The sequence below is a fragment of the Xyrauchen texanus genome, chromosome 25 (genome assembly GCF_025860055.1).
Source record: "Xyrauchen texanus isolate HMW12.3.18 chromosome 25, RBS_HiC_50CHRs, whole genome shotgun sequence".
NCBI lineage: Eukaryota > Metazoa > Chordata > Actinopteri > Cypriniformes > Catostomidae > Xyrauchen > Xyrauchen texanus.
Genome location: NC_068300.1, coordinates 9,248,305 through 9,316,022, shown reverse-complemented (window position 1 = coordinate 9,316,022; position 67,718 = coordinate 9,248,305). Strand labels below are relative to the sequence as shown.

General features: G+C 37.2%; 5 protein-coding genes across 8 annotated transcripts in view; all 5 read right to left on the bottom strand.

The window, feature by feature from the left end:
• Nucleotides 1-33,841: 33,841 nt before the first annotated feature.
• On the bottom strand, nt 33,842-36,522 carry LOC127618980 (5-hydroxytryptamine receptor 6-like). Its single transcript, XM_052091686.1, is given in 4 exon segments — nt 33,842-34,367; nt 34,795-34,929; nt 35,519-36,453; nt 36,456-36,522. Coding segments are annotated over 4 exon segments (1,494 nt in total). The 3' UTR covers nt 33,842-34,010.
• Nucleotides 36,523-37,645: 1,123 nt separating this feature from the next.
• Nucleotides 37,646-42,567, bottom strand: LOC127618860 (MICOS complex subunit MIC10-like). Its single transcript, XM_052091518.1, has 4 exons — nt 42,431-42,567; nt 41,939-41,986; nt 41,725-41,834; nt 37,646-38,730 (listed from the first exon to the last, which is right to left on the bottom strand). Exons 1-4 carry the CDS (start codon nt 42,492-42,494, stop codon nt 38,722-38,724), a joined length of 231 nt encoding a protein of 76 aa, XP_051947478.1. The 5' UTR covers nt 42,495-42,567; the 3' UTR covers nt 37,646-38,721.
• An 833-nt stretch (nt 42,568-43,400) lies between these two features.
• LOC127618856 (suppressor of IKBKE 1-like) lies at nt 43,401-47,612 on the bottom strand. 4 transcript variants are annotated; one of them, XM_052091514.1, is made up of 7 exons: nt 47,446-47,611; nt 47,087-47,147; nt 46,680-46,891; nt 45,792-45,897; nt 45,560-45,702; nt 45,138-45,251; nt 43,401-44,191 (listed from the first exon to the last, which is right to left on the bottom strand). In XM_052091514.1, the coding sequence occupies exons 3-7, from the start codon at nt 46,836-46,838 to the stop codon at nt 44,081-44,083; spliced, it is 633 nt and encodes a 210-aa protein (XP_051947474.1). In that variant the 5' UTR covers nt 46,839-46,891; nt 47,087-47,147; nt 47,446-47,611; the 3' UTR covers nt 43,401-44,080. The 4 variants fall into 4 exon arrangements, with proteins under 4 accessions (XP_051947474.1, XP_051947473.1, XP_051947472.1 ...); XM_052091513.1 differs by having other exon boundaries at nt 46,680-46,896; nt 47,087-47,612; XM_052091512.1 differs by having other exon boundaries at nt 47,087-47,611.
• Nucleotides 47,613-48,022: 410 nt separating this feature from the next.
• On the bottom strand, nt 48,023-53,505 carry LOC127618855 (iodotyrosine deiodinase-like). Its single transcript, XM_052091511.1, has 5 exons — nt 53,287-53,505; nt 51,680-51,880; nt 50,989-51,148; nt 48,745-48,901; nt 48,023-48,644 (listed from the first exon to the last, which is right to left on the bottom strand). Exons 1-5 carry the CDS (start codon nt 53,471-53,473, stop codon nt 48,462-48,464), a joined length of 888 nt encoding a protein of 295 aa, XP_051947471.1. The 5' UTR covers nt 53,474-53,505; the 3' UTR covers nt 48,023-48,461.
• A 10,214-nt stretch (nt 53,506-63,719) lies between these two features.
• Nucleotides 63,720-67,718, bottom strand: part of LOC127618857 (protein phosphatase 1 regulatory subunit 14C-like) — a 17,778-nt gene continuing 13,779 nt past the window's right edge. The window contains exon 4 of the mRNA XM_052091516.1: nt 63,720-67,403. Within this exon, the coding sequence (XP_051947476.1) occupies nt 67,329-67,403 (75 nt within the window). The 3' untranslated portion in view covers nt 63,720-67,328. The remainder of the gene's footprint in view (nt 67,404-67,718) is intronic.

Below are 67,718 nucleotides of genomic sequence, written 5' to 3'. Positions count from 1 at the left end.
CATCTGTAATGGATATCATGAACATGGGCTTGGGATTACTTTAGTAAGCCTTTGTTAGTCAACATCATTCGGCGCAGCGTCCTCAGATAAAGTCAAGACTTTACTATGTGAAGGAGAAGCCGTACATCAACACTGTCCAGAAGCGCTGCCAACTTCTCTGGGCTCGGTCTCATCTTAGATGGGAAGTAGAACAGTGGAACTGTGTTTTTTGGTCCGATGAGTCCACATTTCAAATCGTTTTTGAAAAACACAGCCGTCGTGTTGTCAGGTCCAAAGAGGAAAAGGACCATCCAAGCTGTTGTCAGCGTCAGGTCCAAAAGCCAGTGTCTGTATGGGCCAGGGGTGTGTTAGTGCCCATGGCATGGGTAACTCTGTGAGGGCACCATTAATGCAGATAGATATGTACACATTTTGGACCAGCATATACTGCCATCCAGCACTGTCTTTTCCAGGAATGTCTCTGAATTTTCAGCAGGACAACTTCAAACCGCATACTGACTGAATAAGCAAAGGGTGCAGGCGCTAGATTGGCCATCTGCAATTGAGAATGTGTGGTGCATTATGAAGTGCACAATATGGCAACGGAGGCCCTGAACAATTGTGCAGCTGAAGACCTGCATATTGGATGAATGGAGGATGGAAAATTCCACTTTCTAAACTTAACAAACTTGTGTCTTCAGTGCCTAAATGCTCAATAAGTGTTATTAGAAGAAATGGGGATGTTTCACAGTGGTAAACACTCGACTGCGTAAATATGTTGGGGTTAATAGAATAAACATGCTTGTATGTTTTGTTTTACATATTCCATTGTAATGACATGTTTTTGACATATTTACCACAGTAATACCATGTATTTTGAGCATGTACAGTGCCATGGTTATACCATATTTTTCGTTTACATATACCATGGTATTAACATGTATTTTGACATACACCGTGATAATACCATGTTTTTTTTTTTTTTACATCTACCATGGTTATACCATGTTTTTATAACATTGACCATGGTAATATTTATGTTTTTTGAACATATACAGTACCATGGTAAAACCGTGTATTTTGAGATATACCATGGTAATAATACCATGTTTCTGAATATGTACCATGGTAATACCATGATTTTGCACATGGGACCATGGTACTATAATACCATGGTTTATGGATATGTAATATGGTAATACCATGTTTTGGGCATCTACCATGGTTATACCATGTTTTTTTAACATTGACCATGGTAATATTATTATTTTTGAAAATATACCATGGTTATACCAAGTATTTTGACATATACCATGATAATAACATGTTTTTTAAACATTGACCATTGTAATATAATGTTTTTTTTAAACATATCATGCTAATTCCATGTTTTTGTATGTAACATGGTAATATAATGTTTTTTGAACATATACAGTACCATGGTTATACCATGTTTTATTTACATTGACCATGGTAATATTATGTTTTTGAACTTATACCATAGTGATACCATGTTTTGACGTATACCATGGTAATTACATGTATTTATTTTTACATATACCAAGTCAAGTCAAGTGGTTTTTATTGTCGTTCAACCATATAAAGTTAGTACAGTACACAGCGAAATGAGACAACGTTCCTCCAGGAACATGGTGCTACATAAAAACAACTTAGGACAAACACAGAACCACATGAGACTACACAGACTAAATAACATACCTATATAAAGTGCACGTGCAAACGTGTGCAAAAATACGGGACAGTACAATAAATTACTAACAATGAACAGGACAATGGGCACAGTGAGAGACAGTGCAGCGCCGACCAGTACACAGTAGTGCAAAAGATGACAGTTTCTAAAAATGCCAAATGTAAACATATACATACTATGAGATAGTGTTCTATGCACATAGCTGTTATTGAGGTAACAGCCAGTTATACCACTACCATGGTAATAACATGTATTTTGATCATATACAGTATCATGGTTATACCAATTATTTTGACATATACAGTGATAATGCCATGTTTTTTCAAACATAGCATGCTAATTCCATGTTTTTGGATGTAACATGGTAATATAATGTTTTTTGAACATATACAGTACCATGGTTATAAAAACTTTTCCACATGAGACCGTGGTACTGTAATGCCGTGATTTACGGACATGTACTATGGTAATACCATGTTTTTGGACATCTACCATGGTAGTATTATGATTTTTGAACATGTATGTTGGTAATATGTTTTATAATTTGGTTATGTACCATGGTTTTTGCAGACATACTATGGTAATATTTTGGTATTATTTGGAGTACCATGTAAATACCATTGTATATGAATATGGAAGTGATTTAGTTCCATGGGATACTGTATATCAAAGTACTGTAGTTCACAGTGTTTTGCTTTTTTTTTCTCTCTTGTTTCTTTTAGGGAAGGCTGTCCTTTCTTTTTTCTTTAGCTGTGAAAGATTTGGTTTATTTTCAAAATTATGTAACATTTAAATCTACAGGATCTAACTTGATTTTTCTTATCTTTTTTTTGTTTGTTTGTTTGTTTGGGAAATGGTGCTGCTGGTGAACCGAAAGTTATTTTGATAATAACACCTACTTATGAATGTGGATTTATTTAATTTTGATTGCCTGATAGGTATGTACTTACACAAGCACCTCATAATGAGCCTAAATGTGAGTCACTTCAATCGTGTGATAACATGAGATAAACTTTTATAAAGAGCCTCTGAGTATATAAGGAAGTAGTAAAGGTAACCAAACATTATACTGTACCACATAGTTACTGCTGCATATTTCATATACCATGTAAAAAGAAGCAAAAGCTGTGTGCACAATTACACACCTACTAAGCAAACAGATATGCTAGACGTCTGCAGCATTAAATTGACATTCAGTAACTTAACCTCCTTTTTTCCTTTGAACTATCCCTGGGTAAACCCCCATGGAGAGTACAACACCTCCAAAGATATTGAGAAACATGTTTTTCCCTGCTGCAAAAAACAAACAAACAGCTTAAACAGTCTAAATATGAATTGCTGGTCTTAGCTAGTCTCCATGGGAAGACTAGCAAACCATCTTAGGCTTTTTCAGAACTAGCTATTCTGATTCATTTATAACAATTATCATGCAACACGTGAGGACTCATGTACAGCAGACAGTCTTGTTCATTGCTGTACCCAACCAGTCTAGACATGCAGCACCCCCACCCTTGTATGACTGTCATAATTTTTCAGTGTCCAGCAGATAGGAGCTTTTGTCTTTGAATCTTTCATCGAATAAATCAGATGTATCTGTGCACCTGGGAAAATTTTGTTCTGGAATGTGCACATTCCCTTGCAAAGCAAGTGGTCCTGAGATACTCTGTTATACTCGTTGAAGGTGAGGTAATATCATTCCAAAGGGTGTTGAGAGTGGAAATAAAGATTTCTTTTGTGGGAGGGGGAAGAGCGATTTGAATATCAAAAATGCAATAACTAGGTCAGAAAAGAGTGCAACCTTTTCTTCCATCTGATGTGTCTAAACACTTGACAGGTGTTGAATTTCCTGACAGACTCATAAATACATAAATAAGTGTATACGTTTTCAGCCAAAATGACTAATTGCTGTTCAAGTAGATATGGTCTCTGGAATTGCTTGGTTACTTGATCTCGCTAGGGATCGTATTAACTGGATTCTGTCTCATAGGTTAGGATTGGGTATGAGAGAAGGGTGCAGGCATGGCACTCAGAAATAGTGGAGTGGTGAACAGATGCAGAGAGAGGTCCTCAGAGACAGCCATGCCCTGCTCAGTTTTCTTAGTCTGGCAGGGTAGAAATACAGAGTAAAACAGTTGAGAAACCCTGTTGATAGCATATGTTGTTTGACAGCAGATTTCATCACTATAAATAAAACTCCATGGCTCAGCATTTTCTTTATTTAAGTTAATTAAAATGGGCAACCTTGTCCTTGAACTGCCATGTCTTGCTCTGAATGATGGCCTTAGGGGATTGAGTCTTTGTCAGGGTCATAAGGGGTCTGGTATTGGTCTGGATCTTGGAGTTAAGTCTTGGTCTAGGCCTTACAGAATCTAGTCTTGGTCTGGGTCTTAAGGGGACCGTTATTAGACTGGATCTTTGAATAAGGTCTAGGGAGATCTATTCATAGTCTGTGTCTTGGTCTCGGCCTTAGTGTACCTAGTCATGGTCTGGGTCTTAAGGGGTCTGTTATTTTTCTGAATCTTGGAGTTAGGTCTTGTTGTTGTCCATCTAGTCTTGATCTGAGTTTTAAGGTTAGGTCTTTGTCTGGGTTTTAGAGGATCTAGTCTTGGTATGGGTCTTAAGGGGTCTGGTATTGGTCTGGATCTTGGAGTTAGGTCGTGGTCTGGGTCTATCTTGTCTTGGTCTGGGTTTTAAGGTTAGGTTTAGTCTGGGTCTTAGGGGATCTAGTCTTGGTGTGGGTCTTAATGGGTCTGGTATTGGTCTGGATCTTGGAGTTAGGTCTTGGTCTAGGCCTTATAGAATCTAGTCTTGATCTGGGTCTTAAGGGGACCATTATTGGTCTGGATCTTGGATTTAGGTCTTGGTCTGGGTCTATCTAATGTTGCTCTATGTTTTAAAGTTAGGTCTTGGTCTGGGTCTTAGGGGATCTATTCTTGGTGTGGGTCTTAAGGGGTCTGGTATTGGTCTGGATCTTGGAGTTAGGTCTTGGTCTAGGCCTTATGGAATCTAGCCTTGGTCTGTGTCTTAAGGGGACCGTTATTGGTCTGGATCTTGGAGTTATGTCTTGGTTTTGGTCTTAGGGGATATAATCATGGTCTGGGTCTTGGATTAGGTCTTGGTCTAGGTCTTAGGGAATCTAGTCTTGATCTGGGTTTTAAGGTTAGGTCTTGGTTCCGGTCTTGGTGATCTAGTCTTGGTCAGGTTTGGGTTTAGGTCTGGATCTTAGGAGAACTTTTCATGTTCTGGCACTTGGGGTTAGGTCTTGGTCTAGGTGTTAGGGGATCAAAGCTTGGTCTGGGTATTAAGATGTCTGTATTGTCTGTTTCTTGAAGATAGGTCTTGGTTTGGATCTTAAGGGATCTAGTATTGGTCTGGATGTTGGTCTTGGTGTGTCTGGTGTTGGCTCCAAATCTGCCAGCTACTGTAGACTAGACCAAACCAGCCTAAACTAATGTGGTCCAGAATGGAAATTCATGCTTATTTAACTGGTCTTTTGAGCAGGGAAGTAGATGAGTATTGCTTCAACTACCTTTGAATGATTTTTCAGTTTAATTAACATTCAGAGAATAGTTGTTTTTACTAGTTCTTTCAGTGAAACTAAAGCTGCTATTTCAGTTTTGTGCAAAATCGCTCTCTGTAAGTCTCTGCTATCATAGCAACTTCTGTTTATTGCAGCCACGAAGAAGCAAGGAAGTATGAGAAAATGACAGAACTGTTATCTGATATCTGTTATCTGTACTCAGAAAATGAAGGCAAGGAAAGTTGAAAGCTCATAAACCCAGTGACAATAATCAGAAGCATTCGGTACAAGGAGCCTACGAGGCCCGTTTGCTAATGGGGACCAGACAGCAGACATAAATAACGTACTTCCATGCAAAAACTAAAAATGCTGCAGGAACACAGATGGCGTTCCCATCCTCAACGTATTTATAAAAAGTTGTCCGTTCCTCCTCTGCCTTCCTGACTCTCAAGTGTGCTCTTCACTACCTGCGTCATTTGGACTACCCTCTTTGTGGTCTAAATGACCTGACTTCCACTACTCTCCGTGCTCAAGGTTTATCACAAGGTTTGTTTGTGCACAGAACATTTTATGGCTTCCCATATGGGCCCCATGTGTTAATATACATCCTTGTCTTTAATGGGCTGGAAACCTGTGTTTTTTCACCACTGGATGTACATGTGATTACATGTATCATATCCAATATAATTAGTAGGCCTTTGTTGGCTTGAGAGGTAATGGAAAATTTATCTAGGTTTTTACCAAAAAATAGAGCAGCTGTCACAATTTCAGCATTCAGAGTTTCCCAATTTTATGTAGCCAACACCTACTTTACAACTTTTCCATGGTGAGCTTCTACACAGCGTTTCTCTGCCAACTGTAGTTTTGCATCTTGAGAAACCCATCCATTGCAAATTGAGACAACATTTGTGAAACTGCAGCTACCAGCCGTGCAAGAGGTTCCCTGATGTATTTATGGCATTCCAAAAGCTTGGAAAGAAAATCTCACAGTTGAAAAGGAATTTCCAAAACGAAAGCCCATTATATCCATGGAGAAATATGCAGAGACAATGAGCCCCTTGTGTCCTCTCAAGGAACCCACTAAAATGATCCTTTATCTCTAGCATATTTATGCACGATTTGACCATTTTTAATCAAAACCACGTAATGTTCCTGGTTAAAAGCTAGTAAAGCACCCATAATCTTTTTTTTATTCAGTTCATATTTAGTAATCAGCACTGTGACTAAGCCTGGATAAAAGGCATGGGGTGGATTCACTGATGTCAACGTGTGACAGCATATTTTCCAATATGAGGAACCCGCAGCAAAAGGTTGCGTGCATTGATGTAAAAAGATAGGCTCAATCCAGAGCACATTGCAAGGATGAATGCTTACAATACCCCTCCCTTGTCCATTCAGATGTTTCTCTTTTATAGCTCAGGAGACACCAAGATTTCCTAAGTTATGTTTCACATGTCAGTTCAAATGAAATAAATGTGGATAGCATAGCTCAGATCATTTGATCTTGGAATGCGACGTTCATATTGACAACTCTGACTTTTGATTGCAGACACTTGGCAAATCTGAGAAATGAGATATAATTTGTGATTTTCTTTTCAGTGGCCATTACCTTGCTTTTTAAAGAGATTCTTACCATTTTCCTTGGTTAGCCTTAGTTTCCCACATGTCCTTGTGCGTCTCAATGCAATTTAGCATTTTCCTTTCTTGGCCACATTCTTATACAGCTGCGGTTCTCCTTTTATATGTCTCTTTAGTCATAGCATGACCTTTTCTTCCACTTCCCATTCCCAAAAGACTGCCCAGCTGCCTTCTTCCATAGAAACAAACGTATACAAAACACACACAAAAGCTGCTATATATTGCTTTGTACAAGTGCAACCATATTTAAGAAAAGCATGCCTTGTGGCATGACAGAGCCTGTTCTAGCCTTTAAAAAAAGCTAGATGCAGTATGACAAATAGAACAGAATGCAGGTGTCTCCAGATGCATTTTTAGATGTCTATGTTTTTTGGGGGTCATTTACATTGAATTGTCTTTTTTTAATAGTTTTTCTGTGAAGATGAGATAGACAGACATATTTGACCATCGTGCCACCTCTCACTGTTTTTTTCCCCAGTATCTCACAGGAGTGCCACGTTTTTCAGATGCCGTGTCAAGTTAAAAAGAACTTTTATTTCTATTCATTAGCTTTTTTTTTAGTAAGCTTTAGTTCGCTTTTCTAGTTTTGCATTCAAACTTTTTTTCTATGTATACGTGTCTTGGACCGTTGCGCCGCCTTGTTGTTGTTTTTTTAGCGTATCATGCCGGAGTGATGAAATTTTTTTAGACACAGTGTCAAATTAAAAAGATCTTCGACTTTTATTCAAGTTCTTTAGCTTTTATATTTGGCTTTACCATTTCAGTTATAGCATTATTTTTCAAAGTTTTTGCATCCCTTTTTTGTTTTGTATTTCAAGTTAAACATGCACTAGAAAGACGTCTTGGACTGCTGCACCACATCTTGCTGTTTTGTCAGTGTCTTGCTCAGGAGCGCCATGATTTTTATATGCCGTATCAAGTTAAAAAGAACTTAAACTTTTATTTTGGGTCTTTAGCTTTTTTTAGTTAGCTTTAGTCTTTCAGTTCTAACTTTAGTTTTCTAGGTTTCTTTTTTTTGCTAGACAGACGCACTTGACTGTTGCGCCACCTCTCACTGTTTTTTCAGCGCCCCGCGCAAGAACACCGCAGTTTTAGACGCTTTGTCAGGTTGTCCAGAATTTCAACTCTTGTTTCAGGTATTTCACTTTTTTTAGTTAGCTTTAGTTCTAGCTTAGTTCTAGCTTAGTTTGCATAGTTTTTGTGTTCGTTTTCCAATACTTTTTCTGTTTAAACAAGCACTAGAACATTTTTGACTGTTGTGCCACCAATCACGGTTTTTTTCAGTATCCTACTCGGGAGTTCCACGTACTTTGGTGGCAAGTTATTTTAAAATAACTTCAACTTTTAATTCTGTTCATTCTGTTTTTTTTTCTTTTCTAGTTTTTCTATCGTTATGCTAGACAAACATCTTTGACTCTTGCGCCACCTTTCGCTGTTTTTCCAGTGTCCCAAGCTAGAGCGCCACTGGGCCGTTCAAACCAACCTTATTCTTGCAGTAAAAAGCTAGAAACTGAAAAACTAAAGCTAACTAAAAATACTAAAGACCTGAAATAAAAGATTAAGTTCTTGACAAGGCAACTAGCGTGGGATGCTGATAACAGCAAGTGATGGTGCAACAGTCAAAGATGTCAGTCTCGCATAATGATGCAATGACTAAAAACCGAATGAACAACAATAACATTTTATTTAAGAAGATCTTTTAAAATAACATGCCGACAAAAAATTGGGAACTCCTGTGCAGGATGCTGAAAAACCTCAGAGCAGCGGCACAACGGTCAAAGTTGGTCTAATGTATACATAGAAAAACTATTGAAAAAAGCTCAAGAGTTAAAGTTCTTGTTAAGTTGTCAAGAACTTCAACTTTTATTTCAGGTCTTTAGCTTTTTTAATTAGCTTTAGTTTTTCAGTTTCTAGCTTTTTACTGCACAAATTCGGTTGGTTTGAACTTGACATGGCATCATTAAAATACGGTGTTCCTGCTTAAGATGCGCAATGGTCAAAGATGTTCATCTGGCGCTTTTTTACATAGAAATACAATTAAAAAACTGCGCAGGTGGACACAAAAGCCGTTTTGAACAAACAGCCCCATGTATGGTTGCTAGAAATTATTTAAATACTGCTTTTGGGTGTGTGTACTGCAAATTATCTTTTCAGAGTGTTTACTTTATATGACTAAGCGGATGTCAAAAGGGTGTATTTACTTTATACTACCTTTGATTGGATGCCAAATTCCCTGAGAATCCCCCTCACAGAGAGGGCCTGTCTGGACAGATTTGGCTATGGATGTAGTAATGAAAACACATATCTTTTAAAGACAGAACAATGGCTGCTAAGATTGTGTGTGAGTGTGTACAGTATGTGTGTGTGTGTCTCCGCTTAGATCGGAGGTGGAAAAATTTTGCTGTCTTATCTCTCCACAGTTGTGGTGAGCACTTGATGAGAGGGTGATGACGGTAAACCCGTTGCACTCTTAACTTTGAACAAACACACCTTCTTCTTTTTTTTTTTTTTTACCCCTGAGCACCTTCAGTCTTCTGTCTCTGTCTTTTCCTGTTTTCTTGTAGTTCTAGGGTCAATGCATGTGTGGCTGAGCATGTCACCCTCATTAGGTAGAGCTCTTGTGAGGCTGATGGAAATGAAAGGCCAAGTAGTAATAGCATTGTCTGTCAGTGACCCCAAACCTCGTATGTATAAACACTTACGTACAGTACTGTGCAAAAGTGTTAGGCACTTGTGAATGTTGCATAGTGAGGATGGCTTCAAAAATTATGACATAATTAGTTTTCATATATCACTTAATGTCATCCAAAGTCCAGCTGTGACCACCTTTGCCTTTAAAACAGCACCAATTCTCCTAGAGACACCTGGACACAGTTTTTCTTGGTTATTGGCAGATGGGATGTTCCAAGCTTCTTGGAGAATTGGCCACAGTTCTTCTATCTATTTTAGCTGTCTCAATTGCTTCTGTCGATTCTTGTATTCCCAGACTGATTCAGTGTTCAGTGGGGGGCTCTGTGGGGGCCATGACATCTATTGCAGGGCTCCCTGTTCTTCCATTCTAATCCTTTCTCTTTGCAAAAGTAATGTTTGGGAATCTAACATTTATATTTCCTATTGACATACTAAGGCTGAAGATATAAATAACCATCTTAATTCAAATGCTTTTGGGAAACATCTTATGTGCCTAAGACTTTTGCTCTGTACTGTATGTCTTAGAATCAGAGGAAGGAAAAGAGTTTCTCTCAACTAAGATAAACTAACAATGCCAAAATGAGTCAAACTCTCAACCAGAAAAGACTCTATAGATAAGAGAGACACTGATGGTGTTTATGACAAGGTTTTCTGTAACAAGCTATTATATCTATCTGTCTTGTCAGATTATTGTGTTGTGTAAACGGCTAATGGGTATCGCTCAATATGGATGTCCTCTTTATCTATGGTCTTGTAGACCAGAACTGTTGTGCTGGTTTTACATTCAACAGAAAGTTATCTTTGCTTACACAAACTCTCAAGGATGATGATAATTTTATCAGTATCTCTCTTGCAGGTTGTACATAAAAAAAAATAAAAGATGTTTTTACGTAACAACACAAAGAGCATTATTCAAACGTAAATGTGAGATTCTTCACTGACATTTGTTTATATAAAACATAGGGTTTGTATTAACAGGGACATTGGCAGCATTTTCTTCATAGTTCTTCCACTTTCTTATCATTTTTATTAAAGTCTTGACCTTATATTCAAATATTACCTTAATAAAGAGGCGATACCAGGCAGTTTCATGTGGATCACTATTGTCCTCTGGTGGTCGAAAAGTGACTTGTGTCTATGCAGAACCAAAAAGGGCGTTTTCTAACCACTTTACACGATTTTTCTATTTCTAAAGTTTTTTTGAGCAAGTTTTTTTAGTCAGTCCACTCGGCGGCCATCTTTGGATCGCTCTCAGGCAGCTATTTTTCTATAAATGCGGCATACAAGTGCAGTTCCTATATACTTGAGTGGGGAAAGACCGAAATCTCCAAAATTGTTGGTCAAGATTATTATCAGGGAAAATATTTCAAATCAACAGTAAAATCTGACAACATCTGTTCACAAATTGTGTTGCTTTACCTCAGATTTCGCTAAAAATCGCAATTTTTATAAGATATTGCGCATGCACGTTCTTGAGTTGATTGACAGGCGATGTTTGTATCTAAAAGGTGATTGGCTCCTTTACCTGAAGGCGGGACTTCCTTTCTACATCCGTTGACCGTTGGGCTTTCCACTTTCTCCCATTCATTTGAATAGAAGTGGCCTGTCTCTGCTAAATAGAAGCTACCACACTGAGTGAGATTCCCTAAAAAATAAATAAAAAAAAGAGTGAGATTCCCTACTTTCATTGGATAGCTGAGAAACGCTTCGCAAACGCCCACTTATTACTGAATTGATAATCCCTTCTTTCATTGGATATTTAAAAAACGCCTATCAACGCCCATTTTGATAACAATTGCACGTCATTATTACTTAAGAGGACGTTTATTATTTATATTCAGTCTCTATTCAGCTATTTGCTCAATTCAAAAGTTAATGACCGTATCAGACACAACATCAACAATTAATTCGATAGTCATTAATTGAGCCATGCTGAGTGCTGACGTTGCTTGGTAACCTTCTGGTAGCGTCCAGTCACGTAACCTCTTCAGTATTCATGAGTCAAACGTTTGCCGTTCAAGGTAGAATCCAGCCAATCAGTTATGCCTACTGTGTGAACGTCAAGTTGCGTAATTAATATTCATGAGCCAATCTTTCGCTTTGGATTCGTGAATAACGGGACTGAAATGGTCAGTAAGGGGCTTAACCACTGATCTATATATATAACTGGATAGCTCATGACGTCACAACAGTGAAACTACTGCGCCGCCATCTTGGTATTCCCTAACATTCTGTACTCCTATGTGTCTCAATGGGAAATCGTCTGTTTTGGTGAGTAATTTGTACCCATCCAGTCACATTAAAACACATTTCTTATGTCTGCATACACTGTATCACAATGCAATCTTCCTAAATATGTAATTCATTATTTATTTTGACTTTAATTTTCCCCCTGCTTATTCTAAATGTGAGCGTGTTATGTTACTCTTTATTGCAGCAGCATTACGTTCAGCGGCACGACGTACGCACGTGTTTCAATAGAAACAAGTTTAAGAAACTGAGGTAAGATATCAGTAGACATTTTCAAACATATTTTTTGCAGGCTTTAAAGTTTTTATTCTGAATACATAATTATGTTTTGTAGCTTTTGTTTACGTTGAACGTGCATTGTGGTTATTTTCTTAGGATAAATGAATATTAGCTATGCAGCTAACGTTAACTTAGTGAGTTATACTGTTATTCATTGTGGTTATTTTCCTAAGTCAGCTTTTGTGGTCAAGTTGAATATCTAGTTGCAGATCAACACCGGTTACATATGATAAATATAATGTGGGCTTTCATTAATTCTCTGTGTGTGATTTGTACTTTTTGCAGTGCAGGCCTGAATACGGTCAGGCTCACGGGCATCATTTATAAAGTGATCAATTGGAATAGACGAGGAGCAGGGCAGGACTGGTAATCTGGACTACCGGACATTTTTCCGGTGGACCGACAATCTTTGGGGCCGATCAGGGTGGACTGGCCATCGGGAGAACCGAGCGGGTCGCTGTGTCGGCCGCGATAATCTAAAACGAGCCGCCGCGTTAGCGAACACTCCCCCCCAACAACTTTTTGACAGTTATGTCAAATCCCGGGCCGATTTCTCTTTCCAGTCCAGCCCTGAAAAGGTGCACATGGATATTGTTGAAGTTAAACAAGGTAAATTTGCCGTTTGGATTTCAATAAACATCGCACTGAATGCTAGATAAAACTGGAATTGGTTTGCAACAGGAGGAAAAGCTGTATGAGGAGTCAGCCTGGCTTCACTGAAGAGCTGTTTTAACAGAGTAAAAAATATTATACTGTCTGTTTTTATTTGCAATGAAGATACTTTTGCAACATGCAGTACAAGTCTCATAAAATTACTGTGTTTCAGATAGTTATATCATTTAATATTAATAGAAAAATTGACCCAAATATGTAAATTCTGTCATCATATACTCAACCTCATGTCCTTCCAAATCCATGTGACTCTTTTGCAGAACCCCCAAAAATGTATTTTGTATTCCATATAATGAAAGTAAATGGTGAGCAGAATAGCTTGTTTTGGTCACCAGTGGCTTTCATTATATGGACAAAAACATTTTTTAAATGTCATCTTTTGTGTTCCACAGAAAAAGTCATACAGGTTTGGAAGGACATGAGGTTGAGTAAATAGCTGTACGTAAGGTCTTAAGTTGGGGAATAAAGTTCAAGGCTTCAGTAACTACTAGTTAGTTTGCAACTAAGTTGGTGCTTAATTTGGTTGCTCCACCTGTTCTTTAAGTCAATTTTTTTTATGTACTTGGAAGCTTTTGTTATTGAACAAATAAATATGTATGATTTCCTTGAGTGTGCATATGTCAATAAACCTATTTCTGATTATGATTTAAAATATCAGGGATTGTTGAAATAATTAAATGCTCACAAGCTGGTATGTACATGTTCCAGAAATGAATGCAAATGGATAATTCCATTAAGTAAAGGTAAATTAATGTGTGTGTGTGTGTGTGTGTGTGTGTGTGTGTGTGTGTGTATATATATATATATATATACACACACACACATACTACATATGAACTTGTGTGTGTATACTATGCTACATTTTTATATTTGGTTCTGGATTTATTCTAAGAGGTACTGTCTAGTTACAATATCAACACAAAGCTAGTCGTTTTTATTAACTTTAAAATTTGTTGATGTGCATGCACCCCCTAAATTAGTTCACATTTACTATATAATCTAGTCAAAATGGTTAATAATGTTGGCAATTTATGCAGATGTATAATTTGTCAACATTATGAACAATGAGCATCAACAGATTTAAACTATGAAGGCAGAGAAACATTGCATCCTGTAACAATCTGCAGATGGATAACTTTGCTTTAAAAAGGGGTATTAATACACTTTGGTGTTGTATTTTTACTGTTGATTATTAAAGATTATTATCGTTATGGACACTCTACATGGGGATAACGACTAATGTGTGCTTAATATGTACATAGTCATAAATTACAACCTGAGGACTCTTTAGCCGCATCCTTAAGTGAGTGTTGTTTCGCGGTTGAACGCTGCACATGCCGCGATGCCCTCTGTCGGTAGGGAATAGTAAGATGGCCGCCAGAGCACTTCCGGTAGCTTCACCTACTGCTGGCAGTTTAGAATTCTATGAGCTATCCAGTTATATATATAGATCAATGGGCTTAACTGTACAAGAGGGTGCTGTGTTTAACTGATATACGTGTGCTACAGCTGCTGAGTGCACACTGCGCAGTGCTAGGTTTGTTTAAAACACAAGCAGGATAAGATCTAAGCCTAATATGTTTAGATAGTTATTCAAGAAGATCGGCCTTCGGTGTATTTCAGGGTCTTTTAACAGGACAAAATACTACCGTTAAAGTAGTACACTATCAAGTAGCATTCTATGGTGCTAACAGGGTGTGCGATAATGCTAATGATATTAAGAATATTTAAAATAACAAAAGCAACGAAGGATCCCTAAAGAAGCATACAATTAATATCCACTTTGTGGAGGACTTGACTTGACCCAAAAACTTTAATTCATCATTTACTCACCCTCATGCCATCCCAGATGTGTGTGACTTTCTTTGTTCTGCTGAAAACAAAAGAAGATTTTTAGAAGACTATCTCAGCTCTGTAGGTCCTTACCAGGGCCGGACTGGGACACAATTTCAGACCGGGAAATCCTACACCCATCCAGGCCATCCTATGCACCCAAATTAAATTTAGAAACACGGACAACCTTGTCCCCCCCCCCCCAAATTACATTTATTTCACAGTATGACCATAACATAAAAACATAAACAACCAACCTAGAAGTAAAGCAGTCCTAATATCAAATGGGTCTGCACATAACGTCCTGTGCACTGCAATTACAACTGCAATAAATAATGTTATGAGATTGATGTTTTAAATAAATGTTTGAATATAAAAAAAATGCATCACACCGCGCTGCTGTAGCTTTCCTTTGGAACTATTTTAGTCGGTGAAATAGAACAAAAACAGTTAATATGGTTTGTGTCTAAAATGTAAGTAACTTAATAATAAATATTAACTACGCTACTTGTTTATTGAACAATAAATTCAATGTAACATTTTCAATCATGATAATATTCAGCAAAACAGCTCCCTTAGTTGGGTTACGTTAAACTAAATCATATGTTATAAATAAAATAAAAAACAACAATTATAATTTTTACCTCAGTACATTTCTTCTGTGAGTTTTCTGTGTGCACTCATTTGTTTTGATTTCTCCACGAATGTAACGTTAGACGGGTGCTGCTCGCATTTTCTGTTTAACCGTTTGTCTGAGGCGTAAAGTCGAATCGTAGCCTTGCCAGTCAAGACTAACAGATTCATGATTTTATTTTTTTTATTGTTATTAATAATAATTTTATTGAATGACGAATTCAAAAATGATCACTGGTAAAGGTAGTAATGTAAAATAATAATAAAAAAATAAATAAAAAACAATAAATTAAAAAAAAACGCTGGCTGGCAGCAGGCCAACTTAGTTGCCAGGCCAGCGGGAATTGTCCCGGTGCTCCCGATGGCCAGTCCGGGCCTGGTCCTTATAATGCAAGTGAATGGTGACCAAAGCTTTGAAGATTTAAAAGCATCATAAGAATAATCAGTACGACACCAGTGGTTTATCCAAGTCTTCTGAAGCGATTTATTTGGTTTTGGGTGAGAACAGACCAAAATAAAACTCCTTTTTCACTGTGCATCTTGCCGTTGCAGTCTCAAGGCATGATCAAGATTTCAAGCTCGATTAAACTTCCTAGTCCTTAACGCTAGATGGCGTCAGATGTCAAGATTTATAGTGAAAATTTTGTTATATTTTGGTCTGTTCTCACCCAAAACTGATTGGATCGTTTCAGAAGACATGGATTAAACCACTGGAGTCATACAGATTACTTATCTACTGCCTTTATGTGTTTTTTGGAGCTTCAAAGTTTTGGTCACCATTCACTTGCATTATATGGACCTACAGAGCTGAGATATTCTCCAAAAAATATTTGTTTTTGTTCTGCTGAAGAAAGAAAGTCATACACATCTGGGATGGCCTGGGGGTGAGTAAATGATTTTTGGGTGAACTAGACCTATTTTAGTTGAATCCTTTTGAGACTCTCTTCACAGTAACTCTTCATTTTGCACTTTGTAATTTTACAATTTTCTGTCCAGGTCCTGATGGACAGGAACCAGATCACTTTTCACTAGAAAAAGTGTTTGGACCTGAACAACCTGAATTTGTGATTGACTCTAGCAATTTAGGGTTTGTGTTTAGTAAGGATATAATCACTAACTATAAATGAAAATGCTGTCATTATTACTGTTGTTTAAAACTTATATGTTGTTTTTATCTAAGGGATGCAAAATTAGATATTTAGCAGAATGTCCAGCTGTCTTTACCTAACATAATCCTTTTGATAGTTATGCACATTTCCTCCCCAAAATTGTCTATTATTATTTAAAAAAAAATCTCATTTGCATTACTGTGATACAGTAATGAAAATCATCCTGTTCAGACACAATGATTGTGCATTTAACCTGCATAAAGGCAAAAATAATATCTGCTAATAAATATAAACAGCTTTCTCTAGAAACTCATCAGTCAATCATTATTTTGAGGAATGAAGACGATACAATGCTTGCAATTGGCAAATAAAGATTTCATCCAAATGTGTAACTACAGTCTTCAAAGACAAAGAACAACTGGCTCTAACAAGGACAGAAAGAGATGTGGAAGGCCAGATGTACAACTAAACAAGAGGATAAGTACATCAGAGTCTCTAGTTTGAGAAATAGACGCCTCACATGTCCTCCGCTGACAGCTTCATTGAATTCTACCCGCTCAACACCAGTTTCATGTACAACAGTAAAGAGAAGACTCAGGGGTGCAGGACTTATGGGAAGAATTGCAAAGAAAACGCCACTTTTGAAACAGAAAAACAAAAAGAAAATTAATCTCATGTAGGACATTATGATGCTAGAGCTCGAGCCAGGCGTGTGAGCTGTCTACAGCGAGTGAGTCAACAGCAGCTGGAAGAGTTTGAAGGGACACTCTGAGAGAGAATGAGTGAGGGAGGAGGGGTGAGCGAGTGTGTTCAACTTCACCAGTCAACATCTGCTGCCTCTTTATGGGCTTTTTTGGGAGGCTATCAACACATCTCTTTGAAATAAACAGTGGTTTTGCTTAAGGGGTGGATTATTTACTAAATATAATCATCATGGGTGTCATGGGTGTATCAACCATATCTAGAAATGACTTGTGTTGTGTGTAACATCAGAGTTTTACTTGCTTTTCCCTCAATTTTAGGTTAGTTTTTTAAATAAATGCATTTTTTATTTAGCATAATTTTCTTATAGCTGGGAATTTTAATTCTATAATGTAAATCTGTGGCAGCTATAAACTTCAATACCTTTGTTGGATAATGTTGGCATAAGCTGCAAAACATTACTGATTTGTGTCGAATATTTTAGCAACATTGTTGTTTGTAGGCCTAATTAATCAACTTTTATGTTTAAAGTTTAGTTCCAAAGCTTTTAAGTTGTATTTCTTATGAGTGCATCTGTGGTAACAAGGCAATTAAAACCAGGTCGTGCTTGTGAGGGGAACTAATGAGATTTTTAATGACACCTCTCAAGTTTTTTCTGAATGTTCCTGCGGCCAGTGCAAATCATACAGAAGTGCCTTGCTCAAGGACACAATGGTGGCGGCTGTGGGGATCGAACCAGTGTCCTTCATAATATTATAGATAAATCAATGGAAATCCACTAATAATTCTGTCATGTTTAAAACGCTTGAATGTACTTCCTAATTTCAGTTTTTGAATGTGTTCTCTGCTGCCTGTGATGTGGACCGCTCACTGCTGTAGGTATTTTATACATATTGAGTCTTGAGGGTGATTCCTTTCAGTGTGATGCTTTCAATCAGTTTTTACATTCTAATAGAACTTGTTCACAATAACTGACCTTGGTGCACAAAATGGCTCCAGTGAACATTCTAAGAATTAAATTCATATTCTCTCAACAGAGAAGAATCGGCAAGAAGGCGAAAGAAAGAACGAGGTCGCAAACCGTTCCGGTACCTGCTGACCGGACTGGCCACTGTAGATGGAGAATGGTTATTGGTAAGTATAAACACAATGTTTGTTTTCGTCTACTGCAGTCTGCAGGAATGTGTATTTATAAAAACGAATTAATAAAAGGTTCCGTGGAACACAAAAGGAGATTTTACATTTGGCAGATGCTTTTATCCAAAGCGACTTACAGAGCACTTATTACAGGGACAATCCCCCCCGGAGCAACCTGGAGTTAAGTGCCTTGCTCAAGGAAACAATGGTGGTGGCTGTGGGGTTCAAACCAACGACCTTCTGATTACCAGTTATGTGGTTTAGACCACTACACCACCACCACTCCAACTTTTAGGGTGAATGCCACTAAAACACCTCCAGGTCACATACTATTTTACTATTTTATTGTAATTTTATATACTAAAATATTACACTTCTAATATAATATTATACTTTTTACTAATTGTACAAGAAATGGAACATTTATAGCACAGTACATTGTTTTGCTTAGTATTTTCATGATAATTAAACATCTTTTCCTACAAATTCTTATTACCGTATATGTGTCTGTACCGTGTGTGATTTTCATCACTGTAATACTGTACTTTTCTACTGTACAAAACTGTAAAAATGACTGTTATGTTTACTGGTATGTACTTATATTAAATTCAGTACAGCAAACATAATCAATGTATATGGGTGTTCTTCAACTTTCACGTCCCAGGGGTTGATTTATACTCAAACAAGCAGATATTTTTGTTATTTGAAGGTCACATTGACACTGAATTGGAATATCTATTTGTTTTAATGTGTTTTAGCCTTGTCTCAGACCTAGATATTCCCTTTAAGCCCTGAAGGTGTTTTTAAAGATTTCCCATTTTAGTGGCATGCCCAAAATTAAAGACGTATAACTCAAAAAACTAAAACAAGAAAAAAAAACAAAGAGGATCAATTGTTTGGTATCATTTAAAAATGCTATAGATTGTGGTAAATTATGAGAATCTCAGCCTCTCAGGAAGCCTCTTAGGAAGTTTTTTCCTATTTTCCTGGTTTGACATTACATATCTCAGGGTGTAAATAAGGTAACTCAGTTATACTTGACATGATTGAGAACAAAACAAAAGCAGTTTTTCTGAGTTAAATGTTGTGTTGATACAACAAAGCAATCAAAAGTTACATCATTACAAACCTAATTATCCTTGTGTCCAAAAACATCTCCAAGTGCCCAAAAGTATCTCCAAAAAAATAAAACACAATAATTGTACATAAGAACTAATTACACAGCAATGACTAAAGGTATACTCTCTCTCCAAAGCATGCAGGCATGAGTAACAAGATCTCATTCAGTTCCATTCTGTGTCATTTGACCCATCATTCAGTCATCTATGTCATGTACTTGGCACCATCTCCTGGTGGTCATATGTAATTAAAGTGAACGATCCTCTCTGCCCATATTTGGATGACTTCTACCTCTGATCGCAGTGATCTGAATCATAAAGCGTTTGGTGTTATGTTCCATGACAATGGACAACATACTACAGCATTTCTGATTAAGTCATCCGATCCAGAAATGCTAACATGTTTTTAGCCATAATTCACATTATGTGCTGTGTGCACTTTGTGCTTCATGTGGATTATCTAATGATCTATGCATCAGATTACGTTGTGGTTTTTTTTAATATATATATTATCATCTCCTCTAAGTAATATTCTTTTTTAATTAATGATATTTTATTTTCTGTGTACTTTGGTGAAGTTATAAGCTAAAAAGCGACTTATAACAAACACATTTGTACATGTAGCCACTGACGTGCGGTCTGGGTAGGCAAACTAGGCACTGCCTACCCTGCCAAAATTCAAAAATAAAATGTTTATTAAATAATAAACTTGTATTTGGATTTTTACTTTTTATTCTTGTGATTTATATATGCAATATGTGTGTTATTCCAATTGTTTAGACGTTATGATGACAAATGTAGCAGTTACGCATAATCAACTAAAAACAAATGGTAGAATAAGCAGTGCTTTTACGGTCCATTCATTGCAGACGACAAGCGGAAAACCCATGTTGCGCATGCGCACTTCGATCCTGTATTCTTTAACATGTACGGCAAAAAGCACAAATCTGCTGTGCCTTTTGACGTAAATATGTTATGCCCGTAATCATCTCCGTTACGTATCAGACATGGACCAATTAAAATCGAGATATTCCTGGACATTTGCGTAGCTAACGTCATTACACCACAGCTAGCGTACATGCCTAATTCCCGCAAAATTCAAAATGACAGCACCAGCCGTAATCACGGAATTAAGAAATTTTTCCAAGCTCGATTTTAATTCCAAATATGAGTTAATTGCACGAGGGAGGTCTACGCCAGCCTTAGATTGACTAGTACAGCAAAAGGGCCCAAAAAGTATCCGATCATTTCAAACTGATTGGCATGTAAGAAAAGATTGGCTATGTGGCTGCGCTAACAATCAGCGGCTGTACTGCTATCCCTGCCTGCTTCTTTCAACCAGTCAGACTGTTTGGACTTCAGCGGGATATTGTGATTTGAACAACCTGCCCGCAGCTTTAACCAAGCATGAAAAGTCGTCAGCTCACATCCAGTGTCAAATTACACTGAAAACCTTTGGAAAATCTCGGATCGACCTTGCACTTGACGAGCAAAGGAAGCTGAATATAACCTACCACAATGAAAAGGTAAAGGAAAACCGAGAGGTTTTGAAGGATCTGATAAATGCATAACGTTCACTGTTTACGCACTTGTGTGTGTGTGTGTGTGTGTGTGCGTGAGAGAGAGAGAGAGTACACGCACACACACACACACACACACACACAAGTGCGTGTGCGTGAGAGAGAGAGAGAGAGAGAGAGTACACGATATACATCCTGATTTGTACATTTCTTGATATGCCGCGCTTGTGTGTAACGTTCACTGTTATTACGTATAATTAGCTTAAACAATAAATCAGGTAATCTGGCTTTCATAACTCAGTGCCTAGCCTCTTTAAGACATCACCGCACGTCACTGCATGTAGCATATGCCAAAACATGTAATTAGCTATTACTTGCTATATTTTTGTATACTGCTCCTTGGGAGCTTTCCAACGACATATGACATACTGCTATTTGAACAGTTTTAAGTTTTTACAGATTACAATAATATGCGCAGTGCAAAATTATTAATAAATTATCATAACAGAGCACTTCTGATTTAGCTGCAAATTTTAAAGCACTTCTCCTGCTTCTAAGCATTAAAACTATACATATTTTGTATTTGCCAAGACTGTAGTTATTCATATTTTGATCATTTTGGTCTCCACTGGGCCGAAGCTTAAAGGGTTCAACTGTAAAAATCTATGAAAAAAATGCTAATTATTATATGTTATTATATTATTACGATAATTTAAACAAATAGTGAAATAAACACAAACCATTGCAATATTTATTGTGCGAAAATTATTTCAATTATTTTTTCAGAAATAACAACTGTCCCACTATTGTGGCATCATTTCCACCACACCAAACAATTTTACCCCTAATAAAGTTTCCCCAAAAGTTAGTGTACTTGTTAACAGAGTCTCAAAAGTTTCAGTAAAGAACAAGCTTGAGATGAAATATGAGACAAGTGAAGTTTGAAGAAAACTTTAGGGGTAAATGACACTAAACTACATAAAAGGTGTGAAAATATTATATAATTGTGTTTATTTAGGATGCTTAAAATGTTAAATGTGAAATCAGGTTTAGCAAGAAAAAAGTGTCAACCATTTAAATTCAAAAACTTTAAAAATGTCATTTCCATCAGTGTCATTTCCACCACAGAATTATATTGAACACAATACAGAATTTGATATGTGCTGGAAATGACACGAAATGAATATGTACATGCATCACATTTATGTCATTTATTTATGAAAGTCATGAAAAGTCCAATCACCTTAAATCACCTTAAATCTCCTGTGATGCATGTACATACACTGTTGGACATTGTTAGTAGACAAATAAATGTTATTGATTATCATGTATGCATGTCAAGTCACGTCAAGACATTTTTATTTTCACAACACGCATCGTTTCAAAGCAGCTTTACAGAAGATCAGGCATTAACAACAAATGAAACTGTAATATATATAAAGTCTTAGAGTGATCATTGTGTAGTCTGAATAAATATGATTGCAAATTGTGTATATAAATTAAATAATTAAATAATAATTGTATTTATAACCCCAGTGAGCAAGCTGAGGTGACTGTGACAGGGAACACAAAACTTTACAAGATGTTGATTAATGGAGAAACCAGACTCACTGTGGGGGCCAGTTCACCTCTGGCTAAACAGCATGAATATAATGCCAGTATTACTTATTTATTTGCAGTTCAAGTCATGGTTTTAACCAGGTGTTTGTATCAGGTGTGACGGGGGGTTGGCTGTGCCCCTGGTGGCTGCTGGGGCAGATGTGGTTCTGGGAGCGGGTGAAGCTGCTGCGTTGGGATCGGCCACGGGCATTGCCATCATGGCTACTCTGTTTGGAGCCACAGTGGCTGGATTAACAGGTGAGCCTTTTGTTATTTAATAGAACAGATTGCATTATTATAAAATGGATAGTTGAAACTCTAAAATCGAATTTGATGAGCCACATTCAGAGATGTTGTAAAACAGCTGGTCATATGATCTCAATATGGTGGCACTCATGAATATGTACCCAGCATTGTATGTAGAATAAAGCAACCTTTTCTCTAAGACTGATTTAGTAGAGTCTAAAGGTTGACCGATAGTGGATTTTGCCTATACGATAACTAAAGTGGTTAAAAAGGCTGATCGACCGATTAATCGCTTTTTTAAATAGATTAATTGAAAGTTAAAACATGTTCTTCATCTTTCCTTACTGTAATGGGCACAGACATAGAGGCAACGAGTAAAAGCCCAGATGCATGTTTGTTATGCAATCAAAATCCCAATCATAACCAGAAAAACTATTAAAATTTGGTGCATAACACGGGACGTTTAACTGTAAACAAGCCCAAAATACTCTGGGGACTCTTATTTTGAAATGTATGTGCTTCCAAGCTAAACATTCACACTTTCAATCATCTACAATGTACTACAATAGAAATACTATAAAAGTAAACATTGTATATGGGCTAATAAATTCTGTATGAGCAGTAATTCATTAACATTAGATCATCATTTATCAGTAGTAGATCAACAGAGTTTACTTGTCGATTATCCGGTATTCCGGTATTATAAAATACTTTTTCCTTTTCTCTAGTGACACTGTCAGTTAAAAAATCCACATGAACTCAACGATCAATAAAGGTTATATAAATAAATGTTTAATAATATCTGTGATTCAGATGTGTCTTTTTTTATATAACAGTTCGTATAAATAATCGTGAATTAGACCATAAACAGTGATGGTGACAGGGACAATATGTAAATATTCATCAAATTAAGCTTTTTATAGCCTACATATTCACCAGATGAAGGGTTTTGGCCACAGAGGAACATGCAGAGGAACTTTCGGCAACTATCAGTGTTTTTTACAGTAACCAATAGTTCCAAAAAGCAACTATCGGCACCGATTAATCGGTAAAACCGATATATCGGTCAACATCTAGTATAGACTTCATCTCATACGAATCATTTTAAATCGATTTTTTCAACAATACTATTCTAAAAATGACTGAATACAACTTTAACTGGTGAATAAACTGGATAGCAGATAAAAAGATTGGTGATGCAGTTTGCAGTCAGTTCCCAGGTTACATTTGTAACCTTTTATAACCTAGCTGTCCTGCAGAACACATTATAACAGGCATTCAAAATGAACTGATCTCAAGGCTGATTGAGTTGCTTTTCTTTTCATCAGATGTAGTAATGTGTGTGTGTAAATCTTTATGCTCTCTGTTTAGATTTCATTCTCTTTATATGCTATTTTAAATGCATTATCCATGATATACATGGCGTGTCGGTGCCATAGAAGAGTTTGAGTTTCTTCCATTGTGTCCTGGAAAGCATATTCATCTGACTATAACTGTGACAGGCTGGCTCTGCAATGGGAAAATACAGTGAGTACACAATCAAAACAGAATATGCTCAGTTATAAAGACCTTTTTCACAGTAGCGGCATTTTTGATTTTTGACTTGAATGAAAGTGAGGCTGGAAGGCTTAGATTTGCCATCTCTTCAGTGGTATTCTCAGTATAAAGCTCATAGGTCACATCTAATTTTCCGCAACTCATTTTGTCTGGAATTTCTGGTCTACTGAAATTTCTTGGAAAGATATATTTCCTATGTTTCGTCTGAAAAACTATTAAAAAAAAACTCTTTAAACAACTGTACAACCCATTGAAGAAACTGTATGTCTATCCTTTATAGCCTCGTTGTCATTCAAAGATGGTACTGCTGTCAATAAGGTCTATAGGGGTGTTTCTGTCCCAACGGTTGTTTATTTATTTATTTATTATATTAACAGACAGTGGCAAGAAATGTGCTAATTACCACAAAAATTCGTCCCTCCTTTAAAAAATAAATAAATCGAAAAGCAAAAATCGAGGTTACAGTGAGGCACTCACGATTGAAGGGAATGGGGTGAATGAAAGTTAATGGGACCACTTTTTGGAGGGTTGAAAGGCAGATATGTGAAGCTTATAGTTGTATAAAAACTCTTATTTCTTCTGTTAAAACTCATGTATTATTTGAGCTGTAAAGTTGTTTAAATCGTCATTTTCACAGTGGTTTTAGGGTTTGTTGACATTGCATCATCATGGCAACGAAGTTGTAAAATTGGCTATAACTTTACACAGAAAAGGTTATTAAGTGATTTTATTACACTAAAATCATGTTAACACACACATCCTTTGTCTTGTGGCTATTCTTTTAAAACAGCGAGTATTTTAACATTTGCGTATTGGCCCCATTGACTTCCATTGTAAGTGCCTCACTGTAACCTGGATTTTAGCTTTTTTTTTTTTTTTTATAAAAGGAGGGGCAAGTCAATATGTATTTTTGTGGTAATCAATTTTATACCACAAATGCTGTCGATTGAGCTTAACCTGTATTGAACCTGGAATAGTTGCCTCGTTTACGTGATAAAAAAATAAACGCAATTAATGCAGTCCTTCTTTTTTCTCTTCCTGAACCTTCAAACATGTTTTCCCCCACTTCCTGTTTCTAAAATTGGCATATAGAAATTTCCAGAAGGTTTATATGCTTGACTCGACTGCACATCCTAGCACAAAAAAGTATTGTGTGGAGCAGTGCACGCTTGTGCATTATTTATGAGCGAATTTACTGTAAGGAGAATGGAGACTTCACCCGCAAGCAGTGAACCAGGAGTGGGAGAGATATGGGCAAGCTCCCGTATCTCTTTGCATCACCCCAAAAACGCTCACTCATTGTCATCTGAACCAGTGTCAGAAACAAAAACGTCCGAGAGAGTCCCATTGTGTGCATGATAGAGACTGAACGGCAGCCAGAGAAAATATTGGTTTTGAAATTTTAAACTTCAGCAAGTTAAACTTCAGCATTCAATTTGTTTTACATCTGTATGTATAGTGTCTAATAATGCATTGGAAATGTACACTTAAGTTTATCTTGCCAGTAAAGCTTGAAATGAGCTGAATCTCCATCCATCCATCGTCAACCGCTTATCCTGTGTACAGGGTCGCGGGGGGCTGGAGCCTATCCCAGCTAACATTGGGCGAAAGGCGGGGGACACCCTGGACAGGTCGCCAGTCCATCGCAGGGCATGAGCTGAATCTACCCATTTTATTCCATTATTAAAAAAGTCTACTTGAAAACACCAGAAGTTTTTTGGAAACTTTTAAATACAGCAAGTCCACTGATTTTATGGCATGCATACATATACTTGAATCAAAGATTTATACCTGTAAAAAATGGTGTAATTAACTCTATCCACAAAAAACAGAACATAATAACAAAATTTGCATCCTAAATTTATGATTAGATTTTAATGTGTGTTAATCGTGATTAATCACAGAAATCAGTGCAATTCGTTAATTAAATTTTCTTTATTAATTCACAGCCCTAGTAATTACATATGCAAGCATGCATTTAAATGTTTCCTTTTTTATCATTTCTTTAGAGGAGATTGGCTTCTTGGATTCCTGTATAGAAGTTAATCCGTCCATTGTCCGTTGCAATCAATTCACAAGACCGCAAAATAATCAATGTGGATCTTTCATCAGTGGTGAGCAAATACACATTCTTACAAGTATACCTTGGTATTCTGAGTGACTGTTCCTCTAACGCAGGGGTCCCCAAACTACGGCCCGCGGGCCGAATACGGCCCGCCCCCGCATTTGGACCGGCCCTCTGAACAATGCAGAGAAATATTTTTACAATTTAATTTTAAATATGTTTTAATCATATCATATTTGTATTTGATAATACATATTGGCTTTCAAAATAAAATTTCCCTTAGTTATAATTATTAAAGTAGCCAAATTATTTGTTAGATTCACCCGGATTAACGTTCCATCGTGATCGAGCGGGTGCACGCGATCCAGCAAGAAAATTTAAAGTGACAACAAAATGGCCAAACGGTTGGGAAAGAGAAAAGTTGATTCAGAATGCAGGGTATTTAACCAAAAGTGGACAAGTGATTATTTTTTGTTCAATGCAAAGAAATGGCTGTTTGCCTCATCTGTCAAGAAACAGTCTCCGTGTTCAAAGAATACAATCTGCGCCGACACTATGAAACCCGCCACAGAGACAAGTATGCGAGTTTACAAGGCCAAATGAGAGCAGACAAAGTGTCGAAGATAAAAAGTGGACTATCTGCTCAGCAAAATACGTTTGTACGGCAAACCCAGTTGAACCAGTCATCCATTCGAGCTAGCTTTCAGGTAGCTAAACTGATTGCAACCTGCGGTAGGCCATTCAGTGATGGTGAGTTCGTAAAGAAATGTATGAATGCTGTTGCGGAGGAGGTGTGCCCTGATAAGAAAGACGTCTTAAATGCGGTGAGTCTGTCCGCAAGTACAATCACCAGACGAAATGAAGAAATGGGGTATAATATGCCCAGCTGAAGGAAAAAGTGAAAGAATTAGATTTTTTTGCATTAGCGCTGGATGAAAGTAATGACGTGCAGGACACGGCACAGCTGCTCATTTTTCTTCGCGGAGTTAGCTCAAACTTTGAAGTGTCCGAGGAGCTGGCAGCCCTAAAAAGTCTCAAAGGTACTACGACAGGGGAGGATATTTTTGGTAAAGTGTACCAGACGATAGAAGAGTTGGATCTAGACTGGTCTAAGCTGGCCAGCATCACGACTGACGGAGCTCCTAGTATGGTTGGCGCGTCAAGGGGACTGATAGGACGCATGAATTGAGAAATGGAGGAAAGAGGTCTCATGCCCCCTTTACAAGTACACTGCCTAATTCACCAGCAAGCACTGTGCTGCAAAGTTCTGAAGTGGGAATCGATTATGAAAGTGGTGGTGCATTGTATAAACTTCATCAGAGCAAACGGACTTAAACGCAGGCAGTTCCAAGTCTTTCTGTCCGAGCTAGAGTCTTCTCACGGAGATGTCCGATGGTTAAGCCGGGGCAGAGTTTTGAGGCGTTTTTACGAGCTGCTACCCGAAATCAATGTTTTTCTTCTGACAAAGGGCAAAACTGTCCCAGAACTGATCGACACAAAATGGAAATGGGACCTCGCCTTTTTAACAGATGTGACAGAAATGTTGAATGGCCTCAACGTGCAGCTCCAAGGCAAGGGGAAACTAATATGTGACATGTATTCCCACATAAAAGCATTTGAGGTGAAACTAGCACTGCTTGTGGGACCACTGCAAAAGCAAGACTTCACCCATCTCCCTGTTACCCAAAGCCTCTCAGCTGAGAAACCAGTGGTCCCATTCCCAGCTGAAAAGTCAGTGGAAGCGCTGGAAATGCTGAAGGCGGAGTTTGATGTGCGATTCCGTGAGCTACATGTCCACGCTAAAGAAATCCGCCTTTTTCAGAACCCTTTGCTGCTGACATTGACGAAGCCCTGCCTTCTTATCAGTTTGAGTTGGCTGAGTTACAGAACTGTGATGTTCTGAAAGACGCGTTTAAGCCCAACAGTCTCATTGAATACTATACTGCCCTCCCTAACGAGACCTACCCAAACATCAGAAGAAATGCAATGAAGATGTCCACACTTTTTGGCAGCACGTATATCTGTGAGCAAACCTTTTCACGCATGAAACTGATGAAAAATCCGATGAGATCAAGACTCACTGATGAACATTTGCATCAGTCTTTGAGACTGGCTGTGACAGGAATGGAACCTGACATTGGACTTCTCACCAGCCAGAAACAAGCCCATAGTTCACACTGATTAGCCTAATACGCATGAGTAAGTAAATAATTTGATTTCAATAGCAATGAATATGAAAAAATGTCATTACGATAGTAATAATGCTCTTTTAATAGGCTATATATCACTTGATATGTATGGTGCATAAATAATAAATTAATCTAGCATTAGGAGGCATAATACTGTAAATCCATTTAAAATCATAATAAAATCTCCACAATAAATCACTCCGGCCCATGCCATTTGCTGTTAGACTACGGCCCTCCATTATAGAAAGGAAAAATGATGTGGCCCGCATAGAAAAAAGTTTGGGGACCCCTGCTCTAACGTTTATTGGTGTCAATGAGATGCATTTGAATTCTGATTCAAAATATTTCTGCATGTATGAGTAACATTACACAATGTCATGACATTACATTATCATGGTCAAAGTTGAATTTCCTTACAGCTGGTAAAGACTTGAAATCATCCGAATTACAAAATTATTAAAAGCTTTTTGGAGAACACCCCCCTACCATGAATAAAGAGGCCATTGTAAAATTGTCAGCCACAAAAGGCTGATTACTATAATTACTGTCGTAGCAAGTTGCTTGTTGGTATTCAAGTGGAATCCATTTATCCAGTGTTGTATTGGTGCACATATGAAAAAAGACCCATTTCATTTTATGCACCACACAAATGTGAAAATATCAAGACACATAAATGTAAATAGATCCATTCATAAGAGTCCATTCTGACTCACAAAGAGCAACAGATCAGGTCAACTGTCCCCTGCTGCGACCAAACGACTGATTGTAAACAAAGAACACAGGCAGGAATACGAGATAAAGATGATCCATATCTCAAAGACACATCGCACAAGCCTTGACACCAGACTTGACAAAAATGCATGGACATCTTTTATCATGTCATATCAGTCTATTTTAGCTGCTTCGTGAAAGCAGTAATATGATATCCATGTAATTAGTAATTATACAGATTAGTAGTGTTGGGTTCGAGTCCGAGTCTTTAAACAATAGAGTCCGAGTTGAGTCCGAGTCTTTAAACAATAGAGTCCGAGTTGAGTCCGAGTCTTTAAACAATAGAGTCCGAGTTGAGTCCAAGTCTTTAAACAATAGAGTCTAAGTTGAGTCCGAGTCTTTAAACAATAGAGTCTAAGTTGAGTCCGAGTCTTTAAAAAATAGAGTCTGAGTTGAGTCCGAGTCTTTAAACAATAGAGTCTGAGTTGAGTCCAAGTCTTTAAACAATAAAGTCTTAAGTTGAGTCCAAGTCTTTAAAAAATAGAGTCTGAGTTGAGTCCGAGTCTTTAAACAATAGAGTCCGAGTTGAGTCCAAGTCTTTAAACAATAGAGTCTAAGTTGAGTCCGAGTCTTTAAACAATAGAGTCTAAGTTGAGTCCGAGTCTTTAAAAAATAGAGTCCGAGTCGAGTCCGAGTCTTTAAACAATAGAGTCTGAGTTGAGTCCGAGTCTTTAAACAATAGAGTCTGAGTCGAGTCAGAGTCTTTAAACAATAGAGTCTGAGTTGAGTCCGAGTCTTTAAACAATAGAGTCTGAGATGAGTCCGAGTCTTTAAACAATAGAGTCTGAGTCGAGTCCGAGTCTTTAAACAATAGTGTCCGAGTTGAGTCCGAGTCTTTAAACAATAGAGTCCAAGCTGAGTCTGAGTCTTTAAACAATAGAGTCCGAGTCGAGTCAGAGTCTTTAAACAATAGAGTCCGAGTTGAGTCAGAGTCTTTAAACAATAGAGTCTGAGTTGAGTCCGAGTCCAAAAGGGGCCAAGTCGCACTCAAGGCTGAGTCATAACAGGCCGAGTCCGAGTCAAGTCTGTATGAATCTGTTCATGAATCTGAATTAAAATTGTAACCGTAAACCCAACATCAATATTTTAAGATTATTTTAAACTTCACCACTAAGAAAAACAGTTAGTCAATATAAATGTAACAAAAACACCTCTGTTGAATTTCATATTTATATTTTATGATTAGCAATGAAATGAAAGCATACGCTTTAGGTGGACGAAGACAAAACTGTCCTTCAACACTCTTCTTATTGCGTTCTGTTGACATTTCAATTATTTGCTGCTGTTCCCCTCCACTCAAACATAGAATAAAGAAAGTGAAAGCTGTCTTGGTCATTACAACCCAAGATAATTATGTTTCAAAATTTTATTTAGTTTTTATTTCTACTACATTTTCAATTTGTCCAATTTAGTTTTATATAAAATGATCCCTATCTAAAGAAATAATAGACTATACTGAGATTTCTACACAGTAGTAATTAGCACTCGCTGAGAAGTTACGTCTCACGATTTGACTGCAAATGCTGCATCCAAAAACACTGGAAAAGTCAACTGATAATTTTAGGGCCATGTACGTCATGGACCCCATGTGACTCTACCCTCCCTAGCAACCGGGCCTATTTGGTTGCTTAGGAGACCTGGCTGGAATCACTCAGCACGCCCTGGATTCGAACTCGCGACTCCAGGGGTGATAGTCAGCGTCAATACTCGCTGAGCTACCCAGGCCCTCCGTTTATTTATTTTTAAACTCAGAGATGTAAATTTGGATTAGAATTGAATTACAACACAATCCTTTCGTTTATCAAAAACGTAATTTGAAATTTAGTTTGTCAATGAAATGGCATACTAGCACCTGCCAATGCAGAAATCATCGCAAGTCCATTTGTTAAAGAATGGCAGCAACACACTACATAATTGTCGTATCCCAATCTTAAATACATTAATTGTGCAGCCCTAAATTACTCCATCAGCCCTAAATTACGAAAATGTTCAACTCTAATCTTAAATATCTTAAAATAAAAAAATAAAAAATAGATTATAATGTTTGAGAAATATCAGTACAGCGCTGACTTGCAAGCATTGTAAAATTGTTAGTTTGACTCATTTTAGATTTTAGTATGATTCACACTAAGTGTTTAGCATTTAATATGTTCTTACCTCCTCTTAGGTGAAAGGAAACCTGGATTACATGCGTCAGATGGACACCATCCTTGTGACAGTGAGGGTTCCAACCAGGGAAGTGGGTGGAGCCATCAGTGGCAAACTGCACATCGCTAATTTATCTCATGTAAAAACCAGGCATACCAGAGTCCGTGCCAGGTAATCAAAGTGGAGCCAAATTTTGATGCTTAATTTTGATGGAAAAAAAAATTAATCGTAATATTTGTAAAATTGGCTTTATTGTATAGTCAAAATAATATATGTATTAGGGCTGTCGATTTAACACGTTAATTCAGTGCAATTAATTATCTAAAAATGAAGAGTTAAAAAAAAAATCATGTCCCCGGACCGTGATAAGGAATATTCCTTCCATCTGAGCATTTCAAGCTCAGGTGGTAGAGCGGATCGGCCACTAATCTGCAGGGTTCGATTCCCGGCCCACACGTCTCCACATGCCGAAGTGTCCTTGGGCAAGACACTGAACCCCAAGTTGCTCCCATAGGCAGGCTAGCACCTTGCATGGCAGCTCTGCCATCATTGGTGTGTGCATGTATGTGTGAATGGGTGAATGAGTCACAGTGTAAAGCGCTTTGAATACCGCTGAGGTTAAAAAGGTGCTATATAAGTGCAGACCAAAACGTGTTTAAGCTTCAAACGATGTTATCTTGATACGTTTATGATGCGACACAAACAAGACGCTCCAAAAGAGTCTGACGCATGTGTAGATTGATGCATCTTTAGAAAAGCCCTCATAATACATCTATTGTTTCTACAGAAAGCTGTTTCATTCGTTTTTTTGCCATTTATGACCAAATATTGACCTTAAGACTTGCCAGTCTATTGCACACTGTGGTAACTCAAAAACAAACACAAAAACAGTGTTAAGCATCATTTAATGAACCAAATATCTTTCAACCGAGTTTGACATAATGGCAAGTGATTTTCTAGCACCACATTAGCAATTTAGCATGATTACTCAAGGATAAGATGTTGGAGTGAGTGCTGCTGGAAATGGGGTCTGTCTAGATTTGATCAAAAATTAATTTTTCAAATAATGATGGTGCTGTTTTTTACATCAGTAATATCCTGACTATACATGGTGATCAGTTGAATGCCACTTTGTTGAATTAAAGTACCAATTTCCTTCCGAAACAGCAAAATCTGTACATTATTCCAAACTTTTGGCCACCAGTATGTGTATATGTGTGTATGTGTGTGTGTGTGTGTGTGTATGGGTGTATGGATGTATGTATGGATGGATGGGTTTGTGTGTGTGTGTGTGTGTGTGTGTGTATGTATGGGTGTATGTATGTGTGTATGTATGTTTGTATGTATGTATGGATGGATGGATGGATGGGTTTGTGTGTGTGTGTGTGTGTGTGTGTGTGTGTGTGTGTGTGTGTGTGTGTGTGTGTGTGGATGGATGGATGGGTTTGTGTGTGTGTGTGTGTGTGTGTGTGTATGGATGGATGGATGGATGAATTTAAGGTTGAAATATGACCTTAACATGTTTTCATAAGCTAGAACCAACTGCGACCTTGGTGTTTTTGTCAGTCTGGAATTGTCTGTTAATCTTAATGGAATATTCCGGGTTCAATACAAGTTAAGCTCAATCGACAGCATTTGTGGCACACTATTGATTATCACCAAAACGCAAATCTGGGTTACAGTGAGGCACTCACAATGGAAGTGAATAAACATTAAAATACTCACTGTTTCAAAAGTATTGCCACAAAATGTAAACAATATGCATGTTAACAATATATGTTAACAATAATGATTTTATTGTGATAAAATCGCTTGCTAACCTTTTCTGTGTAAAGTTATAGCCAATTTTACAACTTTGTTGCCATGACGACGTAATGCCGTAAACACTCAAATCCTAAAATGACTGTAAAAACAATGATTTAATCAAATTTACAGCTCAAATACACAAGTTTGAACTAAATAATTAATGTAAGAGATTTAATAAAAGTATGAGCTTTACATTTCTGCCTTTTAACTCTCCAAAAACTGTAACCCAGATTTGTACATTTTGTTTTTAAAGAAAAGGAGAAACGAGTCAAAACAAATGTTTGTGGTAATTATTCCACAAATGCTGTCGACTGAGCATCACTTGTATTGAACCCGGAATATTCCTTTAAGCTATACCAATATATCAGCTCTAAATAATATCTAATATTTTTAAGGACTGCAAAATGTAATTTAAAACCTGTGATAAACTGCAACATGACAATTGTCAGTATTTTCTGTATACTCTTGCACTCTTTGTTAGGAGTGGGTTGTTGTTTAATTAAGACATGAATTACAGATCCATAGAAAACCCACTTGACATTGTGTGAGGTATTAGATAGATTTCTTTCGCTCTTGTCTGCTTTATCCATCTGTTGTTGTGGTTGTTATGGTAATGAATGAAGCGGGTGTTGAGTCTGTTTTAAACACACAGTCACTGTGATCTGCCTTGAGGAACGAAACTGTCTTCCTGTTTTGCCAAGAATACGAATACAGTCCATAAAATCTCAACACTTATCCCATCATTATTTAGCACATCATGCCTTAACACATTTTCTGATAAACCCATTTCATCCCATCCATATTAAATCATGATTTTTGCATTGTCTTACTGGCATATTAGTCGTCCAATGTATCAACTTGATTGGGCAGCAGTAAAGGCAGGTTGATCCCGGCGTGTTCTGCATCAAAAAGGTTAACAGCATCTGTAGCTGTTGCGGGTAGCTGAGGTGGGTCGGACACAAGGGAGGGGGCATCAAGGGAGGGAAGATGCGGCTCTCCAGAGTTGCGTAGAGAAAGTGAAAGTGCTGGCGATGGCCTATGTGGTGCTTGAGTAGAGCAGGGTAGAAGCCGAGCCAATGCCCTCTTGAAGTCCCTCATGAACAGGGGGTATATAATCGGGTTTATCGTGCTGTTACAGTAGCCCAACCAGGTGATGGCATCGAAGAGGGAAGATGGTACACACTCACACACCGCCTGAATGTATAGAAGAAAAGGTCTTATATCAGGACGTCAATACCTAAAAGGCGGAAAAGGTCAAAGATGTCTAGTTCATTGAAAGAGGAGGTTGGGATGCCACAAATGATGAAAGGGAGAGTAGGAGACGGAGATGGAGTGCTATTCACACACCATATTGTGTGTGAAAGTAGGCCATAGACAGGCTTGCCCAGAAGCTCGAAAGTGAGGGACACAGATGGGGGACGAAATCATTGAAAGCTTGAGAGCAGGGTGTGGAATAATTACATAATTATAGAGAGATCTTTCTCTTTGTCAATTTGTCATTTTTCCCTATGTTTAATTCACCTTTGAGTGCTTTAAGCTCAAGGTAATGTTTTAGTTTGACAAATAGATTTTCACTCAAAGTGAATGATTATGTTCTTAAAAAGGTGTTTTGGGGACTGACCTGTGCCAAGTTGGTGATGAAAAAGGGCAACCAGGCACTGAAGAAGAGACCCAGGAGTACTCCCAGAGTAAGACTGGCTTTTAGAGCCCTCTTCCTTTGCCTGTGTGCCAATCTGCGCTCGCTGTTCACCGACAACTGAGAGAAAGAAACAGAGAAAAGAGATTACATTCATAGAGATTTCACTGTGATTTGCCTGCCGAGAGATGGGTAGTGATGTTACCTTGGCCTAGAGTAATTATTTATGTCTTCCCTCAGATGAAAGCTTTTGAAAGTGACAATGCCTCACAAGGTCTTTTCTATTCTTTTGAATAGTTTTACCCTCCCATTTCCCTCCTCCTCAGCTTCAAATCCATCACACAGACACACTTGTTTGTCATTACTTTCTGCTCCAGCCTATAAAATGGTTCTTCCCATCCCTTTTCAGCTACTTTTCTTTCACCTTTATTTTTGTAATTGTTAAAGGGGGGTGGGGGGGGGTCTTCACTTGAACATTGGACCAGAAGGTTTGATAATGCAAGCACTCTTAAACTCGATAGCCTGAGTTTGTTGAGAGCTCAAAACCAGTTTAAGAAGAATTCATACATACACATACCCACATAAATCAATCAATGCATGCACCAAAATTTGTCATATTATTCTCAATAAAACTTTTCTAGTGGTCAACCCTTGACACATTGAATTCCCATCCCATTGCTTTCTCCGACTCATTACTTCTGCATCTCACCGGGGCATGCCGCAACATGGGTGGCTCCGGATGGCTGTAGTCATCTCCATTCTGGACAGCATGACCTGGAGAAGGAGGACGGGATGGTTCACCGTGTGAGTGATTGGGGTACAGAGGATGAGTAAGAGCCTCCACCTGTTGAGCTTGTCTTCTGGCGGCCAACAAGATTTGGCAGTAGGTGAAGCAGATGGCCGTGGAGGGCAAGAAGAAGGTGAGAAAGGTCGCCACAAGGGCGAAGGGGAGAGTCACTCGAAGGTGGCATTGCATGGACTGTGTTCCCTGCGTGGAAAGTTGGAAGTACGAAGAGGGGTAGAAGGAACTCAACCTCAGGACTGTGGTGTTTGCGGAACCGTGCTCGGAAAGGTCTTGCATACGTCCCAAGCTGTGCCAGTCCATCTTGATTGGCAAGAAGGAAGTGAGGGCTGCCAACCCCCAAGCCCCACCCACAAGAAGCAAGGCACGTGGTGGGGTCATGTGCTGTTTGTATCGCAATGGAGAGATGATGAGGAGGTAGCGGTCCAGACTGATGACGCACAAGTTGAGGATGGAAGCACTACAGCACATAACGTCGAAACAAAGCCAGACGGGACAGAAGCCAGGTGCCAGAACCCAAGTCCCGCACAGCACATTCAGCATAGAAGGGGGCATCACAACTAGAGCCACCATCAAGTCCGACAGGAACAGGGACACCAGGAAGCAATTGGAGGTGCATCGCAGCGTCCGATGTGCAAACACTAAGGCAATCAACAAAATGTTCCCACAAGCTGTCACCAAAATTATAAAGGACAGCATGACTGCGAGAAGCCATGGACCGCTGCCACTGACGCTCCAAGCATCACTGAAAGTGCTGCTGTCATTGAAGCTTCTGTGAACATTCAGATTTGCACCTGATGCCACATCCACTCGAGGGATAGGTGAGCCACTCATCATGGGATGAACAGGACTGTATGCGCTTCTTCTGGTCTTAATGAAGCCAGCACACATCCAGTGTTTTTCAAGTGCATTGAGAGAGTGATGCCAATTGATGATCTTGGGGTCTCACTATAATCTAAAGGAGACCACCTTGGGTGATGAAAAAGATCAAGATATCCCGTTAATAGTAATCCTTTCCATCCTGGCAAGGTTGCTTACTTCATCACCTCGGAGTGCCTCAGTCACATCAGTTCAAAGATATTCAGCTGCCATCAGTCCGTTTGTTAATGTGAGATGAGCAAAGCAATAAAATTTCAAATTTCCATTGTCAATAGTCTGGCTTCTTCAATGCTTTGTGCCAGTATGAGCAATTCTGTGCCTGTCAGAGTATTTCAAAGCTTCATGTCATTATGACACCCTTTGGGGGAGGGCAACCAAGAGGTGGGCTTTGGTACGAGAGTGTGCGAGAGCAAGAGAGGGAGCGTTGCAAGAGCAACACTGCTGTAGAGATATTTTTAGATTAATGAATTAAAAACCAAACTAACAAAAATGATTTGGTTCTTCATGTTAAGGTGGATTTCTGTTTTCCTTCTATGGATTTTTATGAGCTCTGCATTCTTTGTTCAGTAATTGTGTGGCTGTAATTGAGTGAAAGTGAGCGGAAGAGTGCACTAGAGGAACCGTGTTGGCGTCTTCGCTGTTCCCTGCGCCCTTAATCCCTGTATCGTCCACTTCAGCGTGCTTGCGGGATCTACACATGGCTGTTGGGCATAAAGTGTGTGTGAGCATTGCGCTCTTAATGCGACTATGCACATTCACAGCCAATCATTATTTAGGGTTAATTGAGGGAAGCATTTAGCATCTAACAATGGGTTTATGCAAATATGTATTACTTGGCTAAATTACAATCATGTGATTATCACATTTTTGTTAACATTATTTTTTCCCCTTCCTGTATGTTTACAACATCTTATGTCAGTTGGTTAGTACTGTTTCCATCACCGGAGTGGTGGTGGTGTAGTGGTCTAAGCACATAACTGGTAATCTGGTAATCAGAAGGATGCTGGTTTGATCCCCACAGCATTGTGTCCTTGAGCAAGGCACTTAACTCCAGGTTGCTCCGGGGAAATTGTCCCTGTAATAAGGGCTTTGTAAGTTGCTTTGGATAAAAGCATCTGCCAAATGCATAAATGTAATATATATATTTTTTTTCCTCTTAAACAAACCACAAGAACCATAAACATTTCAAGAGTGGTTGCGACAGACTTCCATTGGTCACATTTCTTTTAACAAACACATAAATTAGTCAAAACCATTTCACTTTTGCACCATACATTGCAAGTCTGTAATTGTCAGTGCATTTTCATGTTTTTATGAGCTGAGAAATTAGTCAAAATTAATGTTGTAAATTACAGTTGCCCCATAAACTTTCACTATTAGTGCATAATCGTCAATGTGTTTTTATATATGCAACAGGTGATGCAGATAGAGCACAACTTGTGTTTTAATTGGAATATCCCTTGATGGATAGAATGGATAATGATATTATCTTTGCCCCTTTTTTAACTTTATTCCAGGAAAAGAAAATGGTGATACTGACTTAAGAAAAAAAGCAAAAAATTTAATATTTGTTTAGTTTTTTTGTTTTACACCCACCATATCTGTAACAATTCTTTGAAGCCTTATTTCTAAAATAAATTAACTTCCATTTATATTCACACATCACATCATGCGTGGAACTTTTGATATACTGGCCAGAATTCTCACTTTTACCTTTGTCTAAAAAGCAACAATACAAAAAGAGTGCAATTTTAAGAACAGAAAAAAACTAAACAAAAAAAACACACTTCACTGGAGGACAATTGTCATCATGCCAACATTGCTCTGAACACATTGCAAGTTTGTCCAGCTTTTATTTTAAAACAATAAGTGCACTGGTTTGGCTGGTGTGGAAAATCATCAAGGCCCGAATAAAAAGCCGAATGACAGCAGCTGCTGCGCCCACACCATTATTGAGATTATAATGAAAGCATACAGGCAACATGATATGCATGAATAAGAGGCATAAATTAATATACTTTATTAAAATGCTAGGTAAACAATATAAAGCAATCTTTAGCAAACTTCGAAATGTAACCTTTTATTATCATAAAGGCTTTTCTCATCCAGGCTGTCCTGTTGAAGAACATACATATTATGGAGTAGAGGGAGCCAACCACTCTGATTGTGTCAGGCTTCATGTAAATGAAAGAAGAGCAAGGCAGAAGATAGAGTCCATAACTGATGCAATTCTACTGTTCCTGAAAGAGAAATGAGAAAACAGTGGTCAGGAATTGAATAACTTCTACATTGAAAAAAATGATTCATTGGCTCAACAACCATAACGTAAGAAAATAAATAGCTTCTACTCAGAAACGTACATACACCGATCAGACACAACATTAAAACCACCTGCCTATTATTGTGTAGGTCCCCTTGTGCCACCAAAACAGCACCAACCCGCATCTCGGAATAGCATTATGAGATTATATTCTTCTCACCTCAATTGTACAGAGTGGTTATCTGAGTTACTGTAGACTTTGTCAGTTCAGACCATTCTGGACATTCTCTGTTGACCTCTCTCATCAACAAGGCGTTTCCATCTGCTGAACTGCCCTTCACTGGATGTTTTTTGTTTTTGGCACCATTCAGAGTAAATTCTAGAGACTGTTGTGTGTGAAAATCCCAGGAGATTAGCAATTACAGAAATACTCAAACCAGCCCGTCTGGCACCAACAACCATCCATGCAATTATCTAATCAGCCAATCATGTGGCAGCGGTGCATAAAATGATGCCGATACGGGTCAGGAGCTTTAGTTAATGTTCACATCAGCCATCAGAATGGGGAAAATTTTTAATCTCAGTGATTTGGAGCGTGGCATGTTTGTTGGTGCCAGACGGGCTGGTTTGAGTATTTCTGTATCTGCTGATCTCCTGTGATTTTCACAAACAACAGTCTCTAGAATTTACTCAGAATTGTGCCAAAAACAGAAAACATCCAGTGAGCAACAGTTCTGTGGATAGAAACACCTTGTTGATGAGAGAGATCAACAGAGAATGTCCAGAATGGTCTGAACTGACAAAGTCTACAGTAACTCAGATAACCACTCTGTACAATTGTGGTGAGAAGAATATCGTCTCAAAATGCTATTCTGAGATGTGGGTTGCTGCTGTTTTGGTGGCACGAGGGGGACCTACACAATATTAGGCAGGTGGTTTTAATGTTGTGGCTTCATCAAATCCATAAAATCAAGATTTAAGTACTACCAACTCAAATGATTAAATACAGAGCTGAGGTTGTTGGGAATACCCATGTGCTTGCCCTTGAATATTTTTTAATGCAAGCAATTTTTTTTGTTCAAAATGAAATTATTGGGGCATTTAAATAGTTATTAAGAATTCATAGATTTTAGCACTTTTTAATATTAATGATGTTGTTGTTTTTTCTGTGTGTGTCTGAATGTTTGAGTCAAAAAAATGGGCCGCTTAGAAACAGGGGACTTGTTTATAAAATTCCCTGGATTTGTTCCTATGTTATGAGCAGGGTCAGAAATTAATCAAGGCCCAAAAGTGCCCAATATATTTCAAATGTGTATTCTTTCAAGAGAATTCTTGTTTTTAATCTGTTATTTACATGCAATATATTTCATAATTATTGAGGCCCAAACCTGCAAAAATAATAAATAAAAAAATGCAATAATAAGAATATAAAGGAATAAATGTCTTGATAAAACAAATATAATTAGTTTAATTAAATCTATTCCTGAATTTATTATTGTATGACTTTTTTCCTTTATTATTTTCTGTATTTATTTTTTACTTTATTTTTATTCTTTTTAACTTTTATTTATTATTTTTTTTTATTTTGCATTTTTATTTATGTGGTCATTTATTTTTTATATTTATTTATTCCCACATATATTTATTTCCATATTTATATATTCCCATATATATTTATTTATACATGTATTTATTTGTACTTTTCTGTGTGCAACATGGAAATGAGGGAGGCGGTCCTTGCATAGCTCCAGTGCATCATTGGTTGAGAGCTCAATAGTACTTATCCGAAGCAGATGGACGTCCCACCTTAGCACCCTCTGGTTATCGACTTCATTCACTAAGTAGCGCAACTCTCTAGATATATGTGAAGCGTCAGCTATAGTTTACACGAGGTATGGCTGTGACCTGACGTCACATCAAAACAAGTCAACAAGTCAAGAGTAATCGAGGACCAGCCCACATAATTATCATGCAAGAGACAGAAATGTAAGAATTAATACAAAAATAAATAAATGTGGGAATATTTAAATATGGAAATAAATGAATATAAAATTAAATGAATGCATTAATGAATTAAAACAAATAAATGAAAGAATAAAAGTTTAAAAGAATAAAAATAAAAAGAGAAAATAATAAAAGGAACAAAAGTCATACAAAAATAAATTCAGGAATAAATTAAATTAAAAACTAATTATATTTGTTTCATCAAGACATTTATGCCTTTATTTTCTTCTTAATACATTTATTTATTATTTTTGCAGGTTTCGTCCTCCATACATAATATGCTATGCCCATCTAGTTATGAGTTTAAACATTGTTGTGTGACCTTTTTAATTAATTACTTTAATTGAAGTATTTGACATAATTGGGCGACAAATTGGGTTTCTGTAAAAAAACAAAACATGTTCGATAATCAATTCAAGGTGACAAACGTCACTTAATAATAATAATAATAATACAAATTCTGATGTTGGTTAGTAGTGACGAAAAAGGTCTATATGCATATTTTCCAGTTGCAAACGTACATAGTAAAGTAGTAAAATGTAAAGCACACATTTTTGGAACAAGGAGTCGGATTACTTTTTTTTTTAACTTATAAACAAATTATGATAAATTAATAATATACAGATTAGTGAAAGCACCGCAACAGTTTCATATTTAAATGGGAACATGCATGTTACTGAACATTTTTCCATACGTGCATTTTATAAATAATTTGTAGGAACATTTAGGATGTTACTGTACACGCTCATTTAGGATAATTTTATGCACGCCAACCTCCAGTGCAAAAACACTTTTTGCCTTACAGGCTCCACAAGAATACATTTTCGTTTGAAAAAAAAAACATTCATTTTGTTACATTAACGCCCCTCGTCCACACTAATACAGCATTTTCCTCAACCGAAAACTGCGCATTTTGAAAAGGCTCTCTGCAAAGTAAGGACACAATCTGATCAAAACAAAACATACAAACCTTAGTAACATTACTGTGCAGCACATAATGTGATCTAAAGTCATTCTGGCAGTTGGAATATGCCATGCCAAGACCTAGTCCTGTGCCAAACGCAATGGGCAACGTCCGGCCTGCAAGAACATTTCAAAGCAGGATAAAATATGTATAGATAAATCATACGTGTGCATATAGACGTAAACTAGATTGTCAGATTTAAACATAGTGGAGTACTTACGCTTGAAGAACACAACTGAGAACACGATTCCTATGCCCAGACCAGTGCCTACGGGACAAAATGAAACCATTTTATTACATTACAGTTTATATTACTTTTATTTTATTTAGGTGATCAAAAAGTAATACCATGGTACTGACTGATTAATGTGCGGTGGTATTTACATGGTGCATCAAAGAATACCATCACGGTATTACTACGGTACAGTACAAAAATCATGGTAGTACCAGATTAAATAAGTATTTATGCTACAATTGTGTCTAAAATATATTAAGCCACCTACCTAGACAGTATGTTTGAGTATAATCGGCGCGCTAGGGACGCTGGATTCAAACGCACATATGATGCCCAGAATGCTATCTAGGTAGGTGGCTTACTAGTTGTTGTGATACAGCCAGTGTGTGGCGTCTTATATGTGACCTGAGTGCCCTACACAGAAACGACCAACCTGGTATTTATTTGAAACAATTATGATATAAAATGAAATCTTACCAACTTTAACGGCACAGTCCGCGAGGCAGCGGTCCCACTTCTGGCCGAGCTCTTTCTCAGACATGATTTAAACACGACGACTGCAGCGGTAGTGCTGACAGACTGGCTTGAAGACTGCTGTGACGTTTTCTTCTTCGCTAATGGTGGATATACACACTGCCGATGGCGCCACCTACTGGACAGGCGAATAAAACAATGCCAATCCTTGGTTTGGTCTGTTTAATATACAATCAAAGCCAAACAAATGCATACAATAAAATGAACGTTACCTTTTCAAATGTAAACATCAACAGATATGTATGGACTTTAATTTATAAAAATAAACAAATACATGCAATAATAATAATAATAATAATAATAATACAATTTATTTAATTAAATGCTTGATATCAGTGGATTTGATTGAAAATTAGTACGTTTTTGGAAAAAATCTGAAATTTCAGTTACAAGTTTTATCCCATATGTTAACATTAACTAACAATGAAAATACTTTTAAAAGCATTTATTAATCTTGGTTAATGTTAATTTAAACATATAGTAATACTTTTTTTTTTAATCAAAAGTTGTATGTCTGCACTATGAACTAACATGAACTATAATTTAAAATAATTTATTAACTAACATTAACAAAGATTAATTAATGCTGTAAAAAAACATATTGTTCAGTTAGTTCATGACACCTAATGCATTAAAATAAGGTTCCATTCATTGACATTAAAGTCAAATTTATATAGAATATATATATATACACAATTTATAAGTTTCTAGTTTAAGACATTAACCAAAAAAACACTACAATTAGGATGTAAAAATATCAATATCATAAAATCAATAATATACTTTGAGTATGTGAAATACAACTATGTAATGTGCTCACTAATGTAGATTTCCCCAGAAAATGATGCACATTTTTAATATTATACTAAATGTCAACCACTTATAAACATAAAACTCATCACCTCTGAACTTGAATGTTTCTGTTTTATTTCACAGTACATATTTACTGTTACAAAATAACAACTGTGGTGCGTGTGATTGCTTTCCTGAGATGAAAGTACAACAATTTACAATAAAAAAAGACTGGCAAACATTGAGGCAATCTAAAGAGAAGTCTGATTATAAATCCATGATACATGATTACATCAAATATTTGAACGATGCAACACTAGTAAAACAATACTACAATACTATTTTATACTGAGGTTAGTTGGATCTGTTGATAATCTGTTTTCACATGTACAGAATTGACTTAACACATTAGACAGCTGTCAGTTTAATTGTGCAACCTCACAAAACTACAAACCTGCTCAAGACAAGGCTACAAATGAAATTGTCAATAGAAATGGAGGCAGAATTGATCTATGATGCACTTTTGCCTAATCGTTCCTGAATGTCTATTTTTTATTATTTTTAAAAACTGGAGAGGAGGTGATGCGTCTTTCCTGAACAAAAACTTTTTGATATCTATATAATAAACATTCAAAAGTGCATTTTTTTGGGCAGAAGGAAGCTAAACAACAGCCAGGACAGGTTCAAAAGAGAACTAGAGAATCCCAATACAGACTTTACTGTCAGCTGACACCAGCTCTCCTGACACACAAATATATCATCTGCGCTTAAAAAAAAAGGAGCATTTCCTCTATTGGGTCTCTATTTCTCCAGGGTCTTGGGTGTCATCTCTAGTGGGGTTGTCTCGTCTCTCTGTGGTCTCACAAAGCTACTACTGATTGAAAGAAGATCCCTGAGCTCCTTGTTTTCAATCTGCATCAACAAAAAAAGAGTTATGTTTGAATATAAATTACAGCAAAAATGAAATATTTGTTAAGTATTCATTGATACTTGTACAGAAAACTGTATGCTAAAATATTTTTATTGTTTTTGCTCATTTACTTTTATGACAATAAATGAATAAATCATAAAAATACACAATAAATTAAGTACACAAACACATAAATTTAAAAAAGACAAATATCCATATAAACAAATGTTGAACAAATATATAATTTGAAATAAACAAATAACTCTAAATGAATAAATTTAAAAAAAAATCCATATACATAAATATATATATATATATAAATATATATATATGTGTGAATATAATTTATATGAATATAATATAAATATATAAATAAAAATGCCATTTGATATCCGAATAAATACCATTTGAAATAAACAAATAGATCAACTAAATTAAATATATAATTAAAAATTAAATAAAAAATATGCATATAATTAAAAATAAATAAATGTAAAAGAAAATATATAGTTTGAAATTTTTTTTTAAATAAATGATTACAAATATAAATATCCACATAAATAAATACAAATATACCGTATAAATGAATGTAGAATAAACTATATATATATATATATATATATATATATATATATATTTATGATAGTATAATAGTAATACATAATACTTTATCAAATAAATGAACAAAAGGTATATACATAATTAAAAAATTTTAATAAAAATATCCATATAAATAAATACAAATATACTGTATAAATAAATGTAGAATACGTTTAAACTATAAGATAATAATTGTAAAGTAAATAAATATCATTTAAAATAAACAAATGACTATTACGTAAATAAATTATTAAAAATAAAAATATCCACAAAATAAATACAAATATACTGTATAAATAAATGTAGAATAAACTATGTATAATTTATTGTAAAATAAACAGTCATAACCTCTAGTTGTGCTAGTCTCTCTTTGACAGAGCAGTAATGTTGGTCATCCATCTGTACTGCTCGACGCATAACTTGACCCATTTCACAGATCCGTTCCAACTGGCTTTGGACCTCCTAGAAAAAAAGATTGCTTATTTTAGGTCTCGTATTCAAGTAGTTTGGACACCAAAAATGTTATCACAATTATTTTACAGAAAACATAACTTGGATGTTGAAACAGCATTTTACTTCCATAATGCAACATATTTCCCAGTGAAACAAGATATTCAATGAGGAAAAAACTATTTTGGGACTTTGGAGACAGGAATTGATTAAGATCATGAAAAATGGTTGGAGAGAAGATAAGTTTCAGTGTCAAAGCAAGTTATTATTTTATTTTTAAATATTATTATTTAACTAACAGATAACAAAAGGTTTGGCACCTTAGCATGATCCTGGTGAAGGCTGAGTACAGGTTTAGTATCCAGCTCCTTCTTTTCCATCATCAGCTGAAGCATCTGCTTCCTGTATCTGCCCATGATCAACTCTAAAGCATACTGATGCTCCTCCAGAGAGAGCCAAAGCTCTGTGAAAAGGAAAGAGTTGACATGGGCATTACCAGCCTCACTACATTTGAAAAATGAGAGATACTTTGAAGAACATCTGAAGTCTTGCCTCTGTTCTCTTGCTGGAGTTCTTTGATTTGGGTGTTCTCCTGGTTCAGCAGGACGTGAGGTTTGTATCTGGACAGCTCCTGATACTCTGTGTTTTCCTCCATATACTAAAGACAGAAAAAAATTCAACTTTATTTTGAGATGTTTTGTTAGGTATTGGTTATGCTTCATTTTGCAAAACTTTTAATAGGAACGCACGCACAATACATCAGTGACTGGATCGCTATTGGTCAATATTATTGGCCTTAAAGTATAAAATGCGCGCGCGCACACACACACACACACACACACACACACACACACACACAGTTGTGTTTCCATGTTTTATGGGGACTTTCCATAGACATAATGGTTTTTATACTGTACAAACTTTATATTCTATCCCCTAAACCTAACCCTACCCCTAAACCTAACCCTCACAGAAAACTTTCTGCATTTTTACATTTTCAAAAAACATCATTTAGTATGATTTATAAGCTGTTTTCCTCATGGGGACCGACAAAATGTCCCCACAAGGTCAAACATTTCGGGTTTTACTATCCTTATGGGGACATTTGGTCCCCACAAAGTGATAAATACACGCTCACACACACACACACACACACACACACACACACACACACACACACACACACACACACACACACACACACACACACACACACACACACACACACACACACACACACACACACACACACACACACACACACACACACACACCTCATGAATTCAATCTTGGTCACCAGCTCAGATCTTTAACCACTAAGCATATCCAATGCATGGCTTATTTACTGTAACTTGCACATGCAAGTAAACAGTAATCCCTGAGGGTGTTTTTAAAGTTACATCATATGTGTTCTGTATAGTGTGAGAGTTTATGTCATGCCTTGTCAGGGAGAGTGTTGGCGACCTCCTTCATGCTGTGGATCTTGTGACTGAGAGAGCTCGACTGCTCGATGAGACTCTCTGCGGCCGTGTCGTGATCCTTTAGCCGATCCAGCAGCGTTCGCGCGTCGCCCAGAACCTTCTCCAGCGTGCACGACATCTCCGGGACTTGAGTTGATAAAGAGGACGAGTGGATCACCTCCACAAATCCAGCTGCACTTCAAATGACAACACCACCAATGACCTTAAAAAGCTTAATGCATTACAATGCAGTTCACTCGATGTTGAGAAATATTACAAATGGATACATTACTAAACTTTAATCGGTTAAGACATATGCAAGTCTATTAAGAGAATGGATTTTTAAAAAATAAAATAAAAAAACAAAGTCGATTAACTGACAACTACCTGAGAACTTCCTGTTCTGGTCATCGTAAATACGTCATCCTGTTCGAACTTCGAACGTTTCCTATTACGTACAGAAAAAACATTTCAAAATAAAAGTCATCTACGAAGCTCGTTATGCTGTAAAATAAAATACTACTAATACCGTTTTGGACTATTAATGACTTTTTACGTGTCATGTGTGTGTCATATGTACACATTAAATGTACATATTTAAAATTATACTTATATACTATAAATATAAAAAATATATAAATATTAAACACTTCCTATATTACTAATGACCGAATACTGTTCTGGTACTATTAAAATAAAATAAATAAAAACTGTTGGTGTTTTAAGTGTCTGTGTGTGCATCATACCCAAGGCCATAGCAATGATTTCTGGGCCCCCAAACTGTATATTGCTCTGGGCCATTTACCTATTAAAAAATACAGTTTTTAATTTGTTGTGGGCCCACCTAGACCTTTGGGCCCCTAGAATCATTCCCAGCTTTCACCCCACTAGCTACGGCCCTGATCATACCTACAAAATATATGTTGATAAAAGAAAAAAAAATCTATAATAAATTAATGAAATACTGCTTTTTAATAAATGGAATGGACAAAGATAAGTTTTGTATCAAGATAGCTACAGATATTCTGTACTTTCCTCCATGTACTGAGCACAACATTGTATAAAATGTTTCAGTTATAACAATATAGTGATTGATTGAGACTGAGTAAAATGAATGTGATCCGACTTGCAAATCTGTTTGTGAGCAACATATTGCATTGGAAATTAAACTACAGAACAACAGATTGCATTGCTGTATCAGAACAGATGTACAATAAAATGTGACCTTGTGGAGTTTTGTCTTAAATATGTATTTGCACGATCAAATTAATAATTTAATAAACAATTATTTAAGTGTCTATGCAAGTAATCGGGAATAAAACAAACAAAAATGACATTACATGCAGACATGTAATTAATTTAATGGTTTGCATGGATCAAAGCAGATTTAATGGTAAATATATTTTTTTTAATTTAAATAAAATGAGCCATGCGAAATATTCAAGGAAGTCCATTTATGCCTTTTTTGAGAGATTATAGGCCATATCTTTTTATTTTGACGTATCAAAACAATAGTTACACGTAATACTCAGCGAGTAATGGGCCCTATCTTCCTGTACATACTGTATGCATGTGCCATTGTAATCTTTTACTGTTCCTTTAAGCAACTATATGGTCAAAGATACAAAATTATAAAAAGCAGTACGGTGGAATATTTGGTCCAATTTGAAAATACTCCATAACACAGAATTAAAATCATAGTCAACTGGCACTTTTTATGACATTGCATTTGTAAAGTTGAGGTTAATTCTTGGAAATATTGTCACATAGACACCATGATATCATTAAGATCCTTGCGTTTGAGGTCAGGCACTTTGGCATCAGACGCAGGATATCCAACAGGAAGTAACATTAGAAGCTTCTCATTGGCTGGACGTTGGAGGAGGGACCTGAGCTGTGGGCCGCAGTTCAGTGGAGTGGTCGTCACGGTAACCAGACCAACATTCTAAGGTTAAATACAATCAAATAAAAGTAAACAATGTAGAGAACAATGGTGCTATATGGTGTAACAATAATGTGTTTTTTGAATGGTTTGCAAGTCTTACCTGCAGTGCAGCGAGTAAAATGCCACAGGAAATGGACACGCTGATTTCATTGTAATAGTGAGTCTTTTTCTTGCCGTTGGGCAGAACTCCATATGTCTGCTTAAATATTAAAATCAGATATGGAGCAATATCCAAATACTCCTTCACCCAATTAGTCCTGTAAAACAGAAATCTTCTTTATGAAGTGTGATGCTTATTTCACTTCAGATAATGTTTAAGTCTTAACCATTTGAAATAGAGTTAACCATAATAGAAATAAAATGTTAGAATAACCACAAGAGGGCACCAGTGCCATAGCTAAAGAAGTTTATCAAAACATTAATATGTATCTGTAATAGCATGTAAAATAAAAATAATAATAATAACAATAAAACCATATATCACAAATATATAAATTATTATTATTATGTAGCCTCTTGACTATTTGAAATAAAAATAAGATAACAGTTTATCAAAGTTGTTTATCAAATGGTAGTTATAAAGCAGTTTATCAAAGCATTATTATTATGTATCATTCATAAAATGTATATTTATACAATTAATAATTAATTTAAAAATATAAAATATTTTATCTACAATAATAATAATAACTGTAATTAGCTAAATATTTAGAATATAAATGTTTATTATCATCATTATCATAATTATTGTGTAGTCGGTGGCTTTTTGACTAATTAAATAAAATGTTAAAAACAAACAATATGGAGCATTAATATTATGTAATAATCAAATTAATATTTATAAATTAACAATTAATAAAATATTTTATGTATTATGTTACAATAATAATAGCACATAATATGGAATAATAATTATAATATAATAATAATAGACATTATTATTATTATTATTATTATTATTATTATTAGGTGGCCTTTTGATTATATACAATAAAAACAATGGTAGTTATAAAAGAGATTTTCAAAGCATTATCATGCATCTGTAATAATTCATAAAATTTATATTTATACATTCATAATTAATAAACAATATATACAATATTTTATCTTGTTTTATTTAATAATAGCAGTAAATAGCCTAATATTTAAAATAAATAATACTGATGATGATGATGATGATGAAGATTATTATTATTGTATGGTAGGTGGCTTCTTGACTATTTGAAATAAAGATAGCCATGGTAGAAATACAATTTTAGAAATGAACCATAAGGAATTAATCAAAGCACTGTATGTATCTGTAATAGTCAATACAATTAGTATTTATAAATTAATAATAGTATAACATATTTTATGTAGCATGACATAATAATAGCAAATAATATGGAATAATAATAGCAATACATATCTTATTATTATTATTATTATTATTATTATTATTATTATTATTATTATTTGGTGGCCTCTTGATAATTACAAATGTTAGAAATTAACCACAAGAGGGAACTAGTATCATAACAGACATGACATACACAGACAAACACACACACACACATACAAACACACACACACACACACACGCACAGACAAACACACACACACAGACAAACACATACACACACACGCACACACACAAACACACACGCGCACGCGCACGCACACACATACACAGACAAACACACACACACACACACATACAAACACACACACACATGCACAGACAAACACACACACGCACACACACACACATACACAGACAAACACACACACACACACGACAAACACATACACACACACGCACACACACAAACACACACGCGCACACACACATGCACAGACAAACACACACACACACGCACACATACACAGACAAACACACACACACAGACAAACACACACACACACATGCGCACACACATACAAAGACAAACACACACATACACAGACAAACACACATACACACACACACACAGACAAACACACACACATACACAGACACACACACACACACACACAGACAAACAGTCAAAGACACACACACACACACACACACATACAAAGACAAACAAACACACATACACAGACAAACACACATGCACACATACACACAGACAAACACACACACACATACATACACAGACACACACACACAGACAAACACACACACACATACAAAGACAAACACACACACAGACAAACACACACACATACACAGACACACACACACACACACACACACACACAGACAAACACACACACACAGACAAACACACACACAAACACACACACATATACACACACACACACACATACACACACAGACACACACACATATATAGCTAACCGAAGTCTCTTCAGGTCATGGACCCAGTTGTCTCCCATTCTTTGTTTGTAGTTGATCTCCTCCTCTTCCTCAACAATCTCTCTGATCTTGTGTTTGAGATCCACATCAGACACAACCACAAACGTCCAGGGCTCAGTGTGAGCACCACTCGGTGCAGTGCCTTACACACACACACACACACTGAATGAGTGATGGAGACGAAAGAAGAGTTTTTTCTTCTTTTGGGCTGCAAGAGCAGGTTCTGGAGAAATCACTTTTTAACAATAACATACAAAACTATCAAGACAGATCTACCATTGCAAATGTAATGATTCAAGTCGGTCTCCCTACACTCAAACTACTTGTATGTTTGAATACGTCTGAATATTTTGCAATAACCTTAAAATCTTTAATACTTACAATCCATGACTTTAAATCAATTGTTTTTATTTACTGTTATTTTTTTATTTGAATCAGTTATTTATGATGAGTAATACATTTCCTTATAAAAGAATAAAAAAGAAATGTGTTCCCTATGGAGAATATTACTAAGAGAAATACTTCTGGAACCAAGACTGCTGAATAAAATGCACGTACACTGTTGTACTCTATAGGAATGGGCAACCTTTGCCAAATCAGACCATGTCTTCCAATAAAACACACACAAAAACTGGTAAAGTAAGCAACAGGTGCATTGTGGCGATTGCATTACCTGCAGTGCGTATGACATTGTCTATCACTTCTTTTGGTACTGGTTCTGGACTGATAAACCGGACGGACCGCCTGAGATTCATGAGCGAGTAGAACTTTTCTGAGCGCTTCAGCATCTCAGCAGCAGCGTATCGCAGTGGGCTGTACGACACATGATGTAACTCCTCTTCCCCTCTGGTGTCAAGCCAATCGCCTTCATCCTCTGTGAATAGACAATAGACTCAACTGTGTCATTAAATAGAAGCACAAATCCACTTTCGGACATCTTTGAAATGATTTGGGGTGAACATTACAATCTTATAATTCTCCGGTTTCTCTATTTTATTTTATTTTTTCTTAATCTCACGTTTGAATGTCATATAATAAAGGTAAAATCATATCATCTATGCAAATCCAATTATGAAACAAAAATGTACGCAAACAATAAACATGACATGAGCAGTGTACAGTAACCCAGCGTGTTGCTACACCAGAAGCAAGAGTTAAAACCTGTTCATTTCAAAACCCTCTTGTCACAGGATTATCCTCGGCCAAAAAAACGTTCGCTTTTACTTTTTGAATATCTCTTCAAAAGGTCTGCATCACTACGCTTGGCTTGGCTCTTGAATGTCAAAGGCATCTCCACATTATAATGGAATAGACAAGTGTTGTGTTGGCCTTTATGCATGGGTTCCTATGCAAAACAAACCCTCTTGTACTGAGGTTTTTTTTTAAATAAACTCCATAACATGAAAATGAACATATATAACGTGTGTGCAGGGGCGAAAATTTCATCAAAATGTTGGGGGGGACAATAAACATAACAATTCTCAAGAGCAATTTTTGAAGGGGACACCAAGGGGTTTTTTGTTGTTGCCCCGTTTGCATTTGTATCATTTTATTTCTTAAACAATTATTTTAAGAATATATCATTATATTATTTACAATACACATATTTTAATGATATTTTAGGGGGGGGGACAACCCTCAGATAGGGGGGGTCCTGCCCCCCCGAACCCCCTATTACAGTGTGTGTTTTGCTGTAATACCTAATGTTTGGGGCCAATATGATTTCTAAATACAATATTACTAAATTATATATACATATATATATATATATATACATATACACGCACACACACACACACACACACACACAGTATAAATAAAAGTTACAGTGAGGCACTTACAATGGAAGTGAATGGGGCCATTTGAGGGTTTAAAGGCAGAAATGTGAAGCTTTTGTTTTTATTAAATCACATACATTAATTCTGTTACACTCATGTAATATTTGAGCTGTAAAGTTGTTTAAATCGTCGTTTTACAGTCATTTAAGGGTTTTAGGGTTTGATGGCATTACATCATGTCAACGAAGTTGTAAAATTGGCTATAACTTTACACAGAAAATGATAGTAAGCTATTTTATCACGTTTATTTTAACGTTTAGGGATTGGCCCCATTGACTTCCATTGTAAGGGTCTCACTGTAACCCATATGTTTTAAAAGGAGGGATGTTGAATATTCCTTTAAGAAATAAAATGCGTAATCACAGGGATGGTGGTCTTAGTCACTTTAATGTAAATGTTTCTTTCAGTACTGATGTGAGTATATTTTGGGAGCGTATATTACCGTTGTCTTTACTGTTGATTTCTGTGTCATCCTGCAGATCTTCGTCCACCCATGGTCTGACTCTCCCCACAGCAGAAGTCTTCTCCTTTGATCTGATCTTTCGACTAGAGGAGTTTCTGAAGAGAAACACAATAATCACACACAAAATCGCCACGAACACCGGAGTGAGAGACGAAAACAACGCCATGACAGACGAGAAAGTAGTCTGATTCAAGTCAAAGTTCAGTTAAAGAGGCTGGACTCACTTTCTCCTGTTAATATTCAAACACACATACACACACACACACGCGCACGCGCACGCGCGCGCGACATTATTCAGAGTAGCACTACATTACATTTTTGACTGAAATTAATGAATAATCAAGCAAGGCCGTGAGGCATACAAGTATAGTCTATTAAATGAGTTGTTATCTTGTTTTTGATCGTTCATCTGACTAGGGTTGCCACTCGTCCAGTAAAATACGGGACCGTCCCGTATTTAATCATTGCATCAATACGGGACGCGATTTGTAACAGTGCCGTCACAATGAAATTGTCCAGATCGCCAATATAATGAAGCTGGAAAATTTGCCTACGGTGGGTAAGGGACCGTCTGAAAAGTCCACACATTCTGCTAAAACGTGCTAATAATGTGGATGGTGTGGTAAGGGACCGTCTGAAAAGTCCACACATTCTGTTAAAACGTGCTAATACTGTGGATGGTGTGGTAAGGGACCGTCTGAAAAGTCCACACATTGTGTTAAAACGTGCTAATACTGTGGATGGTGTGGTAAGGGACCGTCTGAAAAGTCCACACATTGTGCTAAAACGTGCTAATACTGTGGATGGTGTGGTAAGGGACCGTCTGAAAAGTCCACACATTGTGTTAAAACGTGCTAATACTGTGGATGGTGTGGTAAGGGACCGTCTGAAAAGTCCACACATTCTGCTAAAACGTGCTAATACTGTGGATGGTGTGGTAAGGGACCGTCTGAAAAGTCCACACATTGTGTTAAAACGTGCTAATACTGTGGATGGTGTGGTAAGGGACCGTCTGAAAAGTCCACACATTCTGCTAAAGCGTGCTAATACTGTGGATGGTGTGGTAAGGGACCGTCTGAAAAGTCCACACATTGTGTTAAAGCGTGCTAATACTGTGGATGGTGTGGTAAGGGACCGTCTGAAAAGTCCACACATTGTGTTAAAACGTGCTAATACTGTGGATGGTGTGGTAAGGGACCGTCTGAAAAGTCCACACATTGTGTTAAAGCGTGCTAATACTGTGGATGGTGTGGTAAGGGACCGTCTGAAAAGTCCACACATTGTGTTAAAGCGTGCTAATACTGTGGATGGTGTGGTAAGGGACCGTCTGAAAAGTCCACACATTGTGTTAAAACGTGCTAATACTGTGGATGGTGTGGTAAGGGACCGTCTGAAAAGTCCACACATTCTGCTAAAACGTGCTAATACTGTGGATGGTGTGGTAAAGGACCGTCTGAAAAGTCCACACATTCTGCTAAAACGTGCTAATACTGTGGATGGTGTGGTAAGGGACCGTCTGAAAAGTCCACACATTGTGTTAAAACGTGCTAATACTGTGGATGGTGTGGTAAGGGACCGTCTGAAAAGTCCACACATTGTGTTAAAACGTGCTAATACTGTGGATGGTGTGGTAAGGGACCGTCTGAAAAGTCCACACATTCTGCTAAAACGTGCTAATACTGTGGATGGTGTGGTAAGGGACCGTCTGAAAAGTCCACACATTCTGCTAAAACGTACTAATACTGTGGATGGTGTGGTAAGGGACCGTCTGAAAAGTCCACACATTCTGCTAAAACGTGCTAATACTGTGGATGGTGTGGTAAGGGACCGTCTGAAAAGTCCACACATTGTGTTAAAACGTGCTAATACTGTGGATGGTGTGGTAAGGGACCGTCTGAAAAGTCCACACATTCTGCTAAAACGTGCTAATACTGTGGATGGTGTGGTAAGGGACCGTCTGAAAAGTCCACACATTGTGTTAAAACGTGCTAATACTGTGGATGGTGTGGTAAGGGACCGTCTGAAAAGTCCACACACTTTGTTAAAACGTGCTAATACTGTGGATGGTGTGGTAAGGGACCGTCTGAAAAGTCCACACATTGTGTTAAAACGTGCTAATACTGTGGATGGTGTGGTAAGGGACCGTCTGAAAAGTCCACACATTCTGCTAAAACGTGCTAATACTGTGGATGGTGTGGTAAGGGACCGTCTGAAAAGTCCACACATTCTGCTAAAACGTGCTAATACTGTGGATGGTGTGGTAAGGGACCGTCTGAAAAGTCCACACATTGTGTTAAAACGTGCTAATACTGTGGATGGTGTGGTAAGGGACCGTCTGAAAAGTCCACACATTGTGTTAAAACGTGCTAATACTGTGGATGGTGTGGTAAGGGACCGTCTGAAAAGTCCAAACATTGTGTTAAAACGTGCTAATACTGTGGATGGTGTGGTAAGGGACCGTCTGAAAAGTCCACACACTTTGTTAAAACGTGCTAATACTGTGGATGGTGTGGTAAGGGACCGTCTGAAAAGTCCACACATTGGGTTAAAACGTGCTAATACTGTGGATGGTGTGGTAAGGGACCGTCTGAAAAGTCCACACATTCTGCTAAAACGTGCTAATACTGTGGATGGTGTGGTAAAGGACCGTCTGAAAAGTCCACACATTCTGCTTAAAAGCGTGCTAATACTGTGGATGGTGTGGTAAGGGACCGTCTGAAAAGTCCACACATTGTGTAAAAACGTGCTAATACTGTGGATGGTGTGGTAAGGGACCGTCTGAAAAGTCCACACATTGTGTTAAAACGTGCTAATACTGTGGATGGTGTGGTAAGGGACCGTCTGAAAAGTCCAAACATTGTGTTAAAACGGGCTAATACTGTGGATGGTGTGGTAAGGGACCGTCTGAAAAGTCCCCACATTGTGTTAAAACGTGCTAATACTGTGGATCGTGTGGTAAGGGGCCGTCTGAAAAGTCTGAAAATGGTGGTAAAACGGAAGTTAGACAAAGTACAGAAGGAAAATGAAAAACAGAAATGTCAAAAAATACATGTATAAACCATCAAAAATGTATACATTAATCAAAACAATATAAATAAATATATTTTTTACATAATTGATGTATTTTTTTCATAAGTCATGAGTCAGAAAGTTCTAATTTTAGCATATAAGAAAGGATATACAATTTGTATTAATAACGCAGATTAACTCAATGCATTTATTGCTAAAACTGGAGGATGTGTTTAGGGGCCATGATCAGCAAAGCGGACAATCAAATTATACTTTGGCTTTAAATGCCCTAGCAAAGATCGGTTTTCAAAGATCCAGCTTAGATCACGCCATTACGAACGCGTCTGACGCATGCGCACTAAGACTGCTTTGTGTTACTCTTTTAGTACGGTCACCGGCACGCGCATGCCTGGAGGATGCGGACGGATGAGACTGTACACGTGTCGAGAATATCTGTGCCGCACGCGGACTTTCCGCGCAGACTGTGCTGATGATGAAATTAGCGTTACATTGCTCTCTAGTCTATCCCTTACATCAGATTTGGAGATTTTGCCCAGCTGAAAAAGTCACAAGATTCCAATGGGCATAAACAACATACTTTAAAGTAAATTACACGAGATGGAATTATTAGATGTTCTTATCTCAAATAGGACATACTTCATTGTTAATGGGTGAGTTTAGAAGCACTGTACATCACACAGATGCTATTCAGCAGAAACAAACTAGTTAAGAGCCACTGTGCTACCACCATAATAATCTTTCTCACGCTCTCTGCAGAATATTATTATATATTCACATTTAACTCATTGTAATATTTAACATAAACTCAGTTCCATCATTGCAACAATAGCATATAAAAATAGCAAAAGTAATTTTGTGGTTACTCTGTAGATTTTGTTGTTGTTGTTGCTGTTGTTTTGTTATTGAAATTCCCGTTTGCATCACTGCATAGTGTTTTTATCACAGACTTAAAATGATAATGTAAACAGATGGCGTTATGCCCTGTCTTGACACTGTCTGGAATTATACCCTCTCTCTAATGCACATTCAGAGGCACACATTGTTTACGTTAAATAGTCTGTTTTTCAGAGCTGTTAATCTGCTTTACAGTAGCATCTGTGAGTACACTTACCCTGGACAGCATATACGACCCATATGAACCAATCGGATCAGTGTGTGCCATTAAACACACATTAAACCACTTACTTAACAATAAGATATGACATTTTATGATTCATTCTCAGGAAACGGTGCCATTTATGTGCTGTCTGTGTCCCCATGACTTATAGTACTACTGATATTATATATTATAATATGAGACTACATTTTTACACATTATATATATATATATTTAAACTACCTAATTTCTAACTAAATGTAGCTTTGATTTAAATTGAACTTGGCCGTGAACACAGTCACTTGTGATGTTTAGCTGACCTCAGAAATTCATTTGAAATAATTACATTTCAGTCTGGTTAATTAGCATGTCTAACATTCAGTCCTGTTTGAAAAGTGAGATGAATTTTTGACCAGACTGATTTCAGCGTCACACTTCCATATCACAACCATTTCATGCCTTCCGATCTCAGCATCACTCTAGCAGGGAAATATTCAACCAAACTGAACCCAAGGAGAAACACACTGCCGCTCCTCCCCGGGCAGATCGGAGTCAACCTCCAAACCCCAGCGGACAGAATGCCCCTCCGCTTTTCTGGCGGCACGCTGGGACACTCCTCCGACCCAACTGCGACTCCATCGCTCCAGGCATGTCGGAGAGTCCCAACCCCTCACCCTCGCGGACAACGGCCGTTCACCGCGTGCGGGCGGTCGGGCTACTCCGTCCCCCGGTGGATGGTGGCGGCGCTCCCCTGGGTGGACGGCAGTGTCGAGGACTCTACGACGGGCATCCCTCCTCCTTCCCAGGTTTCGGCACCAGTGTAGGGGGGTTTAGATGGGCAAGGAGGAGGCGAGAACCGGCTTAACAATATAAATAATATTAAATTAGATAAAAAGACACACACAGGACAGCTGCCAGTAATTTTCTCTCTCTCGAACTGTCATCCTCGGCAGCCTTTATCCCTCATGCGCCCCCATCAGGCTGATTGGGGACCGGGCGTTCGCTGTTCCAGCCCGGCCCCGCCCTCCTCCGCTTTACAGTCATGAGTACATTTTTATTTTTGGGTGAACTACTCCTTTAACAACCACCCAGAACACCCTAGCAACTGCATAGCAACATGTTGAAAACCTCTTAGAACACCCTAGCAACTGCATAGCATCATGTTGAAAACCTCTTAGAACACCCTAGCAACTGCATAGCAACATGTTGAAAACCTCTTAGAACACCCTAGCAACTGCATAGCAACATGTTGAAAACCTCTTAGAACACCCTAGCAACTGCATAGCAACATGTTGAAAACCTCTTAGAACACCCTAGCAACTGCATAGCAACATGTTGAAAACCTCTTAGAACACCCTAGCAACTGCATAGCAACATGTTGAAAACCTCTTAGAACACCCTAGCAACTGCATAGCATCATGTTGAAAACCTCTTAGAACACCCTAGCAACTGCATAGCATCATGTTGAAAACCTCTTAGAACACCCTAGCAACTGCATAGCAACATGTTGAAAACCTCTTAGAACACCCTAGCAACTGCATAGCAACTTGTTAAAAAAGCATAGCAACACCCTGGCAACCATCAACAACACCCTAGCATTTTAATAGAAAGAAAAAAACATTCACATTTTAATCAGAAATTGTAAATATAAAATTTGTACAACATTTTGTAATATTTCTACTAGTAATAGTAGTGGAAGTGTAGATGAATAGTCATACCAGTAGTGATAGTCTATTATTAATATAGTGTAGCTGTGTCTATAAGTAGTGCTGGTGGAATAGAAAGCTGCTGTAAATGGCTATAAAGTGTATATAGAGACTGCAGCAGTCACAGTAGCTCTGATAACACTAGAGTACTTACACGTCTCTAGAGACAACACACAGACTGTGTTTACTGGAGTGAGATAAATCAATTACAGTACACTCACAACATACACACGCAGACAGCCACGCTCACGTGATGCTTGTGTGATTGCATGTGTATTCCTGAAGAGCTTTTAGACCTGGGATTTCTCCACAGATCTGGGTCAATGCTAGGAAGTTAAATATTAACCAATTAAAACACATATCTGGCTCCAAGCTTAAATCTATCGGCCACTGAAAGTAAAAGCCACTCCAAATATAAAACTTGATTAGAGAGTGAGTTTATGCTTAAGATTAGTTGCTCAATTCAAGTGTTTACAAGTCATGTTCAGATCCTCAAAACATTTTTGTTCTCTTCTTGCTTCCTCTTTCAGGATTTATTTGTGTCTCTTTAGATAAGACGGTGTAATTATAGGTGGGTGGAAGTTTACGGGGCTACTTTAAGGTTTCATGGTCATGTTTGTGATGCACTGTATAGTATACAACCCTCTTCATCATACACTTTTGAATCTGTATAGATGTAATACAGGGCGATTAGGACAAGCTTAGAGTGAGACAGGTTTCAGTTTTATTTACAGTATATCCCTCCGTCCAATTACATAAGCAATTCCATTTTCCATAATGTTTTGCAGCGTAATGCGAACAAATGCGACAATTTGCAGAAAATAATTATAAAAATTCATGTGATGAATGAATGAATACATTTTTCCATTGTGATGGTTTTGGTAAATGCAGAAAAGAATGATAAGAATGAATGTGATGAATGAATGAAATGTTCCATTGTGATTGTATTGGGAAATTAATGAATTCGTTTTTTCTTTGTGATAGTTTTGGAAAAGTTGAAAATAATTTCATTGAATGGAAGGGGTGGGGTTGCTGCTTTTTGCAGATGATGTGGTCTTCATATCATCATCGGTCCGTGACCTTCAGCTCTCACTGGATCACTTGGCAGTCGAGTGTGAAGCGGCTGGGATGAGGATTAGCACCTCTAAATCTGAGGCCATGGTTCTCAGCTGGAAACCGATGGAGTGCGTACTCTGGGTAGGGAAGGAGGTATTGCCCCATGTGAAGGAGTTCAAGTACCTCGGGGTTTTGTTCATGAGTGAGGGGACAATGGAGCAGGAGATTGGCTGAAGAATCTCTGCAGCGGTGGCGGTATTGCACTCGCTCTATCGCACCATTGTCACTGAAAGTGAGCTCAGCCGGAAGGCAAAGCTCTCGATCTACCGGTCAATTTTCGTTCTTACCCTCACCTATGGTCACGAAGGCTAGGTCATGACCGAAAATACTAGGTTGTGAGTACAAGTGATCAAAATGGGTTTCCTCAGAAGGGTGGCGGGCTTCTCCCTTAGAGATAGGGTGAGGAGCTCAGTCATCCGTGAGGAGCTCGGAGTAGAGCCGCTGCTCCTTTGTGTCGAAAGGAGCCAGTTGAGGTGGTTTGGGCATCTGGTAAGGATGCCCCCTGGGCGCCTCCCTAGGGAGGTGTTTCAGGCACGTCCAGCTGGGAGGAGGCCTCGGGGAAGACCCAGGATTAGGTGGAGAGATTACATCTCCACACTGGCCTGGGAACGCCTCGGGGTCCCCCATTCAGAGCTGGCTAATGTGGCTCGGGATAGAAACGTTTGGGGCCCCATACTGGAGCTGCTGCCCCTGTGACCCGACTTCGGATAAGCGGTTGAAGATGGATGGATCGGTGGATGGATGGAATGAATGAAAGGACAGACAAATTAATGTTTTTTCCCCATTGTGATGGTTTTGAGGGATGCAGAAAAGAATGGATATTTTAAATGACGCTGCATGTGGCTTTCTAATCTTCCTCGCATGAGGAATCACTGATTACACTGCTGGGTGGCAGATGCTACAGTACCAGCTTTCTCCATCGTCTGCCACATGCACACTAATATTGGCATGATAGATATGAGATAATTAGAGAAAGAAATGAATCAGAGGGGGTGATAGGTGTATGAAAAACAGATCAGCAAATGAAGAAAACTAGGTAGGAAAAGGGATGCTAGAGATCTGTAAAGAAAAACAGAAGGGGAAAAATGAGTGTGCTGCCCAGTGCTTTTAGAGAACACATTATGCCCATTGATGCGTTTAAGAGAGGTAAAACGGGACAACTTCATTCATCCCATATCACAATCTTAATATGATGCTATAATGGTCGACAACAGCAGTGATGACTATTGAATTAGACCTAATGGTTTGTTTACTTCCAAAGAAACATTGATACCCTTTCAGTCTAGATTGGTGATTGAGCTAAATGGCATTTGAATGGATTGTCTTGCACATCTGGAGTGCAGGCACAGAGCCAGATCTGGCACTTGGGGCCGGGCGTGCGCCTGTCATTTTCCACTCTCCTCACATGCACCTCACAGTCACATTTATGCCTGGCGTGAACGCGCTAGAAAGTGGGTCAGGAAATTTAAAGGGCAAGCGTCACTATAGAGTGAGATAATAGTTGCATATGTTGGTAATGTGAAACTGCAGCTGTATATAAACATATTTACTTTGCCATTTACATTTGATCATCATTATACTTTTATGCTTTGAGTTGAATCAAAGAATTAAATACCACATTTTAGTTTTACAAAATAAAATAAGATAATGCATTATTTTATCTACAATATATGCAATTATTAAGCAAAAAAAAAAAATATGGAATATAAAAATTGTTTCTTAACTAAATAATAAAGGAAGACTTTAATATTTTCTTTAATATGGCCCCTGGTCTCCCTGAATCATGTGTTTCCTAGTTATTTGTGTGATAATCTAATGTCATATTTGCATGAAGCATACAGTATTTTGCTTTACTCAAACAGTATTTAATTTAGGAACAGCACAGCTTGAGGTCATTTATGAGGAAAAGGAGTTTGAATTTATATATTAAAATGATCTTAAATATTAATTTAAGTACATCAAAAATGACAGTCCTGTCTACATGATATGCAAATGTTTCTTAATCCTAATATGAACCACAGGACCGTAATCTGTACTTTAGCAAGGAAGTGGATTAATCATTTTTTAGGATGAATATGTTCAGTAGTTGAAAGTAGGTGAAACACCTTTTATACCTTGTAGTGCAACAAAAGTACGAGATATTAGACATTTGTGTTTACAAGTACAATATTTAGACACTCATTCAATTATATCTCGTTATTATCTGCAACAGTTTCGACATTTTAACACTTGTGTTAATAAATGTGTTAAAAAATGTGATAAAATGAAATAACAATGAACAATATATTTTTACAGATTTTACAAATGTTGGCTAATGTTCATTTATAAAGACACAATTGTTTATTGTTAGTTCATAATGCATTAACTAATGTTAACATAACTTTTAATAAAACAAATGTACTGGAATATGTTGAAATTTACATTAAAGGAATATTCCGGGTTTAATACAAGTTAAGGTCATTTGACAGGCATGTTGATTACCACAAAAAATTATTTCAAGTGGACCCTCCTTTAACAAAAAAAAGAGCAAAAATCGAGTTCCAGTGAGGCACTTACAATGGAAGTGAATGGGGCCAATATTTGGAAGGTTTAAAGGCAGAAATGTGAAGCTTATAATTTTATAAAAGCACTTACATTAATTATACTGTTAAAACTCGTGCATTATTTCAGCTGTGAAGTTGTTTAAATCATCATTTTTGCAGTGAACAAATGCACTAGGAGGATTACAGGGTTTACGAAGCTATGTCGCCAAGGCAAAGAAGTTTTAAAATTAGACATAACTCTACAAAGAAAAGGAAAGTAATTGATTTGTTATTGTTTACACTCATATTGTTCACATCTTGCGGGTTTACTTTTGAAACAGTGAGTATTTTAACGTTTACATATAGGCCCCATTCACTTCTATTGTAAGTGCCTCACTGGAACCTCAATTTTTGCTTTTATTGTTGAAAAGGAGGGCAGATCATTTTTTGTGGTACTCAACATTATGCCACAAATGCTGTGGATTGAGCTTAACTTGTGTTGAACCAAAAATATTCCTTTAAGATTGATAAAAAAGTATTGTTTATTGTTAATGTTAACTAATACAAATTTGTTGTAAAATGTTTCCATTATTTTGATTAATAGCAGTCATTAAAACTATAAAAGAATCACAAACGATAGGGAACGTTTATTATAACTGTTCAGACATTTGCTTTTATTGTAAGTAGAACAGCACAAAAGATCACACTTTACATATATTTAAACAAACAAAACGCAGATATGCAGTCAATAAAAATGAAGAAAAGTAGTGAATTTAATATCAATAAGAGTAATACTTGTCATAAGGTATAAAAACAGACAAATCATCGCTTAAGTACGCGATGGATCGAAAAAACATTTCTACCATGCCAATAAAACATGCATAAATAAAGCTTTCATACACCTCAAATACATCTCGAACATTTTAAAAACAAAAATAACTAAAAATACTGTAAAAGATCAGCCTAAATCCTGAATGTTCTTCACCGAGAGAAGGGTCAAAGCACACCTGAAAACACACAATCTCCTTAAAGGAATAGTTAACCCAAACATTTGAATTCTGTTCATTTCTATTTATCTTCAGGTTTTGAAAGACATTAGGGGTTAAGGGTTAGTAAATGATGGCAGAATCTTAATTTGGGGGAAACTATCCCTTTAAAATCCACATCAACACTTAGTAGCAGCCCTAGACAGAAGCTCTGAGTAGAGCAGATGGCAATGGATGCATCTGCACAGCGTTTAATTTATAGGAGATCTGTGAAACAACTGAATCAAAAAGAAGATTCCTGCTGGATCCAGAACAAATGTTGCTTTTTTCCCTTTCTCTCTGGCCAGCAAAACACATCGTCCATCCACACTGTAGAGGATTAGAAGTTTAAACAGCACCATAGTTTTTCCTGGATTCCTTGTTATTCGACTTACACCATCAAACACAAATCTAACCCATGAGTATGACACCAATGACATAAAGTTTATAATGTGCTTTATAGTGTAACATAATATACACACACAGATAGCACTTGATAATATGTTTGTATTAAACCGTTCTGTATTCTTTGGCAGCCTCTGTGGGAAACCGTAGAATGAGTACAAGCAGTTAAAAGCCTAGATTCGAATGATTTGAGCGATTTCATTAATGGTCATAAAACTAGATATCCAGCGATCATTAAACTCTCATTAGCGCTAACAATCATCACAGTACATCTGTTCATAAGAGATCTATAAATAGTCATGCAGCCCTTGTTGTCATCTAGAATCATTCAAACCGGATTATTTTTTTCTTACCTTCGGGCAGCACATCCCACACAAATTCTTTAAACTCTAGTTATACCACAATCCAAGATCAAAGTACAGTTACTGAATTATGTTATCAAATCACAAATATGATGGTTACATGATTGACTGATATGTACTCTGGGCAATTAATTGACTTATAAATGACTGTTACGCAAAGGCCGTGTGCCATTTATGCGTTCCTGGCCCTGAAAGACTACACATCCCATCATGCTTTGCTCAAGTTGTGAATGGGATAAGGAAGAATGACATGCAATAAAATCAACAGCTGTGTTTGGAAAGGAATACTTCTACTTATTGAATACTGAGCAGTATAATGTGTTTCCTTGATCCCACCGTTGAATAAAGAAACGAAAAATTTATTCTGACTTTATTTCTCGCAGTTGCGACTTTAGACCTCATTATTATGAGATATAAACTCTGAGTATATATCTTGCAGCTGTGGATAATTGCAACATATCTTACTAACTGTGAGTTTTTGTCTTGCAATTGTGACTTTTTATCTTGCAGATGCAACATCATTTTAATAATTATGTGAACACAATTGTGTGTTTATTTCTTGCAATTGCAACTTTAGATCTCGCAGTTGTGACTTGCAATTGACCATATCTCGCAATTGCGACTTTATTTCGCATTTATATCTTGTAATTGCAACTTTAGATCTCACAGTTGCGACTTAATTTTTTACATTTATGAGATTTAAACTCACACTTGTGAGTTAATATCTTGCAATTGCGACTATATTTCTTGCAGTTGTGACTTTAGATCTCGCATTTGCAACTTCTTAGTTTCGCCTTTAGATCTCGCAGTTGCAACATTAGATCTCGCATTCGCATCTTCTTAGTTTCGCATTTGCATCTTCTTAGTTTCGCATTTGCATCTTCTTAGTTTCGCATTTGCATCTTCTTAGTTTCGCATTTGCAACTTCTTAGTTTCGCCTTTAGATCTCGCAGTTGCAACATTAGATCTCGCATTTGCATCTTCTTAGTTTCGCATTTGCAACTTCTTAGTTTCGCATTTGCATCTTCTTAGTTTCGCATTTGCAACTTCTTAGTTTCGCCTTTAGATTTCACAGTTGCAACATTAGATCTCGCATTTGCAACTTGCATTTGTGACCATATCTCACAATTGCGACTTTATTTCTTGCAGTTGTGACTTTAGATCTCGCATTTGCAACTTTATATCTTATAATTGCAACTTTAGATCTCACAGTTGCGACTTCATTTTTTACAGTTATGAGATTTAAACTCACACTTGTGAGTTAATATCTTGCAATTGCGTCTATATCTTGCAATTGCGACTTTAGATCTCGCATTTGCAACCTTATTTCTTGTAATTGCAACTTTATATCTTGTGATTGCAACTTCTTGCAATTGTGACTTTAGATCTTGCAATTGTGACTTTAGATCTCGCAACCTTATTTCTTGCAATTGCAGCTTTATATCTGAATTGCACATTTAGATTTTGTTATTGTGACTTTAGATCTCACAATTCATACTTTATTTCTCATGATTATGTGAAATCAAAATAAAATCATTTAGACAATATATGTGTGTACTGTGGAAACAGGATCCTGCTACTGAATAAAAAATAAGAGGTAATTCTGACTTTATATTTCACAATTGCAAGTTTATTTCTCACAATTGCAACTTTAGATCCCACCATTGCAAATTGTAAAGTTGCGATTGTGACATATAAAGTCAGAATTACATCTTATTTTTTTTCTTCCCTAGTGGGATCCGTATTATACACTCTATGTTTCCTAATTTATTTTGAAAATTGTAAGTCAAACAATATGCTACTATGCAAACATTAGTATGACACATTGTTGTCACGTGACCTCATTACATTGTGTGTGAATGTTGTCTAGTTATAATTTTGGAAATTAATATGGATATTTTGCATCATTAATGCAATATTTTCTAAAACTTTTAAGTAAAGTCAAATCATGATTAATATTACTTTGTCTCACTGGAAATGGAAGGTCAAGTCAAGCATATTCCACTAAGTTTGCTCTGTTGTATACTGCGCATTTTGGAAAATGTGCACACTACATACTGCCAAAATAGTAAGATTAGTATGTTTGCATGCTATTCGGAACATAGCCAAAGTAAGGTTTGACATTTATTGGTGAATATAGGCCATTCATTCCTGTTCTAGGATCAGATATTCAGAAAAAAGACAACAGGACACTACATGGACATAAGTTGTTCTGAGATTGGTGGCAAAGGCCATTGGCTATTAAAACCAGTTTAAAAATACTAAACAAAATTGTGACTTTGTTTAAAAGAAAAAAAAATAATTATAAATAATAATAACATAAAATAGCTTTGGAGTCAGTCGTAGTTGCATACAAATAGCTGTAATACTGCACCAAACGATGTGATAATGTTGTGAGCCTATAAGACCAAATGAGAATTTGAGGTTAGGAAAACCAGACTAAAACAAGCGGGTGTTGAAACTGTTTACTAGTCTCTGTGCAAGTTTTCGATGGTATCCTGGATGAACTCTGGGACTCTTGGGGCATTGGGAAATGAAGACATGGCTTGTAATGTGTACTGAGCAATATTGTTTGTATGTTGTACTGTGGGATATAGGTCCTTGCCAAATTAACTCTGGTATATTGATTCCTGGTGAGAAATGAATCCTGGGATCTGGAGTCCTTGCGTGTTGTATGCTGTGATGTGACTCAATGCTGATTGATCGATTGTGGGACCTGCAGTCCAGGTAGCTGGATTGTCGTTTGCATTTTCAAGCACTTAAAAGCTTTTCTTCTGTGGAGCGCTGAGTTTTCTCATTCCCCTTATCCTACCGAGCAGCTCGCGCACAAATTCCTGGTGTAGAGAGACAAAGAGACAGACAGTCAAACAGACTGTTTGGGCTTTTTATTTACATCATAATGATGGATTTGGAAAGTGTGTTTATGTGTGGTTGTGAATAGATCAACATCATAGGACAGTTAGTGATCACTGTATGTGTGTGTTTTGGCTGTGTGTGTGTGTGTGTGTGTGTGTGTGTGTGTTATTCTGTTAGTGTCTCTATTGTAGGTCTTGTCCACTTTGATTTTCATAGTGTCGGATGGATCCTTTAAACACATGTTTTCAGGTCAGTGGGCTCATATGAAATCCACTCCCACGTCCTGGAGCGGT

What these genes read in the sequence shown, in the direction of transcription:
- LOC127618860 (XM_052091518.1), bottom strand. Translation starts at nt 42,494, where the DNA reads ATGTCTGAGAAAGAGCTCGGCCAGAAGTGGGACCGCTGCCTCGCGGAC. An exon ending in GGACTGTGCCGTTAAAGTTG is followed by an intron (nt 41,987 to 42,430) that starts GTAAGATTTCAT and finishes TTTGTCCCGTAG; the next exon opens with GCACTGGTCTGGGCATAGGA. An exon ending in CTCAGTTGTGTTCTTCAAGC is followed by an intron (nt 41,835 to 41,938) that starts GTAAGTACTCCA and finishes ATGTTCTTGCAG; the next exon opens with GCCGGACGTTGCCCATTGCG.
- LOC127618855 (XM_052091511.1), bottom strand. Translation starts at nt 53,473, where the DNA reads ATGGCGTTGTTTTCGTCTCTCACTCCGGTGTTCGTGGCGATTTTGTGT. An exon ending in CATGACCTGAAGAGACTTCG is followed by an intron (nt 48,902 to 50,988) that starts GTTAGCTATATA and finishes TCTGTTTTACAG; the next exon opens with GACTAATTGGGTGAAGGAGT. An exon ending in TTTTACTCGCTGCACTGCAG is followed by an intron (nt 48,645 to 48,744) that starts GTAAGACTTGCA and finishes ATTTAACCTTAG; the next exon opens with AATGTTGGTCTGGTTACCGT.
- LOC127618856 (XM_052091513.1), bottom strand. Translation starts at nt 46,838, where the DNA reads ATGTCGTGCACGCTGGAGAAGGTTCTGGGCGACGCGCGAACGCTGCTG. An exon ending in CCAACACTCTCCCTGACAAG is followed by an intron (nt 45,898 to 46,679) that starts GCATGACATAAA and finishes TTCTGTCTTTAG; the next exon opens with TATATGGAGGAAAACACAGA. An exon ending in ACTCCAGCAAGAGAACAGAG is followed by an intron (nt 45,703 to 45,791) that starts GCAAGACTTCAG and finishes TCCTTTTCACAG; the next exon opens with AGCTTTGGCTCTCTCTGGAG.